This window comes from Aquila chrysaetos, chromosome 13 (assembly GCF_900496995.4).
Source record: "Aquila chrysaetos chrysaetos chromosome 13, bAquChr1.4, whole genome shotgun sequence".
NCBI lineage: Eukaryota > Metazoa > Chordata > Aves > Accipitriformes > Accipitridae > Aquila > Aquila chrysaetos.
In genome coordinates, this window is record NC_044016.1 from 29,207,729 (window position 1) to 29,279,817 (window position 72,089).

General features: G+C 39.3%; 1 long non-coding RNA gene across 2 annotated transcripts; it reads right to left on the minus strand.

Moving 5' to 3' along the window:
• Positions 1-8,167: 8,167 nt before the first annotated feature.
• On the minus strand, positions 8,168-42,265 carry LOC115350469. Of its 2 annotated transcripts, XR_003926451.1 has the most exons (6): positions 42,085-42,265; positions 35,326-35,412; positions 19,636-19,748; positions 11,795-11,999; positions 9,793-11,046; positions 8,168-9,688 (listed from the first exon to the last, which is right to left on the minus strand). It is a non-coding gene; the product is annotated as an uncharacterized LOC115350469 (long non-coding RNA). The 2 variants fall into 2 exon arrangements; XR_003926450.1 differs by lacking the exon at positions 9,793-11,046 and having other exon boundaries at positions 8,168-9,621.
• Between the last annotated feature and the right edge of the window lie 29,824 nt (positions 42,266-72,089).

Here is a 72,089-nt window from a genome sequence, read left to right on the forward strand (position 1 = left end):
ATCATTTTGCCATTGACCTGTTGACAGTAAATAGAATATGTGAAATAAATATTAATTCAGGTAACTGCCTGTTTTTCTTCTGCTGCTATTTCTCTTCTTTATTTGTAATGTTAAAGTCAGTTGTATAGCAGTACTATCTTGATTTCTCAATTTCTGTCTTCCTGCTGCTTAATCTTAATCTGTAATGATGAAATCTCCCTCTGTAGCAAGGTAACATGTTGTGAAAAATGTACGGCTATGGCTTAAAGGAATGAACAAAAAACTACTTCAAAGAAAGAGCTCTTTTCAACAGAAAAATAGTCTTTAATGACATAGCTGAAAGACAAAAATCTCTAGAGTATTCAGACACAGTTCAAAACTTGCAGAAAGCAAATTATTCCATTGCAACTTGATGACTTCACTTGATTTAATCTGGGTGTACCTCACAAAGATGGAGATGGATACAGCGTTCACTGTTTGTATTAAAAAAAAAAAAATGTCTTCAATTTCTGCATGAGGATTTTGCACTAAAAGCAAAGGATCTTTTGTCTGTGTCCTAGGAAATGAACAAACTTTCTAACATTTTGATGCTCAGTTTTCTTCTCTGCGTCTTTAATGATTTGCACCATAATGTTTTCAACCTGTATTCCTTGTTCAGCTGTGACTCCCCCAGTGCCGCTGGGACTGACCTCCTTACCTCTCCAAAGTCAGCTCTTCCACAGACCTTTAAAGACCAAAAGAGAGAGAAATCTGTGGAGCACTGCAGGGTCGGGGAGCAGCACTCCAGAGGTCAGCAGCGTCTTTGGCTTTGGGCTACGTCCACAGTCTGGCATCCTTGAAAACCCAAAGGAGTGTTTTAGCAGTAATATGAGTGTGAATTTACAGTTAGAAAGATCAGCTCCTTGACAACCTCTTTGTAGACTCAGGTGAAAGAAATTTCTGTGTCTAAAGAGACAAGAGCTTTTGTGAAACCATAGCAATCACTACAAAATTGTTTCATTACTGGTTGGAGGCCTGCAGTGAAACCCACCCACGTACCTGCTCTGTAATGCACCTTTGAGCAGGGACAGGATCAGCCTGTGTTTAGGTTCCTTTAACACTGCTTGGAGGAAATCCCTCTGTTTACCACATGGAAGCTGTTTTGAAATGTCTGTGTGAGAGCTACCGAGTGCAGGTTTGAGAATATCAGGAGGGAATAAACAGGACAAAAGAAAGCCTTAATAAGGCTTGTTAAATCTCTTTAATGTACAGAGGTAACAGCTCTAGATAATTCATCATCCAATATTCATAATGCATAAACTGCTCTGCCTGAGACCCTGTTTTGGCTGAGCACACCATTGAATTGGGAGTGCTGGTTCATACCAGTGCTCCTGTCCTTCTCCTAGACCCTTCCTGGGTTTAACATGTATGGACTCTCTCTTTTCATCAACTAGGACCAGTCTTGGAGTGTAGAATGTACAGATGAGCCCTACCTGCAATTTCATTGTGGTTCCTCATGAGCTCATCTTTGCTCCTGATCTGAGAACTCCTCTCAGTAAGGACAAAGATGACAGTGCTCACCAAGACTTGGTACGGTGAAGAGCAGCTCACCAGAGGCACCCAGCCTTTACTCTTCCATCAGAAGTACAGCCAGACACTTAAGTATACCCAACAATCTGGTAAGCCTTTTTTATCCAATAAAATACACTGTGAAAAGAAGCAATTTTAAAGGAAATAAAAAAGCAATATGCATTCACCCCTGTGGTTGAGCAGCCCAACTATTGAAGTGTCACATGGAACACAGAGTGAGATCTTGAAGGTATTTAGACAATAGTGGTATTTTTTGGCATCCGAATCGTATAATTTCTCTGTTTGCTAGTCCTTTATGAGAATGTCAATAACTAACACCCCAGCTGCTACCAGGGGTCCGTTGCTCTTACACTCTTCCATCATTCACAAGTGCAGTATTAGGGATGTCAGAGGGCACACTCCTGCCTGTTCCCATCAATATCCATTATGAACCATTTACCTATGAATTTGCCTAGTGCTTTTTGAACCTCTGGTAATATCATTCAGCTTTTTTTTTTTTTTCCCAGCTCAACAAATTTTGAAAGTTTACTATTCACCAAGAAAAAACTCTACTTTCTGTTATCTGTCTTAAATAAATTTTGTAATAGTTTTATTGTTTACTCCATTATTGTATTATGGGATTTGGTGAGTAACGGGTCTGCATTCACCTCATCCATCACTCACATCACTTTGCAAACACATTTCCATTCTGAGAGTTTTCATATATCACCTGACTCATTAACAATATCAAGAACAATCAAGGCAGAAAAAGAGCAGCTCAATTACTGTATAAAAATAGCTTGTATATACTTCCTATTCAGGGAATGTATAAAAATTTCTATAACACTATTATATACTTATGAGTTAAAACAACAGATTATAAAATAGATGTAGTCCATTGGTTCAGTACTTAAAAGAAATTTGTCAGCAATGTTGCTTAACAGACACCTGACTGCAAGCATTGGTATTTAAGTCATCCTTACAGTGATATTTCTGTGACTATGTAACTCTTGGAGTTAATGTTAGTCATAGCTAATAATTTTCAGGTGCTTGTCACTAATAGGTGAGATGGTCACTACTGCACAAGGGTATGTCTAATAGATGGATGATCCTCCTTGCTTAAAAAGTGGAGTTGTGTATGTAAATACCATAAGATCATAAAACCAACTGTGTTGTGTGTGCTACTGCAATGCTAAAGTCCATTTCCCCCTCTACTTGTAAAAAAGATATATTACTTCTATTTCCATCAGCAAAAATGATTTTAAGATTGCTCAGAGCTTCTACTGGCCATAACAGTGGATTTAACCCACAAAAGCACCCTTCATTAGTATAATAAGGCAGGGGTATGTATTTGTATAGATATGCATATATATTTATTAAAATATGAATTCTATATACATAAAATAAATATGAAATTTAATCAGATTACCCAAAACACTGAGGTCTCTCTGAAGAGCTGTATCATTCTGTGACATGATATGTTTCTTCTGGTTTTTCTTCCCATTTCTGGTATATATCTTCTCATACATATGTATATGATCAAGAGGTTCCTGCCTCATTCCGTATGTAATTCAGTGAAAAAGCTTGACTTTTGTTTCAGCATTTTTCTCCATTAATCAGATCAGAAAAGATCTAGAAGATTCTTAGGCAGGCAGAAAATCAAATTAATTTTGGAGGTTTTACGTCTGATGGTTGATACTATGGATGTTTTCATAAGATAACTTCTCACAGGATAATCCTCCATACAAAGGCTTTATAGGATCTCTGTGTAAAAGCAAACAAACAAAGCTTTTAAAAAAAAAAGAATTCCCTAACTTAACCTTGAGTTTAGAGAATCAGCTAAAACTGTGATGTTGAAGAGTGCTTTGACAAATTAAATGAGAAAGTGATATCTTCCTTTTCAATTCCAGAACCATCAGATCTTTCTGTATATATACAGAATATATTTGATTATCAGAATTAAAATATTTTATGCAAAGCTTAACAATGAATCTATTAAGAAACTACCTAATCATTTCACAAGCTTTCTTTATTTCATTTCCTCTCCTGCTATTTTTCAGGCTCAGTCTTTTTCTTGGTTAGCAGCTGAGTTCATTTGTTGCTGGCTTTCCGTTGTTCAAATGTTTTTAAAGATTTTTGTCCCAAGTTGTCTCCCTCAATTACATTTTTAATATTGTCAGTATAATACAATTTTGTCCATGTTCACCCTACCACAAACATCTGTCTCTGTAATTCCAGATACCTTATAGCTTTGGAAACTATGGTCTTGCCAGACAAAAGATAGTCTTAACTGCAGTGTAGGAATAAGTACTTGGGACGTATTTATTAAAGGCTGGTTTATATATGAGAGATGGATATGCATAATTCTTCAGAGAAGAAAACAGATTTTATTAAATATTCTTGTAGAGGTACTCCATGTTCTTAACTGCATCCCCAAAATAATATCAGTCTTACTTAGGTCTTTTAGATCTTCAGATGTGGTAAACTACTATCTGCCCCTATGAACTTGTGGACCTTGGCACTTTATCCCTGATAACTCTGGCTCACTATGCTACAGAGCATAAGGCAGACATTTTTAATATTCTTACTGATCAAACAGAGGCTGAGGAAAGTCAGAATGACTGTTAACCTTTCCCTTCTTAACTCTACAGCTTTTCTATTCTACACATCTGACAAACAACTCAAGTTTCATTGGGAAGATCTGAACACTGCTTCAAAGAGTAAGCCACTTTTAAGATGCATTTACTGCAAGGAAGGTACAGTACTCTTCTGGAAAATTCAAGTTAATCTTTTATAATCTGTTTCATAACAGCTATAGAAAATTTCCTTTCACTGAATTTTTGTTTCACTTTTGGTACAGAGGTAAAAAACCATTCAATATTGGTGTGCAGCTACTAACCATCTCTTACTTCCTTTCCTCGATAGCATTCTTCTGCTTTTGTTTGCTGCTCCACCACCAAAGGTACATGTCTAAGAAACTTTTCCATAAGAAGAATTGCAGTGTAAAAAGCAACTGTCAAAAAAAGCAAAAAAATCCAAACCCTAAAAAAACATAGGCACTTTTTTTCTTTTTTTCCCAGACAGAAGCTTGCTCTGCTTTACAACATATCTCATACTACCTGGCAGGAATCTTTCTACCATGATGTAGTTAATCCTACTCAGACTATAACAGAGCACTAGGAGAAAAGTTGTGCAAGGAATTTACTGCGAGTGCATAAATCACAAGCTATCTGCTTTAAGCTTTAGGCAGGTGAGTTTAATTACTCCATCGCAGTTTATTTGAAAACTTTTGCTCTTCATTTAGGCTGAAAGACTGACATATATTGGCATAGTTAAACATCTGTCTTCAGTCAGAACAATAGCAATGACAATAGGAGTTAGAGCACCTCATTCTCAAACATCCATTGTGTGATGGTTAAATACCGTTCAGTTTGTAGCAGCAGTATAATTTATTGGCTGTGATCTAGGCAATTGGCTCAGTTGTTATAGCTTTGTAAAAATGTGCTTTGTTGTGGGTATCACACAACAACTGAGCTAGTATGGTATTCTGTCACAAACACTATTAATCAGTAACATGCACTAACTATGGTTAGTAACTAGTTAGTACAATAGTATTATAAAATAACACTATTGATGTGTTATTTTACACTGAGTGAAAGTGTTGCTAGGGCAAAACAGACACACAGCATTTTGACTTAATCATAACTGTTGTGGTTACTGACTGTTTCTATGTCCAAAACCAAACAGAGGACCCAGTGTACACTCCATAATGACACTGTGAGAGAAGACCCCTGCCAGCACCAAGTCCCATGCATCACAGAAGTCCTATTGCTTAAGTCCTCAAAGTATTATTATTTTTATTATCCTCATTTCTTGAGACACCAAATACGGACAAAGAGATTAAGATTCTACCCAGTGGCCCATTAGGTAACAATATAAGCTACTGTGTATTCATAGGACATCCAGTTTTATAGTTTGTCCTGAGTTGAGCTCAGTGCCTTCAAAGGGGCTGTAATTCACCTTTTGCAGGGACGAAAGCATGTTTGGAACAAAATTTGTCCAATGCAAGAATCCAGATTTCCCGAATTCCAACCCAAAGATGTTGGGAAGAATCAGTATGTTTTGCTGATCTTTTCCTTCAGTCAGCGAAAGTAACAGTGAAAACTTTAATTAATTTATAACTGCATAGCTAACTGCACCTATGACGCCTGTAATCAAACTACGTTTATTTGCTAGTGCTCAGCACAGGGTTGGGTGTGTACTCTCAGTTTTCGTCTTAACTTTCCAGGGGACCGTTACTCCTCTTTTCATTCCAGATAAATCTCCAAAATTTTCAACACATTTTGCCATTCCTAAACATTTAATGTATAGATTGATCTGAATTCTGGTCTTTTTTTTTTTTTTTTGGTAAGGTTTTTTTTTTTTTTTTTTTTCCAGAAGCACTTGGCTCATGGCTTGAAAACTGGAATCTATAAATGGCTTTGAAAAATCAGCTTCAGCCAGCTACTTTGGCTTTTTCCATGATGTGTGACTGGTCACTTAAATTATGCAGCATTAGCTAGTCTTCCTCACTAGATGATTAAAGCTTTTTAAATGTCTGTAAAGAATGAGTCATAGACAGAGAGAGAGATGAATACCCACAGAATTTGTAAAAAGACAAGCCTGTTTCTGTGGATGGAAACAAAAGCCTATTTATTTGCTCACAGTGAGGAGAAGGGTTGCCCCTGTGTTCCCTGAATCAGGTTAAGTAATGACCTCTTGTACTGCCACCTCATACAAATGGGAATTTCAACTTTCCTATGCTACTAACTTTTTTACCAACTGCCTGCAATTCCCTCTAAATTTTCTTGCTTTTTACACTGAGTCAAAATATGTCTAACTAACTCCACAACTCTTCCTATTTTAGAAGTTTCATGACTCTTGGGAATATCTGAGGCAGGTCCAGCTACAGGCTTGACAGATGGTTCACATCAAAAGGATACATCACTTTGTAGGAAACAAAAAAATTCTGTTCTTTTCTCCAGTATCAAAGTACAGTATTAAACTGATAGGAATTCCCGTGATGTGAAACTCTCCCCATGACTTTCCTAGGCAGTTTACCCACCTACTGGTCCTATGTTTTTGCAATAACTACCTAGTAAAGATTCTGAAGAAAATTCACATGGGCCTTACAGGTTAAGGTTATACAAGCCCTTGCTGGAAAGAGTTACTTTAATGCACATAAATAATAGGTAGGTAATTTATATAAATATTAAATTGCATAGCTATTTTTAATATCTTCTATTCCACATATAATAAAAGATTGAGCATTGGTTGTAATTATTTATATCTTACCCATACAGAAGGATTTTTTGCAAATAAACCATTCTATGAAGAAAACACATGAAGGAAACAAATTCCCTGTAGTAAATGGGATCACTTAGCCTGAGGAACAGATGTTCATCAGAGTGGCCACCTTATGTCTGATTGCTGTTACTTGTTTTTGGCCCATTAGTGAGTGTTAAGCCATTTTAGTCAATGCATATTGCTGCTTCTCTCCTACTGGCAGGGATTTCTACTTCTTCCTTTTCATTACAAGGTTACTGCTGCTTTTGAGATGCCTGTTAACAGATGCAGCTTCATGGGAGTGTTGTGTGGACCTCAAAACCAGCAGTGAGTCCTGTTCCTTTCTCCTCAGGGGCTTATAGGAACCTCAGAAACCAGCTGTTGGACCTCCGTTGTCCAGCTCCAGCAAACCTTAGTCCTCTGAGACCAGCGAGTGTGACTGAGATGGAGATGGATTCACTAAACCCTGATGTCACGCCTCCCCAAGCAGCCTGGACAACCCCTTGCCCAGGGCACTGCTGCCCATAGCCTCCCTGCCCAGCAGCACCCACCCCACAGGCGAACAGCCGTGCACGGCCAGGCCCACCCGCAAAGAGGCAGCGACACTGGACTCCAGCCGGGAACAAATGTCTCGGTGCTTCTTTGCTCACATAGTAACTTCTCTCCCATCTGGGGCAGATCATCATTGAAAGACCAACTAGTTTTCCACCTACTTGCTTGAAGCAGGGGTTTCCCCTCCCCGTCAGCTAATGTGGGTTTCTGTGAAAACAGTCTGTTGGGCTCAGTGCCGCCTCAGGAGCCCGCCCACATCAAGAGTGGGTCCCCCCGGGACCTCTGTTTGTGACTAGCCTTCAGGAGGATCCCCATCCTCTGCCCTCAGCATCCCCTTTCTGGAATAGTTCTTCTCAGCTGGGATTGATGCTGTTTCTTCCTGCCAGGTGGAGGTTATAACTACAGGTAAACATGCTGGGATGTTACTCACAGAGCAAAATGACATTTATAATGTAATGTGGCGAAATTTCCAAACTGTCAAAACTTACTCAGAAAAGTCCTATTACACTTTTTTAGGTGGGTGAAATTAATTTTACCATCTGGGATATGTTCCGGTGGAAAGGAATGACAGTTTCCATTGTATTATATTTTAGAAAACAATTTTGTAATGGTGAAAAGAAATTGGAACAACCACATTTGTATGAGTAGCTAAAAAAAATCCTGAAGTGTGAACTCATTAATTTAAAAAATGGAACTGGAAAAAATACTATGCTTATAACTTGTTCAGTAGGGAACACGTAAATAATAAATGTCGGGCTCAAAATAGGTGTTTAAGAAGCTCATTTATTCAAATTTCAAGTTGATGGACTAAGACATTATATTGAATTAAAAACATTTCAGAAAAGGTGACTTTTGAACTTCAAGCAGACTTCTAGGCAACAGAGCTGATCTACACACTCAATGATATAATTCTTCACAGATCATGAGTAAAACACAACGGCTCACATTTAGACAACATATTAATTTGACAGACCCCACTCAGGTGGGCTATTATTACTTCAAACGACTGTTAAAGAATACTATTTTTAACTGTTGAAAGAGTGAGCAGGAATCATCCAGTAGGCCCACTTGCCTCCCTAGGTTTTTATGCCTTCTATTACTTACGACACGTTCACCCAGCAGTCATGTACCTCGAAGTTCAATAGGAGTTTCATTTGCCTAAATGCAAGGAACTGATCATCAGGGCTTAGAGGAGCAAGATTAATTTGTATTTTTTGTTTTATTCTCTTTATTACTCAGGTCTATAGGTAAATGCCCCTGTAGCATTGAAATGTTTTAAGTGTTTCACTTCAGATTTTGGTTTCAAAATAGCATAGATGACTATATCAAAATGTATGAGACACTATTCAAAACAGGTGCTGCAAGCAAAGTACAAATGTTGTATCAGTTAAACTGCCCAAATGCAATTGAATTAAAGGAGAATCAAAGATTGTTACTCTGAGGCTGGTGCTCAGCAGTCACAGAAGCCAGGTGACACTTTGATTTCTTTACAATCTAGATGCTAAAGCCTCAGCAAAGAATACCATATGAGAGATAAGTGGGACATTATACAACACATGTGAAGCCTCGTTATTTTAAGATTCTCCTCTCTACTGATATGTTTTTTAATTAATTTAAAGTTGAAGAAGAATAGAAAAAGGGACACAAAGACAGAGGTACAATTTCAGGGCATAATGTAGCAAAGAGAAAAGAAATGGAAATAAAATTGACAGAATGCTTTAGCATTTGAATGGTATTATTTGAAAACAGTGTGACAACTGCAATTTTAAAAGTGTACGATTGCTAAGAAGGATTTGAGAAAGTTATTGGAAAGAAGGGAATTAATTTTATCAGTCTTTCACACTTGCTTTTCCTAGCTGTCTACAGAAATCCCTGGACATACAGGCATTTCCGTGCACATGGTGTGGGAAAATTCAGCCAGGGAAGTTACATATTCACTTGTCAAGAGGGAGGATGAAGATCTACACGTAAAATGGTTTCCAGTGCCTTTATATCTATGTAGCTCAATATTAAATATTATTTTAGCAGTTGTTTTAGACATCAAGAGCTGACATCCTTTTTATAGACGGTACTGTAGACCTGCTAACATGGCCGAGGTTCCCCCGCCGGCGGTCAGGCTGCAGGCTTTGCCCTGGGTACAGCTGGGCTGTGGAGCTGCTCCTCCTGCCCCTCGCCGGGCCGCGGTCCTGGCCCCATCCGGACACCTCTGCCTGAGACCTAAAGGAAAGCAGCTTTCACTTACCTTTCTGACACCGGGGTGGTGCTTCGTGTTGAACTTCAGTGACTACCGGGAGAAAAAAAAGACATCATTTGCCTTGGCTCACTAACATTAAACACCCTGACAGATATCACGTGCAGTTTTAAAGAAATAATTCGATGGGTAAGCACCAAGGATGAAATTCCACCCTGCTTGCCTGTAGTAGTGCCTTACTTCAGACTCCTTGCCATGCTGCATGACATTCTGTGCCTGTTTTGATCCTCTCTTTTCATCTATGAATAAGTAAACACAGAAAAATATATCCACAGCACAAAAGACTAAGCATATGGTTGAATACCATCCCAGCCAGTGCTTGTATGGAGCACAGACCTCCACTCCAGGAATGCTGGAAATCCTAAACAATATAATATCAGGGTCTTTGTTCTTTTTTTTCTAAGTACATGAAAAACACAGAGGTCTTGCCGGTCTCCCACTATGGCTAAATGGTGTGTTGAACAGAAGCCAGACTGCAGGGTAAGGATCCCATACTGCATTATTGCCATCAGATGCAACTTGCTTTCATTGTGTTTGCTTTTACACAGCTTATTTAGTGGCTGCAGAAGAGAGACAAGTGAGGGAATACAGAATCCATCTTTTTTGCTCTCTAGTGCGCAGATGGGCAAAGAAGTCACTTGTTCTTCTCATTTTATCCTACTTATTCCTTATTATACCAACCCCAATTCTCACATCACATTGAATTGAACCTCATTCTGCAACTATTCCCATTGTTCTCAATTAAACTATTTTAAAGAAACATTAACGTCAAGGGGAAAAAAGAGAAAGAACTGCAGTTGATAGATGTTAATCTTGTTACTTAATATGAATAGAAGGCACTCTGATATTTTATTAATGAGTGGGGTACAAGAATCATGCAGAAGAGCTGCATTTTCAAGGTGTGGAGACTGATGGTTTGCAAGATTTTATTCCTCTGCTAAATGATCAATGAAAGAAATAGATGTTCTCAAATAATCTCACAGGCCTGTTTATATAGTATCACCAATTACGAAGATTTTTTACAGCAAGCAAGGAATTTAAGTACTATAATATCACTGCATTTCCTTAAACTAATTTCTCTAGGAACCACAGATGCAATGTTCACAAACCCATACTCTTCCAAAAATGGATATTTGGGGCCATCTTTTAGAAGGGAAAAAGGGGAATATTCCCAGAGAAGCTGTCAGCTATCACTGAAACCACCCACGTGCTGTCGGCATGCTACTAGCAATTTTTTCTTCAAACTAATTAACACCTTAGTCAAGATGTGTTCACTTTCATCTCTTCACTTACCTGACATTTTTTACATGATTTAAGTTGGAAGCTTGAATAAATTTTGCACTGAAAGACTTTATGTGCAGGATGATCACCACATGGAATGGGACCATTCTCTGTAAGAAAGGCACAAATTCTTCCCACAGCTGAATTTACTGAGGAAAAAAAGACTACCACCACATGAATTTGAATGTTGTTGAGTCTCTCTACTTCAGTGCTGCCCTCTCACAATGTTTTCAGATAAAAGTGTTCACCCCTAAAAGGTTACAGCAAATATCATTTCATCAGAGAGACTGTGAGGCTGAACTTTATCTTCGTCTAAAATAGCACAAAGCTACTGCAGACAGTTCATTCTACCACTGGCCCTTTCCTGACAAATACTATTCACAAAGGATCTTTTGACTACTACTTAGTGCAATATCTCTGGGGTAAAGTATTGCAAGTGTCCATGGCCTAATGCCCCCCCACTGTCTCTGGATGGATTTTTCCTGAGAGAATCCACCACCTCCTCTCGGATGCTTTTGAGGGCAGAAGACTAAAACTTGCAGAGGGAGGATGTGGAAATTCAGTTCTGGAACATAACAACAGGTAACAGATGTAACATTTTCCTTGGTCATTTATTTTAGAATATGTGGTATATGAGAGGTGTCAGGCCTGGATAACATAGTAATTCTGTTAATCTTGTAGTTCTCCACAGTTTTACAGTTTTTAAAAATGCTGTCATTTAAACATTGTTTGAATAATAACACTGCAAGGGGGGGAAGGGAATAGTTTCAATTTTTGGTTTGCTTATTGAGCAAGCAAAAGTTGCTGCATTCTGCCATGGATAGATAGAAGGGAAAAAAAAGCAGATAAACCTCTCACCATGTCAGCCAGTTCTGTATATCAAAAAGTCTCGAGGGCAAAATCCGAGCACAACCTGGATAGAGACAAGAGTAAGAAAACCAGAAAGATGACTCCTCTCACATCTTCAGTCTTCAAATGGATGTTCAGGCAATTCCCTTCACTGCAAGTTCTCCCCAGCCTGTGCAGTGTCTGAAGTGGGAAGACTGCAGCCACTCTCACCAACCTGGGGAAGAGAAAACAAAGAGTATTATTTCCCCAAAAGAGCATGTGCTTCACAGGCTTCAGGGGGTATTGCTGAGGCTGTATTCCCAGCCTGCTCTCCAGTGATATGCTCTCCAGCACTGCACCTTTCAAACATTAATGAACTGATCTTCACAAACCCGTTGCAAGGCAGGGAATCATTATCTCCCTTTTACAGATGGAGAACTGAGGCACAGCAAGATGTGAGTGATTTGCCTAGAGGAAATCTGTAGCAGAGCCAGAAACTGAACCCAGACCTTTCGAATCACGGAGCACCATCCTCGGAGCATACAGTTCCAGTCTGATTTCCTGGAAAATTTATCAGGCATTGTGCCTCTGGTAACCTCGCAGTGTTCCTGCTGTAGTTCACTGCCTCAAAGGCATGACTGAGTCCTGCCTCACCGTAGTCATTTCATTCAGAGCAAATTCTGTTTTCATGGTGTTTGCATTACTAATATAATGAACTACAATTCCTTCTCCAAAAAGGTAACATTGCAGTCAGACTTCTTTTTAAACTGACTTGCTAGTTAGCAAGCCATCACTTGGTACTGTTAAGCAGTACAGCTCATTTTCAGAGCTGTTTGTCACTGAGGTTGTATGAATAATACTTGCATATGTATTGTAAGTTGGGTGACATTTCTAGATGTTACTGCAAACTCTGCTTTTTAGATTTCTCAATCTACTCAATGAATTTAATGTTCCATGTAACTACACTGGTAAACTACACTGAACTACGCTGGTTCAATGACTGCAAACTACTAATCCTGTTGTGTTAATTCTTACTACATGAGAGGCACCAATCATATTTATACACACAACCTTAAAGATTCTGTATCAAAGGAGAAAAAAAAGAAAAAAAGATTTGAAGGAATGGTATGATAACGACCAAACTAATGACTCATTTTTCAGCGTTAGTGTGCATTTGTAATACCTCACAGTTAAGGGAATCGTTCTGATTCATGCACATTAAAAAATAAGCACTTTGCCCTATGTTTCAGGAAATAATTTTATTCCTAGAAGAGGATAAAATGAAAAGTTACTGAAGAACTCTTAAAGTTTTAATGATAGAGGAAAGGATGAAATCTCTGAAAACAAGTCAGGAGTATTCACCAGGGCAATGCTTAACAGTACAAAAGAGAAAATATTGGTCCTAAGGTTTACCCATCAGAAAAGATCATTAAAAACTGGTTGCAATAGGGTGAAACAGTGGGAGCTCGAGTTTAGTGGGCAGGGATGTATGTATTCCTAGTGGGTCTCAAAATAATGTGAACAAGATGAAAGGAAAAGAATACAAATAATATGGCAGCTCTTCTTGATCCTTCCTTAAGTAAGTGAGAATGCTCCAATGCAGCAGTATTGGGCTGAATATTGCCAAACTCAGGTTAAATTACTCCATGGCTTTATTGGAAAATATTTTTACTGACTTCACAAAACAGAAGAGTCACTCTGCACTTTTAGAAATGGTACTTTATCAGAGCCCCCAGTGTGCGTGCAGATGTCAGCTTCTGCCCTTCCTACCTTGGGAAGGGGTTTGAGCAGCATCCGTGAGCCTGCAGTGATTCTGCCATGGACAGAGGGGTGCTACCCACCTTCCTGATCTGCCTTCACATAAACAAGCATGAAACATTATTTATCATGCAATGTATAAAAAAATACAAGTACATGTGTCTGCATAGGTGTATTTTTATGTGTTTATACATGTAAGTTGGGGGGGGGTTATATATTCTAATATTCATATATGGGTATATTGTCTGCATATACATGTACATGCATGTACATGGACAGTTGTATATATATATACATATACTTAGACACACATCATCTAAAAATATTTGCTGAAGCACAGGCCAAGATTGTATTCACTATTGTCCTACTCATTAGACTGAAATTTCCCCTTTTACAATATACATACCCAGTGGTCTATTCAAAGTGGAGCAGTTCCAACAGAAAGGACCACAGGTGGTGTTTTAGAACAGTCTTTAAGATATTTAACTCATGACAGAACATTTTGGTACCTGAGTTTCCCAGAAATAATGTGACTGCTTAAACTATTAGATCAAGGAGAAGCATAACTGCACTTCCTCTAGAAGGCTGGCAAATCAAGACCCATTTTCTTTGCTTTATTTTTTTGGCACTTTTAAGATAAGATGCCTTTTCAAGTTAAATAGAACACTTTATATTAAGAATTAGCAAAATATGTTTTGACTGCATTGTTTTTCTTTTTTTTTTTTTTTAGCGTCTGCTTTGGTTTTACAGTGGAAATGAAAAACTTTATATTAAGAATTAGCAAAATATGTTTTGACTGCATTGGGGTTTTTTTTTGGTTTTTTTTTTAGCATCTGCTTTGGTTTTACAGTGGAAATGAAAAAATCTGTATTGTCACAGGGCCACTGGTAATGGCAGAAAATGGGCCAGTGCCAGCAATGACAAGTTAAGTAAGACCACTCCACTCACTAAGAAATATAGGAAAACTGATCATAAAGGGTAGTAATGTATCACATCGAAAAAGGAAGACTCCTTAAGCAAAAAACAGAGAGCACTCAATCTAGTACAAGTAGAAGAAACAGTGCCTGACATTTGTCTGGAAGGTCAGTGAAAGGATTGACTAAATTAATAGAAAGCAGAAGTCAGTGTGTCAGACTGTGGCAACACTGCAGATGGGGCATTGCTTGTGGGAGCAACATAAACCGAAGTTCACTTGGGAAATGCAAAAACTCTGGCATCCAGGGCTGTAAGAAATCATCTCTGTATAGGGTACTAAGAGATAAAGCTACTGCAGGCAAAGCTGGGCCACTGAGAAAAGGCATTTTACTTGAGTTCCTTAATGACCTTCTGCCTGCATATTCTGAACAACCTCTCTGAAAAATGTCTACAGCATTGGTCTCCAAAAATCTTTTTTACCAGAACTCTGTGACACTAAACATGACATTTAAACAGAAAAACAGCAAATGTAGAGGCATTTTCCCTTCTTCTAAATATGAAATCCAAGGGAGGATTTGTTATTCATGAAAACAGTTGCAGCTATGGCAGAGCTACCACAAGAAGAAGATATCCTTAAGTTGTACATGAAGTTTTCTAACGTCATTTTCATTTAATTAGAAAGCTTGTTAGAAAATTTACCAAGACAACATTGACACTTGGCACATAGACTGTAGGAAAGAGAAAGTAATATGGATGGGCACGACAGACAGCCCTGTCGGCCTTGGACTTCACACCCCAACAGAACAAGAGCACCTAACTCCTAGGTACTAGTGCCCTGCTCAGCACAACGGCTGGGCTGCCGTCTGATCCTCAAGGATCAGACACTACATTCCTGCCTGGGGACCAACAGACACCATGCAGGTGAAAATCATACTGAGAGCCCAGAGCTGCTGGTGATGACTACTGTACAAGAACTGAAGGTACCAAAGTCTTAAGCAAACCAATGAGATTGGGGTAGCAAGCTGAGTTTGAGTTGTCCATATATATATATATATATATCACTATATCATTGCTTAGAGTCTTATTTCAAGGAAAAATGCATTTAAACATGGTGGTCAACATCATTTTGAGCAAAGGTTTTACACCATTTACATTTATAACAAAACTTTTATTCAATTTCAAAACAGTCTCATAGAATTAAGAAAGGATGACTCAAAATTTAGCCCAAGGTAGCTCAAAAGGATTACAAAGCTTTGTTGTCCCTTCACTGTTCTCCTCCACCTTATGAGTATAAAAGACAGTATGTAAAGTGTCCTGCTTTCAAAAAATCAGTGCAACATGAAATGTTTCAATAAATATAAAACTTCCTAAAAGTGCAAAGCTGATTTCATATATTTCTGTTATTATATTTCTCTTAATGACCATATCATTAATATTTTAAGGTTTGTTCACTAGTTAGTTACAGCCATAGAATGAAGATGCAGACAAGTAGAGAAAGAACAGTTTTCTTTGCCCAGCAGATTCCTAGCAACAATCTGACATGTCAAGACTTTCTCTTGCCCAAATTGTTCTCTAACCTATTTTTACATAGTTGTTTAAAATTCTTCTAGCAGTTTGTGGATTTGCCAGAGAAAATTTCTGTGCAAATTTTTTTCCCTTTTATACTGGAGTCTGCCTGCACTAGAACACCATTCCAGCTCTCAAGGTACTTAAAGCTTCTTGGTGTCTATATAAATGAAGAAGGCACAGCAGAGAAAACTAGTTGCAACTTCACTCTTGTTTACAACATTTAAGCCCTGTTGTCATTACATGTGTAGTTTGGAGCGAGCTGTCATTAGCTAACCACAATATCTGAATGTGGAGCAAGTTCTGTTTTCATAACCTTAAAATCTCTTCACCTCTTTTTATAACTCCTGCAAGCAAAAATGTTTGTAGTGTTGAGATCATATGATGTCTTGAGCAGAGAATGCCTTGTGAATTGGGGTGAACTTTGCTCTATAGGCTTTAGAGATGCAACTTAAATAACTTCAAATCTATTTGTACTTCACTGTGCCAAATAATACATTCCATTTTTTCATAAAGAGCAGACAGTTTGACCTGGATACTCAGCCAATAACAAGTACAAATAATACTACTATATTTTAGGGTCATGGCCCTTCTCTATGTTGGAACTACCCTTAGTGATGCATCTTTACAGACAGATGTTCAAAGGGCTCCTTGTCAGGCAGATGAATCACAGTCCTTAAAAGCTGCCAGTGTCACCCTTCTGTGAGACAGTCCTTCCACTCCACAATACAGCGAACCCTAGCATCACACCCCGTAAAGCAGATGCACACAGATGGTGTTTAATTAGCCCCATGACAGTAGTGGGTTCTTTCTGTCTTGAAGGAGGAATTCCCTTCTCCATACTGTTATTGTCACCGTACGTGAATAAAGATCCAGCCTGGACAAATCACGGACAGAGGGGGTCGGTGCAGTTCTCTTGGAGACATTTGTGAACCCTGAAGAGGGAGGGAGCCCTGGTTATTATATAGCATGGGAATTTTTAAAATCAGAAAGGAAGATGGTTGCACTGATATTATCCAAAGTCTAAGGATTCCTTTCTCAAAGATCAATATTCAATGATGTGCTGACTAGATGCTGTTAGTGGTAATAAGGAAATACCAATTTTTGATCTAAGTTTGTCATACAGGTAAAAGAAGTGTGTGAAGTATCAGCTGAGCGTTACCTCGACATCAGTCCATGATAAACTGGAATACTTGAAAAAGAACAGCAAAATATGAAAAAAAGTTTGTAAAAATGTACCTCTTTTGAAAGAAAAAATGGTAAGATTTCACATTTACCTTTGATATTTAAGATGAAATGGTAAAGACATTCCTGGAATTCAAAGAGCACACACAAAACCCAAAGGCTATAATTCTAATTAATTCAAACACTGTTTCTGTGCTTGCTGCCGCTGCTTCTGAGCTACCACTGATAAGTTATGTGCATTTTAAAATAGCATTTAATTTTCTGAACTGTTTGTTTGCACAACGTATGCAATAGCTGCTAGTGACATTACTTGATATGAGATAGCTGAACAAGGTAGTAGCCTTAGCAAAGCACATCTTGATAGAGGAAAAAGGGAAAGAAACTTCAGGAAAACATTGTTAGCAAAGGAGTGGTATTTCTAGATTTAATTTTATTTGAAAGATTAAAGGAAGAATCCAGTATAAAGTACTCATGAATACCACCTGAAGTTGTCTCAATATTACTACTATCTTGCGATCAGTATTTCTCATGTGATTAAAGGTTGCAAAATCAGGCTACAAATCAAGAAAAGGATAAAAAAGAAAAGTCAAAATGATCTAGACATTCTGTCCTCCTACTCAGCTTCTGCTGTGGTTGATACCATTCAAAAATGAGTAAAAAAATTTCTTACCTTCCAGGAAGGATGACAGAAAGCGAATGAGCCTATTTGCCAAAGAAGATTATGAATAAATATCTAGAATCAGCACAGCCATTAGTTTACAACTGATGTAGGTGGAGCAACCAGTTCCCTAAAGTCTCCAATACCAAACAGCTACTGGGATGACCACAATTCTTAAAGTTAGTAATTTAAAGTTACACTCAAATTCCTCAAATGAACTCCATCTATTACCTTCTAGGTTCAAAGATCCTGCTTTATTGATATATATTTCATGCATTTTTATAAGCCTTGATACTGGTTCTAATATTTGATACATATATATGTGTATGATTCAGTTAAAGGTACAGCTCTAGGCTTGGTATAAGACTGAATTCAGCTTTCAGGGTTCACATAGGAACTTTTGTCATATCAATATTTTAATGAAAATCCAGTATATGTAAGGACAAATTTTAAACTGCTTAAACCAATATATTGTGCAGCTGCTATAGACAATAGGCTAACACCTGTGCATCCTTACTAGAGACAGCAGTCCAGGGTGACTGACACACTAGTTATAGCAACAATTTTGGAAAAGCAAATGGACCTTGAGCTTGACTATCCTATCAGCCATTCGTATTTTCCTTCAAGAATAGTTTGAACCAATTCTTAATAATGCTGTCTGCAATTGTAAAGTTTCTTGGTTTAACAGATTATCAGCTCTTCAGACTGTACAGTTCTTTGACTACTGAAGATCTGTCCTGACTTTTGCAAAGTGTCTAGCCCAATGGTCACTTTGAATTATATTACATGAAGAGATGTATATCACCTAGTAAGAAATCTCAGCCACATTTAAATAGTATTGGATACAGTGAGCAATACAGGAACAAATGTTCCTGTTATTCACAACATATCTTTAAGAACCACTGACAATCTGCTTTATTTACATATGGCTTTTCTTTAATGTAGTTTTCATTCTCTTGATTGTCTGGCAGTAACTTGTGCTTGATTTATGATATTTTGCATATATTAAATGCTGAAAAAATAATTTGTGCAATGCTTCTTGCCGAATGTTTCTCTGACAAAACTATGGGACTATTCATTGCATTTTCAACGACATGCTCATTGTGGATGTCATTAAAAATGACAAAACTGCTTTTTTGTTTTGCTGTCTTGTGATTGTATTTCCAGTGTTTCCTCCTATAGATTGCTTGGAATTACTATCTTCTACAAGGAAAACAGCCAAAACCAAATATCTCTCATATCTGTGTGCATTACATTATTTAACAGAGGAATATTACTAATGTGCAAAAAAAGGCAGTCAGTTAAGAAAGTTAAGAAAATCAGGATTAAGGATGCATGTTTAATTTTAAATGAGTTCTTTTTTTCTTGTAATGAAGTCATTAATTACTGTATCACACAACATGTGAGCCTTGCTTTGCACTACCACCTACAAGAGGACAACTGCAAAATCATTAATTTAAAAAGCTAATGAAAGTTCTGACTACCAGTCTGGAAACTACCAGCTCCTGCATCGTTTTTTCTGTTTTCATGTATGTAGGAGGTATAATTAGAAGACACGCGGGAGAAAGGTGGGAGAACTGGATAAATTTTTATTTCATTGGTATTAGCTATCAAAATGGCCTGTCATCCTCTGATCTCTACTAAATGCTAGATGTAGTGTCTGGAGGTGCAGTTAAGGCTAAGATAAATGGGTCTAGCCCTTATGCTTTTCTGAAATGTGGAGCAATCAGGGCGGTATTAGCCATAAGTGAGCCCAAAAAATCACAAAATACAAACCCAGTTTTCCTACCTGTTGTCTGGATTGAAGTAGAAGTGTGGAGCAGGGTTTGTGTTTGCTATTTATAAACTTGAAAGCATTATTAAAGGATATTTCTGGTATGTTGAGGTCCTGAAATACCGGGTCTGTAAAACAAGTATTTGGCAAGTTATAAATCAAGTAATTAATTTAAAACAAAATGTAACCTAAATGGAATCAAACACAGATATAGCTATTAATACGAGCCAAAACTGCTGGACTTTATCTTAGATACCTGTTAGACATGGGATGTGTTAGCTTTTCCCTGAATGAAAATCAGTGCTTTGTCTTTTGTTTGTATTCACACTGGGCTTGTTCTAAGAAGAAAGTTAAGCACAAGAATATGCACGTGCAAGAAGGTACTTTGAAGCCATTAGGGCTGGTTTTGCATGCTTCTATGTTTGCCGCTCTGGCTTTCACTTTCACCCAGTCAAAGTGTTTGACAAATTTTACAGAAGATTTCTGAATGCAAAAGGTTCTGGACACAGATTTTTATTTCTGGTAAATTTCAAGCAAATGTTTTAGACAAATTGAAGTGCTCTGAAAAACCTCTTTTTTTTAAAGGTTCATGCTTTCTGAGCCATACTTGACTGGTTCATATAACCCCTTGCAAAACCAAATGGTAGAGCACTCTGGGATAATTCCATATTGTGGACTGGATTAATTTTAGAGATGAAAATAAAGAAAAGAAAACATGAGAGAAGTTACTGAAAGTAACAGAATAACAGGAAAACGCTAAAGAATAGAGAGTGCTTTGCTTCAGAAGCTGTTCCCTTTCTGATGTAATGTATTAAGCAAACAAACATTACTTTACTCTTGCAAACAGAAACATCCAGGACCACAGGAAGCATATGCCTGCAAAAGTTTTATTAATTACATCACAGTAACCATAGTTTTATCATCTAGTACTTAAAACTGTCTAAAACCATATGTCCTAACTTTCTTGGACCTCGATTTATTTACATATGTATTCAGACAGTACTGCTTGACAGCTTCTAGGGTATTGCAAGTTTCAACTGATGTTTGTGAACTACGGATCCCTCCACTTTGAAATCTTCCTATTAAACACAGTGAAAAGTATTTTCCCCTACTTACGTGACTATGCCAGTTCTGTCTTGACCCTGTGTCCCTAGAATGAGAGGCCTGAGTCTACCCTCTGCACGTGGTTTTGTGTTTTGATCACCATCTGTGTTATGCGGACAGAAGGTCAAGGAAGGGTTATTGCTAAACTTTTACTACATTTTCAACCTGCCCGAGTTTTATCTTTAACTTTCATTTTCTAAAGTCGGAATTGAGCTTCCCTGAAATTTACCATTTCTCAATGCTGTGTCTAATACTTTTCAATAATAATAATGTATACATATAAATATCTATATAAAAGCTTAACACTTTAGAGTATCAGCGGTTGAAATCCTGTGGTTAGTCTGCCTACAGCCCAGCCTTCATCACTCTTTCGGTCCCGCTGATGCCTGGGCTGCACAGCTCTCCCAGCCTGGCAGAGCATGATGCAGCAGCTCCTGCACCCCTGCTGCCTTGGACTGACCCACCTTCCCCAGCCTCACAGCTCCTTTTGCAAAACACATCCCCAACATTATCTGGGGCTTTTTGTGTCTCCTCAGCTTAGCTGCCTTTCCTTTCCTCAACATTTCTTTTCTTTTTTCTCTTGTCACAGACCTAGAAATGTCCTAACTGTTCTTCCCTCACCTTCCAGTTTGCCTTAGAGACTCAGCTGCTCTCCTGATCTCCCTTGCACCCTCATTTATTTTCTCTCTTTCTCTTCTCACTAACTTCTCCATGTATGGATGCATTAACAGACACACCAGGCTCTAAATGTAAAGCAGGAGTAAACTCCACTGTGATAATCTCTCACAGACTAACAGGCTACATACGAGAAACAAAGCAGCCAACTGGCACATATTTAGAAATCTGAGACATATTTCCCTCATTTGTTGATGGGTAAATTTTTTACTCGGAAGTTCTTGGTCCAAGGGTTGTTTCATGTGGTCATAGATTTTATAAATGAAAACAGCTTGCCTTACCACAGGTTAACCCATTCATGCATCCCTGCACTGCACCCCTTCTGGTCTTTACCTCATCACAGGTTATTTTTCACCCTTTTTAATAACCCATATCAGCACAGCTCCAGTTTTTCTATAGCTGTCATCCCATCTTTTATCTCTCAACTGTAAATCTGCTCTAGTTGCTTCCCCTGGAGACTTTATTTTCCAGTTCCATTTTAGGCATTTTCCAATACAGTTCAGACTCATCAAAAGCCTTTTTTTTTTTTGTTGAAATCTGCATGGATTCCTCTTCACCAAACCACAGAAGTTGTTCAGCTTCATCCATCTGGACCTGTCAGATGTCTTAGTACCATCAGAAACACTCTTTCATTAAATATTATTCTCTGTTGGTGCCCATGACACCATCTTCTGGTTTTCATTCCCTTCTTCTCTCTCCAACTGTTTCTTTGGCACAGCCTTTAGAAATCCTCCTCTGTCTTGTTGTCATTTTTGTTGACAGCTTCTGTTTCTCCATCTCTTCTATATTTCAATTCTTTGTAATGTCCAACCACCAAAAAAAAAAAAAAGCCCTCATTCTATCTCTGACATATGATCTTGGATTTTTATCTATTACCTTAAACGCGTCATTGCAAAAAAAGACCTCTGTGTTGGCCCCAGCAAGCTGTGTACTGAAGGAAGTTCTTGATTTTGACAATCACCAAAATAAAACAGTGGAACAATTAGGATGTGTGTCTATGAGAAATAGGCCAGCCAGACTTCCTTTTTTACAGAGTGGTAATTTATTTGAACAGTTTAAATAGTTTAGAAAATCAAACAATTTTTATCTTGTTGATACACATATTGATGACTGCCAGTAGAAGGAAGAGATGGAAAAAAAATTAGCTGGGCATACTGAGCAGAATATTTTGAACTTCTGAGTGATCTCAAGCCCTATATTGCATTAGTAATCACAGTCATGGGGGGGCTGTGGCAGATGAATCTTGTGAATTTAGACAGGGCAATTCAGGAGGTTGCTGTCCCATCTGTCCATGCCACCTTTCTGCCAAACACCACTGCCATAACAGTGGCAGAAAAAAATGAAAAGATATTCCCAGTTGACATGTGATCTTTAACCACCAGCAAGGCTGAGATCGCAGCAGTACAACAGGCTGAGCTGCAGTGAGCAAGGCACACAAACACATCTGCTTCTGCCTTCCTTTCCAAAATGTCCCTAACTGGGGGTGAGGAGGAAGGTGGGTTACTAGGGGAAGAGGATTGTTTTAAGCCACCATAGCTGTTTGCTTTCCTGAATTTGAGTCAAAAGGTCACCATTTCTTCCTTTCACACCCTGCTCCACTACCCTTAAAGCATCAGCGTGGCTGCCTGGGTCAGTGCCAGGGACAAGCATAATGAAAAAAGAGCCCAAACATATGGTTTCACAGAATTGTTCACAGCCTGCTGTCCACCAAGGGGAAGAAAAAAATCTGTACTTAAATACTCCCTAGAATCATCGAATCATAGAATGGTTTCAGTTGGAAGGGACCATAAAGATCATGTAGTTCCAACCCCTCTGACATGGCAGAGTCACCTTCCACTACACCAGGTCGCTCAAAGCCCCATCCAACTTGGCCTTGAACACTTCCAGGGATGGGGCTTCCACAACCTCTCTGGGCAACCTGTTCCAGTGCCTCACCACCCTCATAGTGAAGAATTTCTTCCTTACATCTAATCTAAATCTACCCTCTTTCAGTTTAAAGCCATTACTCCTTGTCCTATCACTACACACCCTTGTAAAAAGTCCCTCTCTAGCTTCCTTGTAGGCCCCTGTTAGGTACTGGAAGGCTGCTGCAAGGTCTCCCTGGAGCCTTCTCTTCTCCAGGCTGAACAACCCCAACTCTCTCAGACTGTCCTCATAGGGAAGGTGCTCCAGCCCTCTGATAATCTTCGTGGCCTTCCTCTGGATCTGCTCCAACAGGTCCATGCCCTTATGTTGGGGGCCCCAGAGCTGAACACAGTACTCCAGGTGGGGTCTCACAAAAGTGGAGTAGAGAGGGAGAATCACTTCCCTTGACCTGCTAGCCACACTTCTTTTGATGCAGCACAGGATACGGTTGCCTTTCTGGGCTGCAAACACACACTGCTGGGTCATGTTGAGCTTCTTGTCAACCAACACCCCCAAGTCCTCCTCTGCAGGGTTGCTCTCACTCCACTTATCGCCCAGCCTGTATTTGTGCTTGGGATTGCCCAGTCCCTCTGGATGGCATCCCTTCCCTCCAGTGTGTTGACTGCACCACACAGCTTGGTGTCGTTGGCAAACTTGCTGAGGGTGCACTCAATCCCACTGTCCACGTCACCAACAAAGATGTTAAACAGCACCAGTCCCAATACCGACTCCTGAGAAATGCCACTCATCGCTGCTTTCTACTTGGACATCGAAATATTGACCACAACTCTTTGAGTACGACCATCCAGCCAATTCCTTATCCACTGAGTGGTCCATCCGTCAATTACATGTCTCCAACTTAGAGACAAGGAAGTCATGCGGGACAGTGTCAAACACTTTGCACAAGTCCAGGTGGATGACATCCATTGCTCTTACCTTATCCACCAACCCTGTCATAGAAGGCCATCAAATTTGTCAAGTACTATTTTCCCTTAGTGAAGCCATGTTGGCTGTCACCAATCACCTCCATATTTCCCATGTGCCCTAGCATAGTTTCCAGGAGGATCCGCTCCATGATCTTGCTGGGCACCAGAGGTGAGACTGTCTGGCCTGTAGTTCCCTGGGTCTTTCTTTTTTCCCTTTTTAAAAATGGGGGTTATGTTCCCCCTTTTCCAGTCAGTGGGAACTTCCCTGGACTGCCACGACTTCTCAAATATGGTGGAGAGTGGCTTAGCCACTTCATCCACTGGTTCCCTCAGAACCTGCAGATGCATCTCATCAGTTCCCATGGACTTGTGCACCTTCAGCTTCCTTAGGTGGTCTTGACTCTGATCTTCTCCTACGGTGGGCAGTTCTTCATTCTCCCAGTCCCTGCCCTTGCCTTCTGCAACTTGAGTAGTGTGGTTGGAGCACTTGCCGGTGAAGACTGAGGTTAAAAAGTTAAGTACCTCAGCCTTCTCCATATCCCAGGTAACCAGGTCTCCTGTTTCCTTCCAGAGAGGGCCCACATGTTCCCTAGTCTTCCTTTTATCACCGATGTACTAATAGAAGCTTTTCATGTTGCCCTTGATGTCCCTGGCCAGATTTAATTCTATCAGGGCTTTAATTTTCCTAACCTGATCCCTGGCTGCTCAGACAATTTCTCTGTATCCCTCCCAGGCTATCAGTCCTTGCTTCCACCCTCTGTAGGCTTCCCTTTTGTGTTTGAGTTTGTCCCGGAGCTCCTTGGTCATCCACGCAGGCCTCCTGGCATTTTTGCCTGACTTCCTCTTTGTTGGGATGCATCACTTCTGAGCTTGGAGGAGGTGATCCTTGAATATTAACCAGCTTTCTTGGGCCCCTCTTCCCTTCAGGGCTTTATCCCATGGTATTCTACCAAGCAGATCTCTGAAGAGGCCAAAGTGCTCTCCTGAAGTCTGGGGTAGTGAGCTTGTTGTATGCCCTCCTCACTACCCTAAGGATCTTGAACTCCACCATATCATGGTCACTGCAGTCAAGGCTGCCCTTGAGCTTCACATTCCCCACCAGCTCTTCCTTGTTGGTGAGACCAAGGTCCAGCATAGCACCTCTCCTCATTGACTCCTCTATCACTTAGAGAAGGAAGTTATCATCAGTGCATTACAGGAGCCTCGTGGATTGCTTATGCCCTGCTGTGTTGTCCCTCCAACAGGTATCAAGGTGGTTGAAGTCTCCCATGAGGACCAGGGCTTGTGAACCTGAGGATGCTTCTAACTGTCTATAGAGGGCCTCATCTGCTCAGTCTTCCTGGTCGGGTGGCCTGTAGCAGACCCCCACTATAATGTCACCTGTCCCTGCCCTCCCTTTAATACTGACCCATAAGCTCTCAGTTGGCTCCTCATCCATCCCCAGCTGGGAGCTCCATGCACTCAGCTGGTCATTGACATAGAGGGTGACACCGCCTCCTTATCTCCCGTGCCTGTCCTTCCTAAAGAGCCTGTACCCTTCCATTCCAACACCCCAGTCACAGGAGCCATCCCACCACGTCTCCGTGATGCCAATAAGACCATAGGCCTGCAGGCGTGCGCACGTCTCTAACTCCCCATGTTTATTCCCCATGCTACGTGCGTTTGCATAGAGGCATTTAAGTTGGGCCCCAGGATGACACTGACTGACTGCCTGGAATTCCTTTGTACTGCTCTCCATGTGCTCTCCTGCTGACCTGTAATCCCTCTCCAGGCTTTGGGCATCTATTGCTGGCACTGGCATGAAACTGATAGGAGTGGGATGGATTGAGGTTCCCCTCATTTAGCGAGACACAGAACTTTGAGTCTATTCTGTGCTCTCTGGCCCGAGATGACCCAGGCGAACCTGTGACCTGGCTGAGTCACTGCGAGCAGCACGCTCTGCTGTCAGCCTTCCCAGCGCAAGCAGATACAAGAGGCAGTCACCAGTAGACTATTAGTACATAAACTAATTATTTAAGTTGTAGCTTTTACACAGCTCAAAAATGGTAATGACTTGTACACAGCACTAATTAAACCTGATTTCTTTATGTGTTTGCAGTCAGGAGTGCTCATTGCTGAGGAATCCATTATTTATCTATTAAAACAGTTCCCCTGTTCTTGGCACAGAGTAGCACCAGATGAAAGGTTAATTTTTGCATGTTTAAAGTTCAGTGAGGGGAATGTAAGCACAGAAATGTATTTCACCAGTGAGGCAGCAAAGCAATAGCAAATTCTGCTGCATAGCAATGTCCTTTACTCTTTTGACTAACAGGAATTCATCATTTCATGGAATAAAATCCATTGTTTGAGTCATTCTTGTTAGGTTATGTGATAAAAGCTCATCTGCGCACACGCGAAGGAGCACAGAGGCACAACTCTTAAAAAGTCCCTGGACTCTTACTTTTAAAATTTTGGTATGGAGCCAGCTCCTCCCTGCCTCCCTGACACAGTTGTTCAGCTTTGTCTGTGGTCATTAACCATTCACTGCAAACTTGCTTCTGGAGATTATCCTGCAGTTATTCTCTCTCTCTGGCTCAAGGTAACACCATAAGAGTGAAACAGTTTCCACTCAAGATTTCTGCCTCCAAACTTCATCTCAAATTCCCAGTCTGTCATACCTCCTAGCATCACCACTCACTCGAGCCACGGATGGAGAAGGTAACAAATTACCCTGGTGCAATTAAGACAAACTCATGGTTTGCCTGAGCTTAATAGAAGTACCTTGTGCTCCTTGATCACTGATGAGAGATATAGGCTTCCCAGACAAGGGTGCAAGTCTGAGTCAGACCACTGAGCCAGTAGAGGGAAAGGAAGAGGACCTGCTTTGGGTCCTGCATCTCCTAGAAGAGACACGGGTTGATCCCTTGGCAGACTTTGGATTGGGGCTACCAAGAGAGTGTGAAGATAGATGACAAGTGCGAGAAAAAAAAATCTCAGAGTGAAGAACAGCCATGTTTAGACATTTGTTAACCTGAATAGTCCTTCATTTAAGCCAGTGGAATAAAGCAATCACCCAGCATGTGAGAAGTGAAGTGTCAAGAACAGTAAATGAAGGCATCTGATAAATGATGTGTTGGAAGAAGCAAGCCACTCCTGCAGAGAACAAGGCAAGAAACATGGCTGAAAAGGGGAGCTTAGAGTTGGTGCTGGTTTTGAACAATGTTTGTATTTGCTTTCTCCAAGCATGTGTCATTTTGAGAAATTGAAGTGTTCTGTTTATTCTCAGTGTTCCCCTTTAGTTCATTTTCATTGCATCACGTGGTATTATGCTCATATTGCAGAGCTCCTCAAAGAGGTCCCGCAGTTCAAATTATGAATTTGAAAGTGGAAAGGAGACATTGAAGTATGTTTGCTATTATTGCTAGAACTTAAAAAAGGAACTTTTTGGTTTTGTTTTTGCTTTTTTACTTTTTTCTAATTAAGAAAATTAAGCACTTAAGTGCCAGTGCAAAGGAAAGCATTTTGAAGTTCAAGAGCTTTTTGACAAATGATGGAAGAAAACATTTAAACTACTGTTGCATTTCCCCTGCAATCCAATGCTGTTTGTACTAAAGAGATTATTGTCACTAGGCATGCATACAACCCCCTGTGTTTGATTTTCAGGGAGAGAAATCTAACATGTTAGAAAGACAACATTATGAAGAGCCAGACCAACTGTTTTGCATAACGAATGCTTGGCAGCCATTTTACTTACATATAATCTAATGTGTGATGCCTTGAAAATGTTGAAAGTGAGTTCTTATACACTTTTTCTGGTAAAAGACAGCAGTATAAAATACAACAGCATTAATAAAAGACACTGAGGAATCAAATAATCAAACAGTCAAGCTGTTACGCTATGATTGCATTTCTTGTTGGAAGACACAAGACATGGCATGTGAGCTTTGACTCCTTTCAGGTATCAAATTGTCTGTCTGTAACAATCAATTTTTATACTTCTGTATTATCAAAGTGAAAATGTTTTGACACATTGCAATTAATTTTTTTCCTACAAAGCATCCTGAACGCTGCTGTCACCTTTGCCAAGAAACTGCTGAATGCCATTACGTTATTTCTGTGGGATGGGGTTATTAAGGCATTTTCTTAGTACATGACAAAGACCTTAAATGGTGGATGGGTGTCTGGTGTACAACACAGCTACACTTGAGTCTACAGTCAATATTTGAGGTGCCTGCATTTTTCCTCAATTAAGTGAGATAAGAAGAGACTATTTTGATGAAGTTTTCTGCTTGGATTTGTTACCCTGAAATTTAAATGTCTGTGAAGATGAAAACCAAGCAAACTTCCCATTGCTCACTACTGCTATCGAAAGTTTTGGAGCTTTCTCAATTATTATTAATGTTCCAATTATACCAGAAAAAAAGAACAACATGGGTTGGTGATTTTCCTTAAATATTGATAGCAATAAAATTAGATGATTTTTTAAAACAAATAAATCAAGCAAGTTTTGAGGAAACTATAACAAGACTAACAATGGAAGATTGCAATCTGGTATATAAATATCCCTGAATTCTGAATGAACCTGAATTTGGGTTGATTTTTCAAAAAAGTAGCCAGCAAAAAGCAAGACCCAAACAAAAAGCAACATTTTTTGAAAATTTTAGAATATGCAGTCTAATGGATCTGAAATATTTCATTCCAGAAATACTGAAGAGCATCTTGGTTGTTCGAACTGGAAATCTTATCTTTCAGTGTAAATTACACTATTTCTCTCAAAATATTAACCTAAAGGAAAATTATTAAAGAAAAAAATAATCCTAAAGCAAAATAAAACAATTTGTTTGGAGTCAGACAGAATATATCTATTTTTTCCTAAGGAGATGTTACTTATTTTTCATTTCCTGAAGCCATGTTGTTCAAATAAAAGTTATAATGTATTTCAAGCAATATTTTTTCCCAAAGCCTCTGATTCAGCTACCTAGCAAAAAAAAACCCCCACCATGGTACATTCATCTCACAGTGACAGGTAGATGAAATTTAAAATATTATAGTAAAATCTCAGTATTCTAGTACATTATGGTAAAAAATTGCCAGCAATTTAAACATTAGAATAATCCATAATCACAACATGTATATCTGATATCAAACAGCCTGTTCCTTGTTCTCTAATAATAAAAAAAAATTACCAGTCTTGGCAAATTACTATTTTAACGTTGCACTAATGCACAATGTCAAACTTTTATGATTTGTTCTTGAGTTGTTTGGAATGATTAATACTTTGTTGTGTTTCTGAAACCAAGTATTGTCATTACAACATACAACTTTAAAGAACCAACTACTGCTCAACAGTTACATCTTATTTCCATCATCTTATGAATGTGCAAACTAGAAACCTACAAGCTGTGCCAACAGATGTCTAAATGTCTCAACAGGCAAATGTCTTCAGAAAATGTCAGGTGTTAAATGGAAGGTATTACAGCTAATAGTGGTATCTTCAGAGTTCATCAAATTATTATTTCTAGAGCTATATAGAAAAGGCTGTAAGTATGGGGGACATTTTTTGAAGACTTAAGTGTCTGTTGTAGCAGGAGTGGTACTGGACAGCTGGAGGAAGATGCAAATAGAGCCCATCAAAGGAATAATTCCATTTAAGAGTGGCTTGGGATGCCCGGGCAGGTGGAACACCTGTTCATAAGTGAGGAAGGAAAGATGCAGATTTAGTCTATTCACTACAGAACAACCCACCACAATCAGCTTTTTTCTGATCTCTGAAAAAGACGACATCCTGCAGACACTGCTCTGTTGAGTGCGAAGCAGATGGCCTTCAAACTTTTCTTCAGACATTTATATGAGTGAGATTCATTCCCCAACATATTTTGTCTTCTGTATTTGTGTGTAATTACCTTTTGTTAGTCAACAGCTATATACAAGGAGAATAGGTATAATTTTAGGGGGGGGAATAGGTATACTTTCAGTATTTGATGGGAAATAGGAGTCCTGTAAATAAAAAAGTTAAGGTTATATGGCAAATTTAACACTGAAGTGGTCATAGGTATACCAATTGTTTGTTTTCTTCTGAGTTGTTTAGGTTTGGTAATGTAAGTGTTGTTTCAGTATCTTTTTGCACAAGTTAATACATAGATGAAAGAAAATAAGTAAAATTCCTTGTAATTCAAGTATAAAAGAGCGATAGTCTTTCTCTCTCTCTGCATCCCACCCACACATACCTTTTGATCAGTTGTGCAGAAAGAACACACACTTTAAAAAAGGAAAATGTTGGTAAGCTCTCCCCCTGAGATTTTCAGCAATTGTAATGATGATTAGCAGAAACATTGCAGGTACATGATTCGTGTGAAAGCATCAGGCAGCTCTCTGACTGGTAGTGTTGGAAGATTGGGGAAATAGATTCATTTACTCGTATGTATGAATGGTATTTTTATGCCTTTTTTTTAATTTAGGAAGCAACAAACAATCAGTAGTTATTCTACAGAATAAGCATTAATACGTTACTTAAAGAAAGAAGATCAATATTGTTGGCTGAGATTTTGTTCAGACAAAAGAGCTGCTGCTTTTTTGGTCAGCCTGTGTATAAAGTTACATATATTACAGCAAAGAGAATTTTCTAGAGCATAGTTTTCCACATTAGCTTTTAGCTCTTCCTTTTTAAAATGCCTTCCTGAGCTGTTTTTAAATGAAATGAAGACTAATGAAGATATAGAGAGGAACTTAAATCCAAATATACTAGGAAAGTTCAGTAGCTAAATCCTGCTGAAATCAAGAGGAATTATGTGCATCATTGTCAAGTTATTGTTCCTGTTTCCATTGACATTAACAGTCAAATCTTCTGGATGACAGTGTTTACAAAATCAAATAAGCTAATGCAAAAGCCCATACAGCAACTTTATAATCTTTCATACAGATAGACTAACACAAGGTGAGAAACGGCCATTAAAGCTTTGATAAGTGTTATGTGGTCACATATTAGGTTGGACAAGAATGACACAAACACCCTTAGGGAATGCAGTATTGACAATATTGAAGGGTATATGAAAGAATTATGAAACTTTCCTCTTCTTTATTTTCAACAATAATTCAGATTAAGATGCCATGCCCTGATGCAGCCTCAGCAATATATCTAAATGCTGTCTTTATTTGTAATAACTTATTTCCATATTTGGCAGAAACTCTCAGTTGTGTACTTGTCTGCAGTTGACTCAGATCTCAGCACAGCAGTGCCACAAGATTTAAGCTGCAGAATTTAAACTTCCACCTTCCTACATAGACCTTGAATAAGAGTTTACTTCATCCTTAAAATGTCAGAAGTCTGACTGTAGTATGCATTCAAAAAGAATATGCTAGACACTTCTCTAAACCAGCAGAGGTTAGTGCATCCTAGGAGCTGCTCTAACCTGACACGTTTCCAGAACTGTTCCCACCTGGGAGAGTTACTGGGGGCACACAAGTAACTGATTTATGAAGAGTTAGAGAAGAAGAGTCCCCTACTTACAGGAAATGAGGAACAGGGGAAGGTGACTACGGGAGTTACGGAGGTCCCATATTTGAGGTACGTGGTACAGGAGGAACAATTTATAAGGTGGAATACATGGGATAACTAGAACTAAAATAAGTCAAAATAGACCCTGCAGCCTCTCAACCTTGCCAGCCTCTTTATATAAACAAGGAACCACAAGAAGTAGTGCGGCCACATCCTAGCACACTATTGACTGTACCATCTACCCTTTACAATCCCTTTAGCTACCCATCTTGTTCCCACTGAGTCCTCTTGGTTCTCCTCTCTCACTGCTTTACGGATAGAAAACTGAAAGCAGTCTAAGATGGGAATAGTGAATACCATCTACACTTCTGCAGAGCTCTGAGGTAGCTGTGACTGCTGAAAAAAAGAGTTTTGCAGGAGCAACAGAAAAATACAGCAAGCTAGTGTTTTGGGTTTTTTTTTTTCTACAATCCCTATGAAATGGAGAAAATTATCTTTGAATCTCAAGAAAAAAAAAATAAAAAAGAAGATTAATTGCTTTCATACTCACTTTAAGAGGGCAAGGGCATAAAAAAGTATCCACATGGATTGAAGCCATAAAGCTTTACAGAAACCTGCTGTCAAATGCAGATAAATTGACTTATTTGGCATAAGCTAAAAAATTTTCTAACAAAAAGAAAATCCACAGCAAAAAAAGTAGGAGACACTCAGAGACGCCTATACTTCTTTGAATATTTTTGCTTATTTTTGTTCCACTTTTTCCACAGGCTTAAATCCAAGTCTGTTTAAACTAAGCAACTGAATATTCACCTTATTTTCTTTGTATTGCTGGGGTGAGGTGGTAAAACAGGTGCGTTTGTCCCTCCTCAGCTGGTGTATTCCCAAGCTCTCTGGACCCTCACTTGTTCATCTTACTGAAAAATTCAGCATCTGCAAAGAATGCTACAGCCAAAAACAGACTTGAAAACATTGCTGACAGAGGGAGAGTTATGTATTTCTGTCCTTCATGCTGCATGTTTTGATAGTCTAGTATTGTTCTTAAGCATCAGATATGCCACATCAGAAATGTTGTTTGTTCTATTAGCCTAAGAAATTTCTATTAGTCTCTTAAATCAATGCCAAATATTGCGTTGACTGAAAATCATTTTTTCAGGTAAAACTTTAATTACTTTAAGTTTCATATTGTCCTTCAGCTTCTTGACAGAGCATCATTCTATTGTGGGACTAATTCTTGTTTCTGTCCAGCTGACTAGAACGTGAATTTAAAGTACCTTCTAGCTACATAAATGAGTGGTTTACTGCTCAAGTACACATTTATAAGAGTAGCAGTTCATTTAACATCAAAAAGTCTGGTTTTAACCCTGCCTGTTTTGGATAAACTCTCCCCATCAGACATGCATATGCTCTAAATAGCTCCATATAAGTGGAATCATTTATGCATTTTTACTTTTTCAAGCAGTATAAAAGAGTTAGATAGTCTTGAAAGCTTTAACATCAACATTGTTTCAGTAAGTTGTAAGTTTACTTTTCGGGTTTTGTAATTCCTTGAATTGATTTTATCAATAAAGAGCCTAGCATGGTCCCCATAAACCAGGTAGGTATCGCTAAAATGTCTTTCCAAAGTGGAACAGCAAGTAACTAAAAAAAGATCAGTATAACTGCATCAGTATGAAACAGTCATTCAACTTAAACCCCAGGAAAGATAAAGTTTTATAACCTTCTAGCATAGACAACCTCTGATTTTCATTGTCTTTCAATGGGTGTATACGGAACATTATTTGGACACCATTTCTCTAGAACCAACATTCTGTGTATAAAGAAAGCACAAAGCATTATGAGGTGATTTGGAGACATCCCAGATCTTTAACACCTTAAACTTGCCTGTATTTGCAGAAAACCTATGGGTCTGCTTATCTAACAGAAAGAGGCTTCACTTCTGAAAAGTTTATTTCCAGTCTAACTTTTCTGCTAAAACACATTCTACCTCCTCTCTGAATTTTTCTAGGAGAAAACAATTTTTTGATAATGGAGCCATATTTTCAATTATCACTTATGGTCCCAGATGCTTGTCACAAGCAGAAATATACTATATATTATTTTGAAATAGCATACAATGGGTGATATTAATAAAGCTTTATTACACTGTAAATGTCTGGTCTTTGTCCACTTAGCTACTATACCATACTGTGATTGCAAACTGAACTGTTGTAATTTCATTAAGATTTGACTTTTGCCTATAATGTCTTCCTTTTCTTCTTGGGTTATTTATTAATAATTGTCCCAATATCTGTCCTTTTCAGCGATAATGCAGACACAGAACCACTGCTACAGCTGAGTTTGAAACACAGGATCAAATTTAGCCCTCCAGCCAGCAAAAGCGTGTTCCAGGTCAGGACTGAATTAGATCAAAACCTTTTATTGTAAGTCACAATGGGAACACTTGTCTTTAAAAATAACAGACCTTTAAACTGAATGCGTTTCAAATAAGCCATATTTTAGATACAACACAGAGAGAAAGTATTTCTTTTCTTCTTTTTAAAGACTTTCCACATCTAAGTCTAACTTTTCTTTAGCAAGTATGATAAAAAAACATAGGGAAAAAAAGGAGTGTAGGATTAAATAAATAATAAAACAATATTTTGTCCCACTTTCCTATGCCCTTGGTGCAATTATTTTATCAGTTCTGCACCTACCCAATCACCTTTCCACTTTGGCCATACTTCCCCAGTGCACTCTTGAGAGCATTGGGGAAGATGACATCGAAAGTCTTACAAAAGTTAAGAGGTATGACATCTTCTGTGATTCACAAAACCACAGGTTCAGCTGTGTCACAGATGGAAACTAGATCAGCCCTACAGCACTTTTCTTGTCTTATCCATGTTGGCTTTTAGATAGCTCTTTTTTTTTTCTTCTAGGCACTTCTAATATATGGGATATACCTCAGTGGTCTCTGACTGGAAAAGAAATTACTCAGTCTCATCCAGCTTGCAACATAACAGCTGGAGTGAACCTGCTCAGAGGGAGATTTGCAAAGGCATGGCTTACTGCTAGATAACAAATTCCAAATGTTTCATGGACCATGTTCTAAACCACCCATAACTGTCCACAACTTCAGTGAAGCCATTGTCTAGTAAAAAAAAACCATATTAAAATCTGTTGCGATTATTTGCAAGGATAGAACACTTGTATTGGTTGTAATTTCATGCTGAGAAATCCAGTAAACAACATACTGTCTTCCAACCAGCAAAGCATTTCCACTTAGTTTAAAATTACAGATGAAAGTTCCAGCTTGAAAAAAAACCTCATCTATTAGATAAACTTCTCACATAATGAGATGGCATTTCTTTGCATAAATGAATTTCTAAAACTGTCAGCAGTATTTGTCAGTCAGACAGGCTGGTAGGTGAAATATTCATAGGAACTTTGCAGTAATCCTTAAACTCTTTAAGCCTTTTGAATTTTCAGTGGGTCAGCTACTGCATTCAGATTTGCTTGTAACACTCACTGACTTCTTCCTGGAAGGGGCTACAGGAAATGCTAGATTTGAGGATTTGAGGATTTGCCAAATACACTTATTCTATTAGTTTACAATAGTATCAAAATAATCCAAGACTCACATACCTGCACCTCCTTACAAGCAGCCACAACTTCAGAGAGACCATCTACTTTGCATTGACAAGCCTGGACTTTTGTTTGGACAGGTTCTTCCTGTGAAGGAGGAAATACATCAGACTTGCAGATTCTCTCCTTTGATGGGGATTGTTTTAAGTTACCCCTTTCTGCCAGAAATAGTCATTGGGGGGGGGGGGGCAAAAAAACTTTTTGAGCAAGTATCTGATAGAATTAGAGAAATGTTTGTCCTGTTTCTGAAAATAGCTGTACTGCAAAGGACATTACTTTACAAGGTTAGTTAAATATTTACCATAAAGAAACTTCATCCCAGGGTAAAATAGCATAGTTATGAACCATAAATGACTAGGTAACAAGCCTATCTAAACTCTGACTTGTAGAAAATAGAGAGGTTTTAAACAATACATGTAATCTTGTAGTGTAAAAGTTAGTATGTTAAATTTGCAGGCATTTTCCTTAAAAGTGTCAGAACATGGCAAAACTTCACCAAGTACCTACCATTTAGGGGATAAAACTGAATTCTAATTTGATGCAAACTAATGGAAAACCCTCTACAGCTGAGGGTCGAAAGTCAGCCCTTTCCATATCCATCAAGAACTTAGCATAGCTTCTGGATATTATGTTATTTTTAATCACAAGCTATACCCACTAGAAAAGGAAGCAGCGGGTATCTCCCTCTCTCTCTTTTTAAAAAAAACATCCTTGATTTCTGTATACTAAGAATCAAGAGTTTTATACAGATTTCTGGCAGTGTAATCATGTTTAAAGTATTTTGTGGTAGTAGACGCTTAGCATTTTTAGCTTTCTAAAACCATTATTGCAATTTCTTAGCCTTTGTACTCTATAGGCAATTTGACCAAGAAAAGTTTTCCTTTTCCTGCTTCACATGTAAATCGAAAAACACTGCTCCAGTTTGGGGGCATTTGGTCAACTGTTTTCCTAATTCATTTCCTCCCAGAGTCAGGCTGCTCTATGGCTGCCCACGGCATCCTGCCCCAGTCACCCAGCCTCCAGCACTGCCTCTGCAGCAGGCAGGCTCCTACCCTGCTGTCAGCATCACACTAGACTGTCAGCTACGATGCCATGCAGCTGTGGTCCCATTATTTTCCCCTCTTATCAGTCTTCTAAAATCTTTCTGCTTAATAATAATTTCATGCATGACAACCCCACTGATACCGGTTTGTAGCCCAGAAGTTAGACGTCCCTTATAATTTTATTTAAATCTCAGAGACAAGTATTCGAAAAGACCAAGCCTCTGACACAAAACTCTAAAGAATTACTAAGCCTCCCTATTTCTAAATAAGTGAATCTCCTTTGCTTGTCTGAAACTTTAGATAAAGATGACTTTCAAAGTAAAAACACTTTGCAAAAAGTACACATTGACAACCGAATGATGAAAAACCCATTTAAAAAAAAAAAAAAAAAAAACAACCAAAAAAACCCACAGTTCACTTGCTTTTTTATCTGCTCTTCTTGACAGAGTTTTGGCCAGCTGCCATTTGCTTTCTCCTTGTGTCCTGCAGGTGACAGCAGACTTGTAGAAGAACTGATTAGGCAGACGAGAGATGCTTCTCCAGTTGCTCTGATTTTTCTTTGCCACCTCAGGTGGAGCAGGAGTCTCTCTCAGTGGCAGTGGTGTCACTGCTGGCTGTGGCCCCAATGATAAATCCTTTTGCACAAGTCCCTTGTGCTACTAACCCATACCCAGAGGACTCATTCAGCCACACTTCTCTTAATTTGCAGTATTTTGTGGAACCTCAGGTATCAAAGTTGAGATCTGTGACTTTTTTTCTGTATTAAAATAATAATTTAAAAAACTAAATAAAGATGAGAGAAAATGGTTAAGTCAGAAAGGGGAAAAAAGTGAAAGAAAATAGCTGTAACTTCCAGGAGATGCAATTTCTTTCTCCAGTTTCTGATAATAAAAGTCATCATCGGGTTCTCTGGAACATGATATAACAGAGAAAACATTTCAGAAAGCACATTATCATTTTCTGTAGCACTAAGCAACTATACCTTTCAATGCCAGTGGGACATAAAAGATATTTGGAAGAAAAATGTGTCATGTAATCTGCTTCCACATTGCTTTCTGTCTTCAAGATCTTACTTTTTCTCCTTCTGGCTCCTCTATGCCTGTATAAGACCTGCATTTTGGGTGAGACCATCGATCATTCTGATTCCAGAAAACAGAAACAAACATCTTTCAGGAGTTGCCTTTAGGGTTGTATGAATGCCAATATGTCTCCAAATAACCTTTGGTAGTAGTCAAGCACCGTATTAGCTGTCAGATGCCCTTCTAGCTGCATTTGTTCAGGTTGTGATGCAACATGGCTAAAGTAAGCAAGAAAAATTTCAGTCAAGCACCATGCATCCTTTAAATCTTGAAAGAATATATCTCTCGGCAGTTTCTGAGGTTCATTAGTACCAGTGCCTTTGCCTTCAGGATGGTTGGAGGGTATCGTAGACAACATTTATAGGGAGTAATACTACCCTTCAACTGGAAAAATGGATAAAGCTGTCCTCAGGCATTGTTCTACTATTCCATATTATGCTAGTTCTCCTGTTCAGCTATAACTTTGTTGCCTTTTCATCCCTATTTGAGTCTGACATTACTTTTCTCTGTTGCACAGCACTTCAACTCTACACTCAAGAGTTTTTGGAGCAGGGATGGTCCTTTTACAGTATTATCAGCCTTGGTTGCAATGGAGATATATTGATAATAAAGCTATACACACATACTATTATCTTCACAAATGTTGCTTGGAGATTTACAGATCTAAACACAATTGATTACTTGGAAACTTTTAAACAACATTCACTTGATCTTCCAATCAGCCATCCAGGACTTAAAAATAAAACAAACAAACCCTCTTCCCTGCACCACTGCATCTTCTAGTCTGTGGCCAGAGGAAGGGAAGGCAGTGCCTTTAAAGACAGTCCTCAGTGGTGTGATGAGGTAAATCATTCAGTGTGAGATTATGTTTGTCATTAATTACAAAAATTACTCAGAGTGCCATAACACAAAATGGGGAAGTACTTCAACGTTGACACTTGCTCACTCTCTTCTGTGACTAGAGGTATCTAAACAGTAGAATTTTTCTTCCATAAGCATAGATGCTTGAAAATTTGATGTTCACCTTTACTAATCATAGAATTATAGATTCATAGAATCAGAACAGCTTCAGTTGGAAGGGACCTTAAAAGGTCATGTAGTCCAACCCCTCCTGCAATAAGCAGAGACATCTTCAACTAGATCAGGTTGCTCAGAGCTCCATCCAACCTGACCTCGAACGTTTCCAGGGATGGGGCATCTACCACCTCTCTGGGCAACCTGTGCCAGTGTTTCACCACCCTCATTGTAAAAAAATTCTTTCTTATATCTAATCTAAATCTACACTCTTTTAGTTTAAAACCATTGCCCCTTGTCCTGTCACTACAGGCCCTGCTAAAAAGTTTCTCCCCATCTTTCTTATAGGCCCCCTTTAAGTACTGGAAGGCCTCAGTAAGGTCTCCCTGGAGCCTTCTCTTCTCCAGGCTCAACAACTCCAATTCTCTCAGCCTGTCTTCATAGAAGAGATGTTCCACCCCTCTGATGATTTTCGTGGCCCTCCGCTGGACCCGCTCCGACAGGTCCATGTCTTTCTTGTACTGAGGACCCCAGAGGTGGACGCAGTACTGCAGGTGGGGTCTCACCAGAGCGGAGCAGAGGGGCAGAATCACCTCCCTCCACCTGCTGGCCACCCTGCTTTTGATGCTGCCCAGGATACGATTGGCCTTCTGGGCTGCAAGCGCACATTGCCAGCTCATATCCAGCTTTTCATCCACCAGTACCCCCAAGTCCTTCTCCACAGGGCTGCTCTCCATGCCTTCATCCCTCAGCACCCCCAGCTCCTCATTATTTGGAGGAGAGAGATAGGACAGAGCAACCCATCTCAAGATAGGCCCCAGAGTAGGCTAGAGGAGTTACCACCTAGAAATAATTGTCCCTCTTCTGTGACTGCATGCAGAGCATAGGGTAACTGGAGTATCACCACAAGTGCCTTAATAATGTGTCTAAATTAGACAGAATGAGGCTGGACCACAATCTCTCGGTTCATTACTGTGTGTCCACAAATGCTACAACTGTGCAAAAAGAGAGCAACAAGCACGTCCTTGCCCACAGGAACATGCAATCAAGGTGCAAAATCACTTTCAAGAATCATCTGTACAAATAAAACCAATTTTGCTGTGTCACCCACATAAAACTGCAGTGAAATAGCATTTGTGCAGATTCACAGAATGTTCTTAATTGCTAGGGAAAATATTCTGATAATCACTCAACCAAATGAGGGGCTATATATATAAAATTGTAGCTTATGAATTAAAAAAAAAGCGCAACTGTCCATTTATGGAACCTTTAAACAGGAATTGTATTTCACACCTGTAAATTGCATGCATACTTTTTAAAGAAAATCTGTACCCTTCTGCAATTTTTTCATTTTGCAATCGCAAGTTATTCTAAAAAATCTGGGGAAGGATTTGCTTCTTTCTGCTTTTTTAACACTTAGGAAAGCATGCTGTCTAATCCCTTTATCAGTCTTTGAATATGCTTTTCCATCATCTTCAAGAACTATGAGTGATACCATGCCCCAAATTCCTGTTTCTGATGCCCTACTAAAGATATTTTTTAAAAGAACTACCTAACCAGTCATTACATAAAAAACATCTATTTGATGTGCAGCCCTTTATCAGCTAAATGCTTATAAAATCATACTACTTTTTTTGCTGAGGGGTTTGGGGTTTTTTTGTTGTTGTTGTTCTTTATATGGACTCCACAAGAGATGTGTGCTTAGAGACACTAGTCAGGAGTGAGGAGGGGAGGTTCATTTAGAGTCTAATAGCTAAAACTCCCTGAGGCACCTCATGTCTATACTATTGTTCTAGACAGAGAGAATGTGTAAGGCAGTTAATTTAGAATAACTACATCAGAATAATTATTCCTGTATAGCTATTTAGTATTCTCATACAAACAAGCTTCTAGCTTTTCAGAAGGTCTCCAGAGGCCTTTATTCATGTCCTTTCCCCACGCTCCCTCTTCCGTATGCATGGAAGTTATCTACCTGAATGGTCACTGCCACAGCACTGAGGCTGCAGGATCCTTCTCTATTCAAATGATAGAATAGGAAAACTTTTGCAGAATTAGGTCCATTTCTGCAGGAATTTTGATGCCCTCTAATCTTATTGGTTTTCACCTTAAATAAGTCAATAAATAAGTATGCTTGCCCACATTTCCCCTTTTTTGAAAGGATGCTTCTAGTCGATACGATGGAGTTCACTGCCAGCTCTACCAACTCATTTTTGAGGTGTTACAATCAGTGCTTACAATATTACTAATACTACTATAATAGGTGACACTTTTACTTAAATGTGATCATTTTATTTTGTCAACGGAATTTGTTTTCAATGTTGGTATCTCATGTATAGCTCTATACCTCCAAGTACCGTTTTATGAAATAACTATTCTGATAATCATCTACATAGCTTTAGCAATTTAACAACAGACAGACCAAGATAAAAGATACAGTATGTATCAGCAAAATAATTTCTGAAAGGTCTAGTTTTTCGGGGCTTCCAACTAAGTCTTATCAGAACTGATTAAAGAAATAAAAAATGTTATTCAGAACTTTGGATTATTTTTAAATACAGAAAATAAACATGTTTTGTTTTCCACCATATCACATTGAGAGAAAAAAATTAATGACTGCTGTCTTTCCCTCTTTTTGGTAGTTAGAATGTTGCTAGTACAAAAAAAAGAACTTTCTGATTTATTACAGCAAAATTCTCAATTCCGAATCCATTGAACTTAGTTTGGATAGATAATTCTCCTAACTGAGGACTTACTTAAAACTAAGTTTAAGATAGGGTTCCAGAGATAGCAAGAACTGAAACTATGTAATATTCCATATTTGGTTTTGAGCCTTTTTTGCTGCTGGCTTAGCTATTAACAGTGATGAAGAGAACGTGTAACCTACATTCAACTCTCACATGCAAATTTTATGTGAATAAATTGGAATTATGCAGAAATGGTCTGCACAATCCTGTGAGATTTAGTGATGATCTATTACTCCCAGGAAGATAGCATCCCTTGGGAAAGTATCACTGTCAAGGCTACTTAAATACTCATCCCATCTTTAAAGGTAAATGAAAAATATTCAAGCTCATGTGGGTTCTATTTTAAATACATTTATTCACTTTACAGGAATAAAATTTATGAGTAAAGATAGGACAACAGGTTTTAATTCATCCAGTCTACTTATAGACTTATTTGCTGCATTTCTTCTAGAAATGCAGAAATCCTTAACCTAAAGTAACAGGCAAGCACACAGCTAAAATATGGGGGACATCCTGTGGGAAAATGGCAAAATTTCTTGCTTTGCAAAGCATTTAGCGTGAGCCTATGTTTCCACTGAAAAAAAAAGCTGGATTTAAACACATTCTCAGAGTTAAGCACTTGCCTGAGTGCTTCCCTGAATTGAAGCCAAATTGAGGGATATAAAAAACTAATAAAGAGGGAAACTCAGAATTACTTGAAATCAATCTGGCATGCACTCCTGGAGATTTTGTGAAGCTTCAATTTAATACCTATGTATTTCTAACACCAACATAGCAACACCACAAAACAAACCTGTGAAAGCTAGGAAAATGAAAGTCATAGATCCAGCATCTGAACACGAGCTTACTTCATACCCCAGAAAGCCAAATCTGACTTACCTGAGCTAGAAAAATCAGAATAGAACGAGGAAAATGTTGAATAGGAGATTTCACAAAAAGCATTAGAAAGAGAGGTTATATACCAGTGACGTTGTAATCCATGAAATGCAGTATTTCTCTTTGTTTCATGGAACAAGTCATCTAATGAAGAAGCACATGTGTGTGGTAAGTGATGGCTGATTTAAAGATCTGTGTGATTTTATGTTAGTTATGTAATCCTGGTTATGTGGAATAATTCATAATTTTAAATATTCTTTTGCCAGCTAGGACATCTGCTGTCATTTGAAATGGCGCCTGTCCAATCTGAAAAGTTTGAAACAGATGGAAGCAGCATACATCTTCAGCCACTTTCTGATACCAGCTTAAACAAGAGAATTTTTTCTCTCAAAGCAATATGCTGCCATGATGCTGCCTCACAGCAGGGCAGACACCATAGACAGCAGGCAAACTGAACACAACGGCTAAACCTGTGAAGCAGCTCATGCTTATGTTTTAATATCAAAATTTTACTGGTCAGTTGCTGAAGGAGCCATAATTAAAGTTGTATAATCCCTCTCATTTCCATCCCCATTGGAGTTACTTGCTCATTTCCTGATGTCTCATCTCACATGGCAGAATTTCACAAATTCTGTTTCTTCTGAAAGATTGGAGCACATGCTAAGAAATACAACAGCTGCTAACAGCAGTGAAAGGGGGGGTGGGGGGGAGTGTTTTAGTTGGAAAGAGTACAAACAAAAACACTTCTTCAAAAGTTGAGTTCAGCTTACAATCTGAGGCTGAAGCTAGAATTTGCAAAGCCCTGTAGGATCTTTAAACGCTTCCTAAGAAAGCAACACAAAGCATCTGTGTTTCTTTGTGGCTATCATAAAGTTAGTTCAATGAATTATTATTCTGCACTGCACTAGGAGTTAGAAATACTTCAGTACAGATAGCTGTGCCAGTATTATATATTCAAGTTTCAAACCCCGGCACAAACATAGTACCTTACTTTCAAGATGATGGTAGAGTTGATAGAGGAACAAAAAATGTAAAAGAAATAGGGCCAACAGCTTGGGAAAATTAGTATATCAACAAGCAATAGAAGTGGCATGATATTTTTCCTCTTTCTAGGAGGATAGGAAGACATTTTGGAAGAGTCACCATTTTGGCAAGTTCAGCTTTATCATCTCTGGTTGTACTTCCGCTGCATTCTTGCCGGTCACAACAGGCTTAACCTTAACATGCTCTCCTGTGAGTTAGGAAAAACTCTACTCATTTGGGCAGAAGAGATGCTATTTTTAATGCAGATCCAAACATTTTCATCTAAAAGTGCTAGCTATGCAACCAAGTGCTTGCACATTTTGGAATGCTACGTGACGAGTCGCGGGGCAGCGGCCACTGCTCAAGGCGGAGGCTCCGAGCCCAACCTCTGCCACCTCGGTGCACGGGGGAGTAGTTAACAGCACCTGCAGCTACGTTCTCTTCACAACGATACAGCTCAAAATACTCCATGAGCGGAAAGATAGCCACATCAAGAATGAAAATCCACACTCCACCCGTACTAGTTTCCCACTGCCCAACAGACTCAGGGAAGTGTGAACTGCATGGGTAAACGAGCTATAGCTGAGACTGACTGAGCCCCTTTACAGTCCATCTCGACATGGGGCTGAAGGCACAGACACTAAATTGGTTTCTCTCATCTCAGTGAGTTACCTCTGTATACAAAATTCAGCATTGCAATCATTCTCAGTAACAATGCTTTTGCCCGGCTGGGAATTGCTCATTTTATTCCAGGAAACTACTGCTAAACATGACGTAAAGCAGCAAGCATAAAGGAGCATATCACACTTTGATTTTAATAGACATCTATCCCAGGTTAAGAGGGAAAAAAAAGTGGCTTTGATTCAGTATAGTTATGCTAATAATAAAAGACCATTCCATACTGATAGCAATTTATACTAGATTACAATACATCCTAGAGCAAATTTCTTCCTGTAGCTTCAAATGTACTGAAACTGTACAACATATTTTTAGAAGTCCATGAATATAAACAGTCCCACTCAAGAGATATATAAGGAAGACTAACAGTTTACAATTATTTTAAACAACATAAGAAATACCTTCCTTGCCACGTACCTTCACCGAAATATTTACAGAAATTTTTCTTGCCACAGACCTAGTTAATCTTTTCTCCACATTGCCTGTATTCAAAAAGGCTTTAAGGACATGTCACTCCCTGCAAATAAATTAGCTCCATGTGTAAGTCATAGAAATGATTAGCATGAAATAAATACCATGCTGTTCTTTTGATTATAGGGAAATCTGAGTGAATTCATTTGAAAAGTCTCCTTCTCAGATACAGCAGGGGAGCTCAGCAGCAAAAATAAGTTGAATAGCAGTAGAACAAGATTTTTTGTTCTCCCCCTGAATATATATCCTACCTCCAAAATAGGACAAGTTTATCCCTTTTAGTAAGCCATTAAGAATATATTATAATACTTGTAAAATGATAATTATAAATGTGTATGAAATGGGGAAAAAAAGAACACAGAGTCTAAAATAAGATTGGCTTCTTTTGTCCTTCTTTCTCTCTTGCATATTTTGACTAACCTAATTTACCAATTGTAGTTTCTGAGCTTATACCTAAAAATAGAAACCAACATGTGCTGAAAAAGCTCCACGTGTCCAAGGTGAATTTCACTGTATCAGTACAGATTTATTTCTCCGCAGCCTTAGCACCTCTGAACTCTCTCCATGAGTGGCTGTACCATATTGAATAAGAAAAAAACCCAGAAGCAGATCTGGGGTATCTGTGGTGTTCTGGGTGTATTTTAGCCCATTCAAATGTTCTTGCTGAGCATAAGCAACAGCATGCCTCTGGGACAGCAGAGTAGAGACCACTTTAAAACCTCCCCAGCTCTTGCTAGGCTTGGGAGCTGGACCTGGATAGACAGTGAGAAGCAGTGCCTGCCACAAGACCTTGGCTTTTTTATAGTTTCTCATTCTGTATGAGAATTTGCAAGAGAAACATAAAGTCCTCTGCAGTTTTCTTTCTTGCTTTTTTGTTTTATGCTGATTCCCTTTCACGGTCTTTCTCTGGTGTAAGAAGAGTGACAGGTGTTCAGGTCTACCCAGAGACCATCTCTCCACCCCTCCTCATGGACTGTGTAGCCCTTCCTTCTCCCCCAGCTCCTTCAGGCAAAGCCATTCAACCTGAAAAGGTGAAGTGGGTGTCAGTGAGACACAGAAAATCAAGAGGTTTTACAGACTCCATGGCTGAAAGAAGCTTTGCTCTACCAGGATTGCCTTCCTGTTGTAAAAAGTAAAGATGCTGTTTAGAAGGAGCTTGGGCCACAAAGAAAGCCTTGAGTAAGCTTTATGTAGCAGTCCATGGGGTTTTGTGTGTTTTGGTATCAGTGTCTATGTAAGAGTGAGTATTTTGTATACCACCAATCTTTTCTGACTGTAGGTCCTGGGTGATCCCTAGTGGTTGTGATATGAAAATGTTTTCAAGTGTACATATTCATGATTTCTTTCCCTTACTGCCACTTCTCAGCTGGTTTTGAGATAAAGCAAGCTGAGCAGAGCCAAGATCAGCCTTAGCTTGGCATGCTAAGAACTGCAATATTTCTTTTCCTCACCATCTGTTATTGCAATCCAAGGATAGAAATTATAAAGTTAGCAAATTTTCCTCAAAAAAAAGTAGATTGCCTCAAAAAAGCAACAGCTTCCACAGATCTCTCATGCTCTGCCTGAGGAAAACAATACTAACCTCATGGCAGCAAGGGTACCAAGATAGTAAAAATGACCCCACGTGCCCTGTCCCCCTCCTTTAACTTCTCTTTGGGTTCTGCAGCTGAGCCTGATCCCCCAGTAACAGCCCTAGCACAGGTCAATTGTACCAAGGGAGATGGTAGGGTTGAAAAAGACAGGAAAAATTTATTAAAGACTCTCTAAATATTGCTTTTCTTTGTGAACATTTGTAAAATGCCACGGACAGGTTTTGCAGTCACCACTGGGAGAAGGTAGAGAGAGAAGAGACTTGCAATTAGAAACGAGAACACAACAGAGGTTTTCTTGACCTTGTTGTAGAATAGGAGCCAGAAAGCAAGAATAGTCCCACTGAACTACTTGGAAAAGAAAAATACTACTATGCTTTAATATTACCCCTTTTCATTTTCTTCCCAGTAGGAGCTGAAGACTAGTGTGAGAGGGTACAACAGAGGTTCTGTTTCTCTTGGTATTACAACTACTACATAGTAATTGGATGGTGAGATAGAAAACGAGATAGATATGGCAATGAAGAACGCAGCTATAGCAAAACAACTTTAGCATCATTTTGACATAAAACAACAATCTGCCCTTATTTATGACGTCAACAATGAATTATCCCTTCGTACAATTGTTACAAAACCAAACAATATTTTTTACTTCAGCTTCAGTTACTTGCATAATACATCTTTATTTGCTACAATTGTCAAGTATTTCATAGGGACTAACAGTGATTAAATAAATTCATCCAGACTAAAACAGATTTAATGCATTGAGCTAAATAATTCAGTGTACTCCATTTCCAGGTGACTTACATGAATTTATTTAAAAGAATCTCAAAATGAAAAGATGAAAAAGTAAACGAATCTAAATGTGACAGACATTAGATATTATCAGAATGGGGTTGCATCCTCATATACAACTGTGATTATGTGAATATACGGTGTGCTACATGCTGTGATCTGGAATCTTAATGCTTCCCGGCCCCTGGACAAGCAGCAGGATTTATGCAGTCAGGTGAAAGAGATGTAGTAGAGGAAGATAGCAAATATGAACTTTGCAGGGCTTTTATGTTTAAATGATGCAAAGCTTTCCTGTAAGGCATCCTAAATCCATTACTTCCACCATACTCCAAAATTACCAATTGCTTGTTACAGGTGTACATGTAGAATATATCAGGAGGTATGTTTGCATGATTCATGGAGATGGCCCAGGTAGTTCAGGGTAGGTGCAGCTGCTTGCCAGCAGACAATTCATGAGAGGTTTAAGGATGAAGTGAAGACAAAGAACTTTTGTTTCCTCCTCTCACTGCAACCTTTAGCCTGGCATCTTTTTCTGGTGCAGTCAAAACCTCCTTTTTTTCAATCCCCTTTCACGTGGGATGTCAGTGAAATCCTCTCCATGTCTGAGAAATGTTTGCAATAAGAATGGCCAGGTTCGCCTTTGGCAAAAGAATTTCTTGAGTCAGATTCTCCCCAAAGCACTCACTGACGAGGATATCCCTTGGCTGTCACCAAAGGACGCATCCATTTTGTGGCTGAATGGGTGCTAGTCGCTTCTGAAAGAACAAGTGGCACCATTTGAGCTAATGAAAGAATTGCTAGGCTTTTTTTCCTCTTAAAATGTTTTAAATATAAATATGTATGCAGATAATTATCATAATAGTATAACAGATGCTTCCATTCATTCTCTCTGTATGAAGTAAAAATTTACTTCAGCAGGGAGTTTCAGAGGAAAGTGACAAAGACCTGTGGGGAGAAGATGGAAGCACATTTCAATTTAGTTACAAACACCTAACCAGGTTTTTCTGGACAATTTATAATGTCTGATCAGAACTTGGTGGTACTAGAAGAAATAAAACTTTGAATCCTACCATTTTAACCATTTAAATTAAACATAGAAGCCCTTTTGGGGTTTATAGAATTTAAAACCCTGACCCTGAATTCACGTTACCGCAACAGGGCTTGCAGTATTGATTTTCAAGGAAATGGGATTGGCCACTGTCACTTTTAAGCATTAGCACTGCTTATCAAAGCACAGATGAAAAACAGAGCATAAATGAAAATAGGTACTAAGTATCTCTAGCACTCTTTTTTATTTGAAAAACTCGGTAATTTTGAACCTTTTTTGAGGCTTCACTTCAAAAATGTGGAAATATGCTTACAAACAAAGATGACAGACTGGATCCCTGCAAGTAAAACAAGAGGTGAGCATTAATGCACCATTAATGCATGGAGGTACTCCTCAGTTTAGCTCTTTCCTGCACTCATGATGTGATGGCATCAAATATATTTTGATTCGGTTATCTTTTAGATCTCTACAATATGGATTGATCACGACATCCTGAACTTCACCCAGCTGCTCAGGCAGGTTCAGAGGCAGTAAAGCCAGAGAGCACCACTGTTGTACAATTACACCCTCCTGTCTTTGCTTTACAGACTACAGAAACCTATCACATTTCTTTCCCACTGTAAAAGGGCATTATATTCCCATGCCCAGTTGAGTATCCAGTCTGGCTCCTGAGTCTCTTTTCTACTCATGGCCTCCTCTTCCTCCCTGCCAGGCTGGCCCTGAGCAAGGCATGCAGGCACGATGCTGTCTGGGTACTCAGGGAGAAGAGTGCATGGGCACTTTCAGGCAAATTACAGAAATGTGTTTTGAAATCCATTGTCTGGAAACATTTTCTCAGGAAACTGCAAGAGCTGAAAGTTTGTGAGAAACAAATCTGAAGGTAATGTGAAGGTGGATGAACAGAATTCATTGTAATCTAGTAACTGTGGAAGTATTTTGGCTACGTTCACTCCATCCGTCAGTCTTCATGTCATCCGGATAAAAACAAGCTAATAATTCAGCCTCCAAAGAAGGAAAACATATTCAATAGTCTGCACTAGCTTCAGAGACTGGTGTTATACCATATTTTCACTTATTGTATGACATTCAATTCACCTTCTTTAACCTCTGAAGTTTATAATTTAGTAGGATGAATTTGGGGTGTTTGAATCCATACGTGTGATCATTTCGCCCTCCCAGGCAGCTTGTTGTTTTAAGGCAACCCCTGACTTTCCCAGTGCCTACAGCATAAGCTGCCTGTGGTTACCAGTAGCTGGCTGTGCTGCAGTTTCTTTGTTTCTATTAAATTGCGGTTTCACAGCAGGCAAGAATCTCTCTCAAATACCTACTTGCATGATTTTAGGCTTGTAGATGAACTATGTAAGTTAATTATTAAAAATGTTAGGGAGGTATTAGTGCTATATCGTGAAGTAGATTGATAAGCTGATGATGAGAGTGAATCAAGAAAAGTGATCTGACTGCCCCCTCAACGAAATGGCTAAGGTCCTGTATCTGCCTTTCCCTCTCCGGACTGCTCTAGAGTACAAGGTCTGGGTCTTTGCCCCAGTTCAGAGCAGCAACATGCTGAGAAATGAACTAAACATGTACTGTAGCAAAATTTAAGCCGGCACATCTCCCACAGTATCTCTCCTTGACAGTATCTCTCAGAGCCCTGCTAGAAAGAAAATATTACTAGGAGGTGGATCATGAAGGTCTCAGTTCAGTTCCTGTATCTTCTACAGGTCATACAACCCTTGTGCAAAAAGGCTAAATAATCTATCTTCTATATTCCTTATACCGTTACACCCTGATGTAATGCAGCAGGAGAACACTTTTGGAAGTCATTGTAATTATGATGGAGATCTGCGTTGTAGTGTCGGGAAGGCTAGAAGATTTCTGATTGTTAGGGAAATAGGGACAGCATTATGCAGAGATTTGCGTCTCCTATTAAGAAACAAGTTATAAAGAGGCCCTAGACAAACTGTAACACTTCAAAGAAGGTAGAAGAAGTGAAAGAGAAGGGGTAAGGCTAAAGAAAAATGTTTTATTAGTGCTGCTTTCTCTCCTGATCCTGGAAGAATGGTATTTCCAGAGAAATAAGATTTAACACACTATGAGCTGAACAGCGAGACTCAGTCTTACATGGCAACAGAGAGGCAGCTAGCACGTGTATTGAGACTTGTTGTCTTAGCCCTTTCCCAGGTAACACCCGTCAGGAGGCAGAGAAGCAGAAGAGTGCCGCTTGGTGCAGCACCCCGTGCTCTGCAAACGGGCACCACGCTGCACCTGATGGCATGGAAACCAAGTGGCCACCAACCAGATGACCCGCTTTGCCATTGCAGGTTACCAGCCCCTCTGTTCAGCCAACACAGCTGAATTTCTAGCTCTCCCAGGCTCAATTGCACCTGCCGAAAGGTGGTGGGTATTTTTACTACATGAAGGAACTAAGGGAACTAAGGAAAAAACCTGCAGCAGGGAAGAGGCAGAAACGTCTCAGCAACCTTAGCTGCTGCAGTATATCAAGTGCTTTCTGTTTCTGAAAGAGATTAATGCCCCCCGTTTAATCGTCTCCCTTGAGAACTGCAACACTTTTGCTTTGCAGAAGCTCTGCTAAGGTGCTCTCCCCGAGTAAAGTGCTCCTGTTGATGTTTCTCTGAAGCACATCAAAGAATAAATACACTGTCAACTCATTTTCACCAGGGCTTGGTGTGGAGCCTGACTTCCCCTCCCTCAGCTTAACTACAGAAAAACAAAAGAAAACAGAAAGCAAAACCCAAGATAAATGGACCCCTCTTAGGCATGACTTTCTGCATACACTGGTACTAGAAGAATGAATCATAAAATACCAACGAAACCACTCGCAAATTGTATACAGCGAAAGGTAAAGTTTGTTCATTTGCATATGTTATGTGGTAATACCAGCAATAACTCCAATCTGCTTAGTTAAAAATAAACCCCAAATTTAAATTTTACAAAGCCAATTAATAAGTCACTGATCAGCACATAGCTGGAAGCAAGATCAGTTGCCCTTTGCTGCCCGTTTGCCTTGGTCAAGACACTCATTCAAACAACTTAAATGTTTACAAAACTGGCAGTTGCACAATCTACCTCATAGCAGAACTTCTGAAAGCAGTTTCTCATGTTTTTGTTTATTTTCCAAAGAACTGTTTTATTCCAGCTCCCTCACAGCATGAATTTTTCAGCCCTTAATGATTTCTAAACATCAGGCTGTCCTTTCATGTCTGGAATTTGTCTCAATTACTGATCCGATCTGAAGCCTTGCTAGGTCATATCTCATCCTCCATTTTCACTAATCAGTGAGAATGAAATGAAAAATAAAATGAGGGATTTAACATTCTTGTCTGCATGCCTATAAAAATATCAACCCATATCAGTATCCTTGTTATTCTAGTGTCAACTACAAGAGAGAGAACCAGATTTTCTCTATTTGCCAGCTTTACAGGGCCTGATTTACAGTGTGATCACTTCTTAAATGTCCATGGTAGGTCTCACCTAACGAGGATGGTACTGAGCGCGCTATAAAACTGGGTCTATGAACTTTACAGGGGTAAAGAAAGTTGGGCTCTTAAATGTGTACTTCTCCTTGTAAATCTAAGAACTAAACTAAAGGATCCAACTAACTAGGAAAAAAAAATTCATAAAATCCCTTAAACTTATACTCAGGTATCTGTTACAGGAGATGACATTACTGCTGTGATCAAACTAAAGTTCCTGTTCTGGGGATTTGCTTTGCAGTGGTTCTAGGCTCTCTTGCTCCCCCGGTCCTAATACAGTTACCAACCGCCCCCATTACTGCATTTTTTCAGCACAGTTTGGCAATGTTCTCTTTGGCTCTTCTCCGTGTGGAGGTAAGTTAATATTGAAGGGATGACAAAGTAAGAACTAATCACAGGCAGATTCTTGCTTGATGTTTGGAACCACATTGTTTGCCTTTACTTCTGTTGGAGCCAGGCTTTGAATCCCAAGCAGAGGCTGGCGGCTGGCACAGTGCAGATGACCAGATAACAGCCTGTGCCCCAGAAAGCTTGCCGAGCCACTGTACACACATTGTCTTCTGGCCAGTGTGCCAGTTAAAGATGCTAAAGCTCTCGACTGACCTCAGTTGGAAGACACTTTTCAGTCACAGCTGCTGACTGACCTCTCTGCGGCAATCAGTCTGTAATTCATTTTAGTCAAAATGAGTTAGGTTGCTTTATCCAGTCAAAACGCAATACGTATGCAGGCAAAGTCACTTGAATTGGAGCAAGTTTGAGCAAACACACAAGGATGTCCCCTGGCAGGTGAGGCAACAGTGATTTCTGAGAGAAAACCTGAGCAGCTAAGGCAGTAACATTGACTATACTATTACCACAGGTTTTAATTTATATAATCAGCTGTAAATAACCACAAATAATCACAAATTGCCTTTAGATCATGCATGTGGGATGCAGGAGACCAAAGCTGTGACCAAGGTGCCACCTTCACCTCAGCAGGTCACCAAGGTCAGTACTTTGAAAGCAGCTAACCCCTTCCCAGCCATGGTTTCAGTACCCATTAAATCAGCATTTTGGGGACTGGCACAGCACTTAGATGTATCCCTAAATTGCCCCACGCTGGTGGAACTCCCTCAAGCAGCACAGAAGGGGCAGAATAACAGCAGGGACTGTAGCCTGAAATTACCTTACTGAATCCAGGGATTAAACTGCTCCTTTCCTGGCCGTAAGTCAGGCTTCGCTTGCCTCTGGCTGCTAGCAGAGAGGTGGTGAACGACAGCCCTGCGTATGGCCTGTGGCTGGACACTTGTTACAGTAATTATGCTCAAGAGCAGCTTGGTTTGAAATAACCGTAGCAGCCTCTGAGAAGTCAGTCTGTCATATCAAATTGACTACAGAGCAGGTGTCGGCTTTGTGATGCTTGACATTGTTTTGGTTTTTTTTTAATTTTACCTTTAAAAATAATAATTAAAAAGCGCATGCTGGCTCGGTTTCTCTTGTAACTCCTGGCTGCTTTCTGTTGCTCCAACAACACAAAACCAGCTGTACACTTCAACGGAGCACCGAGCAGCCAGAGCATACCGATGAATCTGATCCCAGTACTTGGTCTGCTCTCAGTAAGGTATTATTTTCTATTTGCCAAGACTAACCCAGCCATAAATACAGAACATCATAATTTTGCATGTGCTGTGGTACTTTTTAATCTTTGGTCACATCTGCACCAGAAAAACTATTTTCTTTTCTTCACAGGAATCATTGAACCTCATATGTCTGAATTCCCCCATCACACACGTAGTTATGTGATTACTGAAGAAGCATTTGACATTAATATAATGAACAAAGACTCAAAATCATAGCTGAAGCATTTTTCAATTAGTGTGGTCAAGGAGATCAAGGTTTCAATAGCTTGACTGTACTGCTGAAGCATAAACATCTGGCAAACAGATATATGCATTCTTTGTGTCTTTGCATTTATTTATATATATATTTAAAATCTTCTAAGTGCACAAAATAAAATTAGCACTAATGCCTTTTCAACCTGTACTCTTCAGACCTTTTGCAGTAATGACTGACAGCTAGTCTAATACTGCTCAAACAGAGTAGATCATGAAAAGTTTACTTCTGCCCAGGAAGCATCCAACTTAATTTCCTGTGCTCCACTTGTTCACCATTCATTTTGGACACGTCTGCCATTCCCCCCTCCCACTTTCCTACAGTTTCAGTTACCATCCCACATTGCCACCATCCCTGCTTTTTCTTCCGAGCTGTTTCTGGGCTCCTCCTCTTCCTGGGGGCTCACGACGCCATATCCCTTTCCCAGAAGCAGCAACCTTCTTTTAGGGGGGCAGGATTTCAGCTGTGATGGTGCTGGCCATCTTCTTCCTGCTCTCCCCACTAGCCCCCCAACTGGCCCTGTCCTTCCTGCAGGAAGGAGACAGCTCCCTTTCCTGCTGGAAAACACTACAGTTTCCAAAATACCACAGAAAGATAGATGCTTAAAGGGCTGATAATTTTTAATGGGATTTAAGAGTGTAACTCCTCAGAGACACTTTTAAACTATGACCTCGTGATGGCCCTGTAGCTTCAACGCCAACATGGTGGTGTTTGACCTGAGGTTCTGGTTCAGCCTGACAGCAGTGTGACCTCTTCGTCATCTCTCTCCATAAAGACGGTGCTTAGTAATTTAAGGAAAAGTAACATCACAAGCTGAAGAAATCCTGGCAGATATTAGAAACAAACTAACTGCCCCACCATTTTCTAATAGGAAAGAAAAAAGCCAAGTAAATATTTAAAGATCTTGAACTTACTGAAAGAGGCAAATGTGCAGCCTGCCAGGATAACCAGGGAGAACCAGCTAGAAATTTTCTTTACCAGCATGGCCCCGGCTGGTTTGTGCTGCCGGCCATACAACAGCTTGTCCGTGGAGCAGCTGGATCCCACCCTGGTTTTGTACAGAAAAGACATAAATTGTGAAGGAGGCCAAGCACAACTCAAAAAATAAAACAATGAGATTCGCTTGCACTGTTTCTACATTAAATAAACTGTGCTTTTAGACCCATGAGCTAAGTGTGGGGACACTCACTGTTTGAACATAACCAGCTGGGAAGCAGCACAGCCACGGTTTGCAGTAGGCAAGTGGTTTCTCTTGGCTCAGGTGTCTCGTGATCAGAGTTTCTATAAGTCACTGCCCAAAAACATTATTTCTTTTCTGTTTTGTGCTTAGGTTACCAAAGCACATCAGTGCTCAGCCATAGCTCTTCCTCTACTAGACCCTGGTACGCACAGAAGAGATGGGGTCACAGATCCTTTTTCCCTGGAGAAACAAGGCTATTAAATCCTACCCAGCTGTAGCACAGCATGTCACTGACTCAAATTAACTGTCCACCACAAACAGTGGCTGAGACATCTGGCCATCTGGCCTCTATGAGCAGCAAGTGGAAGTAGCTACTTTTTTTTTCTCACTTATCCTCTCTGGAGACCACCAACAAGTTCATAGAGGAGGTGGGTGGCACGTCCCGCATTCCAAAAGTCTTTCCAGATCACACTTCCATTATACCAACTGCAAATCTGTAGAAAAAGGAATTGTTTTCACAATTAATATTACCATGAAAATCAAGCAGAAGTAAAAGAAGAAATTTAAAATATTAATTAAAGCAATTGCTAATTCAAGAGCAAGGAGATAATTCTTCTTTGTCTGAAGAATCATGTTTCTTTACTTTAAAGCTGTGTCAGATACACATCTTCGCCAATATCAGACACAATGTTCAACAAAAATTTTCCAGTCCTTCAAACAAAGGAATTTTTCTTATTACTGTCAGCCTTAATCCAATGACCTGGACTTAGGATCACATACATTTGATCAAATACATTTTGTTGTATTAAATACATTCTTCATCACTTAATAACACAAAAATCTTGTAAGTTGCCCTCCTCTAATAATATATATCCACTGCTTTCTCCCGATCACCTATTCAAGTTTCAATTGCTGACTTAACAAGTTTCACATCCCCGTCTTCATGTGTCTTAGTAAGATATGCATCACACTTGGTCTTTCATGGTGGGTCTGCTATCGGAAAGACCATAGCTGGTAATCTCAGTTTGCTCAAATTTGCCAGGATTTGGTATGTGCAAAGACTTGATCATCCTTCCTCTTGGTCATCATGCGAAAGATTATCTGCAGATGCACAAGAAAGGCAACCCAGAGCACTGGGCATCTTCACAAAGCTTTGACTCTTTACTTTCCTGAAATACACAGGCTAGAAGTGCCAGGTCGGGTGGGATTCTCATGAAGAGGATGAAAATAAGGCCTATGCAAGGCCTTTAATGTGCAGAGGGTAAGCAAAAGTCTTACATAAAGATGATGATTATCCCAAGCACACTTGCAATTAATCATGGTGTTGCAATATTGTTTCTGCTTACAGAGATTGAATCCCAAGCCAGATAAATTAATGGACACACTTCACTAGATTAAGACCAGACACTTCTTACTCATGGATGCTTTTGACTGTACCTCAGTTAACACACTTCCACATCCAACATCCAACAGTGACACTTAGGCATGGATTATATGTCAGTCATTACTTTGATAAAAACAAATAAATAAACCTCTCACTGAGTCATCCAACACAGCTCCTGTGTAGTCTTGCATTATGGAGAGGATGTTGTTACAGTGGCAACTTGATGCATCATACGGCATCCCTGGAAAACAAGCTATTCAGAGAATTTTAATTCCCTTAAAGCATTATAGATAAACCAGCATTTCAAATGCGTATGAAAAAAATACTGACAGAAAAAAAATAACAAGCCAGAGAAGGGGAAACAGTTCTTCACGTCCTTTCACCAAAGGTACTAAATGAGTCGGGGCAGCCTTTGTGTAAACATTATTTGATATACAAAACCTATACCTACAAAACCTATACATGTCATCATTCACATTTTGTGTGACCTCTCTTTTATCCTTAAAACACTGCAAAAGAGGCAGTCCAAGTATGAGCTGATATATAGTTGATTGCCTCCAAAGGAGAGCTGCTTCCCTCAGCTCTTGATACCAGCGTGAATTTTTGTCATGTATTTGTTAGGAAAAAAAAATCCGGACACCATACAATCTTCAAGAAATGCACTGGCATCTAGTTATTCTAAAGTTATTTTGATCGTGATGTGTTTTCATAGACTTGCATGTGAAAGATATTACCATGTTACCCTAACTGTAAAATAGTTCTAGACTGTTCTTTCTCACTTATGTGATTAGTGACTGTCGTTCAGTGAAATGTAGTTGTTTAAGCTGTCTGGAAAATGAGGGAGCATTTTTTATCTATCTATCTGTGTGATCACAGTCCCTGAATATGCCACATCTATTCCAAACTATATTCTATTGTGTACCTTCTAAGCCTTTCCAAAATCTGGCTTGAGTTTCTGACATATAACACAACCGTGAAAGTTATTTCATTTTATTCTCACCAGTAGAAAAAGAGAGAACAAAACAAAGCTTCTTTCTTTTTTTCAATATCTTTGCACGTCTTTAGCAGGTTGGGGATAGTAGGTTTGGGGTCGCTTCACTTTTTGCTGCTTGTTTCTGGCGTGCTGTGTTGCAACACATTGGGATAGCAGCTTCATCAGATGGAAAACATTTCTCAGATTCACAGAAAAATGAGCAGAAGAATCAATAAAAATATGAACATAATCTGTCTTCATTGTGTTATTACGTAGCAAATATTTTTTTTTTAATTCTGTGACTATTTTATCTTCCACCATTTTTAAAACTTAAATGAGTCTAGCTTTGTAAAAATGCTCTTTTAAAATGAGCAAGACTACAGCAAACTTTTACTACAAAACACCCTTTTAACAGAATATGTCAAAATTGTAGAACTGTGAATTATCTTGTCTTGGTACATTCTCTGGGAATTATTTATTGTCTACTGATAACATTTGTGCAGCTTCCACAATTCATAGAGCTTACTCCGTTAGGCTATTTTTATATGTAACTGACTATTACAAAAGAATTATTTAGCCAAAGGAAATGAATGTAACTTCTAATACAAAGACTGCCTTCTAGTTTAAATGTTCTCTTTTGATGCGATTTTGTTTTTCACTTGCTTTGCTCAACTGTGTATTACAGCCAATAATGTAATTATAGTAAAGCTGTGAAACTAATACAGGCCAGGTTGTTTACCCAAAGAGAGGTGGTTCTGCTGAACAGCTCATCCATTAAATAAATGCCATGCAACCTTTTGTTTGCCACAGATTTTAACAATATAATTTTACAAAGCTTGTTGGCTTAAAGACAGTGATTTGGTAAGCTATTCTTGACCAGTTCAACTGACACTATAATTTAAATGTAACCCAGTTTTTATAATAGCAAACAAGTTCTGTAAAGGCTTGCAAGTGCAGCTCAGCTCACAAGTTAGGGCAGGTAAAACTCTACAACATACAGTATGATGAGCTACCATGGTAGCAAACGTAGGGCAAAAACCTGTAAAAACCTGATTTTGAGTGCTTGAATATCTATGATCCAATAATGAAAAAAGGTAAGTACTTTTTCAGCACCTCATATTTTCAAATTCAGTTATATGTCTTATTTCCATTTTTGTTTCAAAAGTCGACTTGGAACTGAGTATTTAAATTTGTAATAACCAAAATTATAATTCAAATAATTGGGATGAAGCTTGGAGAAAGTTCATGGAGGTTGAATATTTGGGTAAATCTATCTGAGAGTAAACTCTCTGAATCTATGGAAACTCTCTGAATCTATGGAATATTTTTCCCACGTGAAATGAAGCCAGGTCTGCCTTGAGGCATATTTTAAACTAAATGTGATAGCATCAAGACTATTCTGAAACTTTCCAAATACTGAATGACTGAATATATAGCTCATGAAAAAAATGCTTTGCAGAGATTTATGGTGTCCAATCTTTTTTAGTTACAGTCATTTTTTTACAGTGAACAGATCATTAAAAAAAGTTGCTTCAGCATGTATCCAAGATTCAGCTTCTGGCTGACCATTTTTATATTCACACAAGAAAAAAAAAAGTCATTATCCTAAGTAAATAGCAGTTATTGCATTTGAAGTTGGTATTTACTGAACTAGGATTATTCCTTCTGCTGATTTGGGCAGCTGTCTCTAAGTCAGTGATAGCAGGTTCCAATAATTTTACTGGTGAACAATGTGCCTGGTTGCCCATGCCTTCCAGTGGAGAATTTGGGGGTTTAGGGCCCCCTTATTACAACACAGTGCTCCCAAATCCATTTGTTCATGTGTGGGAAGAAACAGAGAGGTTCACAGATGATGATGCATCTGGTAGACTTACACTGAAAAAACAGCAGAATAATTCATTAAAACAATCTCTGAGCTGCAGATGCAAAGGTAGTACTCAGTAATTACATTTAATTTAATTCAGACTGGTTTATGAGTCAATTACTCATAAATCCAGCAAAGAAGAGCAATTGAGGAGATATGAAAGAAAATAATTCCACAAATCTGTATTCTTTTTCTCTAACTATGGAATATATGGGACCAAATTACTAAGCTGATATAAATTAGCATAACTTCATTGAAATCAATGGCCTTATGCTCACTTGCATCATTTGAGACTGGAGCAACTGGCATTTACCAACGCACTGGAACCAGCTACGTTTGCAGTAGAAAGCGTCGTTTTATTAGTACAATTTGGTTTTGACACTTATAAATCAGAATATTGCTTCTTGGTTGTACGGTTCACAAATCAAGTTACTGAAACATACAGTGGTATTCCTGAGGACAGTTTAAACAAGGGTACTTTTCTTGATACTTTAGAATATAATTGTTCCAGTTTATAAAGGCAAGAAATTGCTTGCCATAATCTCAGTTGCTCTAGTGCCTGGGACTCTATTAATATTTAGCAGTCATTGGCCTCTTCTAATGAGGCCAGTGCACAGTTTAGTAGTGACTATAGCCAATGAGAATCTGATATCCTTGGGGTCAGTTCTTAATTCTGATTCTGACTTAGTTTTTTACATTTCCAAAATGACTTTATCCTCTCAGGGTTGCTCCAAAGGACAGGTCTGAGGGAAGTCTTGCAGGGAATATTCAGCACCAGCCTAACAGTTCATCCTAAAAACTTGGCTTTCGCCCTTCCACCTATGGGCTTAAAGAAATGCCGCATTTAGCCCCATCAACGTTTGAGCCCAGAGCCAGCAATGCCTTTTCCTGAGGAGCATAATCTCATTAATGTTGAATAGTACTCCCCTTCTTTGCCCTGTATAACAGTGAGAAGTCCAAATACAGACATGTTGCAGCAGACATTTTAGTCACTTTGTAGGATGGCTAAAGCTCAGACTATATCCCAGCAAGAATTTCCTCCCAACCTAACATTAACCAAATTTCAAATTTCCAGCCCAGGAGAAGCTGTGTATTTCAACACTTGCTCTTTGCCTAGACAAAATTTTGAATATCAAATGTTTTCATGCAGTAAAAAATTCCAGTAGTTTTGGTTCACGTATGCTGAAATGTTTCATTTCAAAAGTGCTGAGCAAAAGAAAGCTTCCAGTTCAGTCCAGGGCTGATGCACAACGTTTCATTTTAAGTATGTTAAATTGTAATGCTTTACAGGAGTTGAAGTGCAAGCCACCTCATCAAACTCTCTCTCCATAATTATGCTCATCTCAGAGCATATAACACCACATTGTTCAGAGGGGAATTCTTCATTATGTCCTGGGCTGTGTAGTCCTCTGGGGAGTTCAGCTCACAGGGAAGAGTACACTCCCAAACAACACCCTGGGAATTGCAAGGAAATAACATTTGATGTTAAGCATTTCCAATTAACTAACCAAATCAAAGTCTTTGGATCTGGGTTGAAACAAAACAGTCCTTTTTATTTTCTCATTGTAAAAGTTTAGACTTTAGCAAAACTGCTATTGCATTTTCCATCTTTATTTTTAAGCTATAGAGTAACAATCTTTACCTTCTTCCTACCTATATTTGGACATTCAATTACATTATGGGGAGTGGAACCCTACTAAACATTTAAAGATGAACAGATTTCAAAATTGCCCTTTATTTTTTCCTATTTGACATCTTAAAGAAGTGCAATGAAAAAGCAACATAAGTCGGGCATTTAATTTCATACAGAAGAGCCTGTACAAATGACATGCTAGAAAAACTCAGCCCCTGAGCTAAAGAGCTCATTCACTTCCATTAACCGTATTTTTAGAGTACAGTTCTATTTTTTACAGACAATTTTAATGAATTTTGTTATTTTGCCTCTGAACATACCAGTCGTTTCCTGTTTTGTGAGCAGAAACAGAGGGAAGGCTGTATATCTGAGGGCACCTACTGCCTTACAATGTGTGTAATTTCATTGCAAAACTACTGCTTAGCTTAGGACGTTACCAGCTTTGTAGGTGGAGGTGACTGTCCATCGAGTTTGCAACAAGCACAGCCTGATCACTGCAGACGCTGATACAGATTTTAACACTGACAAAGATGAATAACGTGCCTCATCAGCGAGAGAGCTATGAAACAAAACAGAAGGTCCCTGGAAATCAGTCAGTCCCCAAACCCCAAGCTGCACTTGAAAGCTTTGATATCTCTAGGTTAGTCTTGACTAGTTAAAAAGCAATTGGATTATTTGTTCCATTTTAATTTTTATTATATTGTCCATTACCATCTCTTAATCTTCAGTGCACATATCTGTAGTACCTCACCTCCGTTTTGATACAGAGAACTTGGTGTCATGTTAGCTCATTGTCATGACACGTTGCTGTCGTGGTTTCTGAGTCTCCCTTTTCAGCAGAGTCAGTAAATCCTGGCCACTGGGGAAAACTGAAATTACAGGAAGTTTCTGACACTGCCTGTGGAAAATTATTGAGCTTGAAGAGGAAAAGGTTTTTCCACACCATTCTCACAGGTAGAAGTGCTATAGATGATACCTTCACTGATAAATGCATTTAGATCAATGTGAAGCCTCTAGCTGTATCTCAAGGAACACACACAGTCTCTAACAGATAATCACTTCCTCCTGAAACAGGTGATTCACGTTCCAAATTTAGCTTTCTGTGAGGACAAAAACTGAGGACAATGTACCAGTTTTTGGACTAAGTCAGAAGGAAATCTGATATTATTTCAAAACACCTTGTGTTAGTTAGTAACATATTAACTAAAAATTTAAGTTTCTAGATCAGACCTATCTTTTCACAACACTGACCCTCTGCTAGATTTAGCTTTAACAGGTGAAATTTGGAAGGAAGATTTCACAGTTTGTTCTCACCGTAGAATTCAAGGTATGCAGGTGCATAGTGATACCAATATCCTTTAATTATTTAGGCACTGCCATTTGCAATCTTGAAGGTCTTCAAATTATGTGCGGATTTAATAGTCTTGTTTTTTCAGCTGGAGATGTTGCAGTAAAATGTAATCATCATGTACTAAACAACACAGCTCCATTTATGGTTCAGGTCTTTTAACTTCCTTTGCCACAAATTCCTACTCCCATTCATTTCCTATCTAAAGTAATACAAATGTGTTACTTTAAAGAACTTGTTCTCTTAACAACTGTTATGTTTTATGAAATTGCTCAAAGTACTTTTACATTTTAATTATTTCTAGCTCATACCTCTTATAAATAAATTTACATGCATTACCAGGTAGTTAAGACAGTTGCAATAGTTAACTTTTATAATGAACAAAAATGACTTTTTTTTTGCTTCACTTTTCAATTTGTTACATTTGACAGAAGAAAATAACAGAAATTATCCCTGAATCCCTCACATTTCTGAAAATAAGTAAAGTTTTGGATGACATTTCAAATTACAAAAGAAGGTACAAAATTGATGAACATTCTTGCAGTTATTGCTAGCTTTTCTGACAGAAAAAAAAAACACTTTTGCACAGATTCAGTATTTTTATCTCTATTTAGCTTACAGTGGGTGTGGAATAACGATGGATCAAACTGCTAAAAAGACAGACAAGTATAGAGCACAGCAGTAAAATGAGGACAACACAGCAACTACACAGCAATTTTTAAAATTGCCCTGCATTTAAATTTAGGTTTCTATTACTTTCTTGATCACGTCTGCAGACCTTTCATTAGTAGTAAAATGCAATCTGATTGCTTTACATTCTAAAAATTATTGATTTATACCAATACCTCTGATCTTCTGCTGAGCAGTACAAATGTATGTGTACTGTCATTTCCTCAAGGTGGTGTGTTACCATTATGATAAATGAATACATTTATGAAAATAACTATATAAGTTCCACAGGACAAGATATGTTTCTATACTGAATGTCTTCTTGACAGACTGAATGTCTTTGGCTGTAAGGCAGCAGTAGATGTGCTTTACTGTGTGAGTAGCTTCTCAATTATTTCAAAAAGATAAATAAAACCAGCTCCATTGGCACCAGGCTCCAAATATACCTTCCTGAGCCTCAGGGAAGCTTCCTTTGGTTTAAGTCATCCTGCATCTCACTTTAGGCTCTGTCCGACGTAACACCAGCAGACCAGAGTCTCTGTTGGTAGATAGGAGGACTTACAATACTATAAAATATATCAGGGGAAAAACACGCTGTCAAGAAACCACTAGGAGCAGAGAGAGTGGTGCCCAAAGGTAGGCAGCTGGGATGGTCAGAGCGTGGAGCTGCTTAAGGATATTTATGGCTGGGAAGGAGCATAGGTATAACAGAAAGCAGCATCTGAAGGAGCCCATGCAAACTCTAGGTTCCTCCTTATTGTCTTTAATCACCACAATTTCCCCCAGTGCAGGGAGAAATGCAGCCAAGGGCTCCCACCTTCTACAACCACCTACATCCCTGTCCCCAGCCCTGCCTCAGCCACCCTCTTCTGCCAAAGGGCTCCAGCAGCTGCTGCCCGAGACACTGGCCCCTATCCCCCCGCTGATCCCCTCATTTAGATTTGTTCTTAGTCTTCGGCATATGTTTGAAAATTTATAGAACACTGCATTTGTTAGGAAAAATTTACAAAAGCTTATTATCTGTCCCTCTATCTTCAACACTTTTGGGAAACTGGGTGCGTACCTGCTTGTAACAACGCTGTGAAAATTTCAAAACCTGTATCAAGTGCTTCTCAGGTACCTTGCTGTCTATTGCTGTCACATAGGTAGCACCTTTCATGAGAAAGCCACAAAATACTTCTTAAAAGGAGGAAGAATTATTTAGTCACTGTTAAAAGGAGGACAGTTTCCAGTTGCTTCCTTTATGTAAAAATTTACTGTATGCAACTGAAACACTGTGGTATGCAAAAACTTTGTTTCATTAAAAGCACTGGAATGTGAAGCCCAGAATGGAAATAGGAACTAAGATAAAGTTAAGGTGTCTTCACAGATAAGAACTGGCATCAAAACATCTGGTAGCCTCAGGAGATTGCTGTTGATGAAAATTACAGTGAAAGCTCCATAGAATTTTCACGAATCTCTACATCATCATAAACAAAAACTCATAAAGCACAGCCAAACAGATGTTCTCTTCCTTCATATATCTACAGCTGTTATATAAACAAATGTTATTATTAATACTCAGAAAGTAAGGATTACAAAGTGATGTAGAGTGCAAGAATTCAAAAACACTTGTTTGGCTCAGCCAAGCTTTGTGGACCATGTGGAGTTTTGGATCTGCTGCCCATGGAAAGCCAACATGGGTGCAAAAGGTCAGAGCGTGCCAGTAAATCAGGGCACACAGCGATCTTGTCATCAAGCCTGCTCAGGACTTCTGGATATCTATCGTAAACTGGATCACCAGTCAAACCAATAGGCTACCACAAAAAGCAGGAAGCCTGGCATATTTGCTAAAACATGTTTTAAGGATGTATATATTGTACTGAAAGAAGAGATCATGAGTGTAAAGAAAATAATAGAAATTACTTAGCTGCTAATCAAACATACTCACCAAATGATAGACTTAATATGTTCCATCTGCTGCAAAGCACATTAACAGAGGAAATGAATGGCTAGAAGCGTTGAAAGTATCCAGTCTAAAGCAGTAAGTGGGGAAATCTATAATCTTTGTTACAGGCAAGTGCTACCTGTCGTGTTTTTAAAACTGTTGAAATGGTCACTAACATTTAACAGAGGAGAAACAAGGAAGCAGACTGTGGTACATTGTTCCAAGTGTTGTGTTGTCTATTATAGAATGAGTGCTATATAAAAATTGCTAGGTAATCTTGAAGCCCTTCTTGATTAGAAGGTGTACTGGTTACTACTCACCAGTATTGATTAAGCAAGCACTGAATGGTGAATTCTACAAAATTCCATTAATTTTATTTCTCAAGTGTGCTTCTAGGCAACATGTCCTTTTATCCTCACTCGTTTGCCTCTGCACTCTTTACACCAAGTAAGAAACAAATATCCTCATCTGCAGATGTTACAAGTCAACTTAATATATATTATCATTTAGGCAATTCCACCGAGTTAGTCCAAAATTCTTTAATGTGCTGAATTATTACCTAAAGAGCCCTGGGAGAACTTTGCAGCCACAGGTATTAAGCAGATGTAGCCTGGCAGAGCTCCCTCAACATGATTCGTGTCAGCTGAGCCTCTCCTCCTCATGGGTGCTTAAAACAGACTCAAAAACCTGAAAACACATCTCAAGTGCTTTTCTTAAAATGTGGCTCCACCTTTGATCCCACTGAAGCAGAAGAAGCTTATCTGATCCTTCTGGATCTGCATAACAAGTTTTCTCATGAGGCTTCCCAGCTCTGCAAACTTCATCAGTGTTATCATTAAGAGCACAGCCTTTCTCACAGTACTTAGGAACTTGCTTTGCTAAAGTCAGGAAGGGAGGTGCTATGAAAATGGAAAATAACACAAAATAGGGAAAGTGACTCAGAATATATTGAGTTCTTAAAAGACCCTAGATGAAATAATAATAACCTTCACTTTCCAATAACTGAAACAAACCTTTTCTTTAGGCTCAGACTGAATTTATTTCATGTAAACTGGCTTCTGAATCACTGAGATTTGCTGCATCTGCTCTAATATGTCCTGCCTGATGACTTTGTTATTCTATGGAAACATATACCTCCCTGTAGAATTTCCCAGAGCTATTAGAGAAAAAATATTAACCAAAGAAGAAATCACTTGTCTTCCTTCTTTTTTTGACTCATATGCTGCAATGGACGCCTCATTTGGACTTGAGCAGCGTGAGTTCAAAGCTGCGACTTTGCTGTCTTGTTCTCAAGGGCAACTGTGTTAGAAGGATCAAACAATAGGGTCTGCAATTGCTTTTGATAGATATGTTAGCAATGTTGAAGACATGAAGAGAGCAGGTAGCTAGATGAGCAGGCAGCTAGATATCACAAAGATGTAGTTAAATACGGAAGGTTCAAATATATCATTCCATACCAGTTTGTTTTGTTAACTAGCCACTTACAGTATTTTGTTGCAGTGTTACAAAATTTCCTGTGGTGTTTATTCTAACTGAAATTGTGCTCTCTCACCTGAATAATTCATGTGCAGATATTGAGTTAAATCTGGATAAACCTGTAATGGGAAATTTCCAATGCACTAAAGCCAGCACCTGAGATGAATATTCTCCGTCACTGCTGCAACAACTTTTATCCTCACAAGGAGGCAGACCCAGGCAGCCAGTCTTGGAACAATGGTTTCCAAGACTTCTTTTCTTGGATCACCTCCCGGGTAACAGACTTTTCTCCTTATCTACCATGTTATTTGTTCTTTCAAACACCACAATGCCCTAACTTTCACAAACTATTAAGGAGTTCAATGCACTTCAAAAATTCTTCCATTTTGTTCGGAATAATTGCAACTTAGTACTCTTAGGAAACTTAAAACAGATAGCAGATCATTTAAGCACATGCCTAACTTTAAGCACAAGCCATTCTCTCGGCCTAAGGAACTACTTAAAGGTATAAATACCTGTGTGAGTGCCCTGAGGATTCAGGACTTGTGACTTCCTACCTGGAAGTGCAGAGACATTGCCTTCTCACCTGGCAGGGATGCATAGGGACATACTCATGAGTGTTTGCAATCAACCCATTGACTTCAGTGAAATGGCTAATGCTCTGAACTAGGTATCAGCTTGACTTCCTCTGTTGAAATGAGGCCAGAGAAATTAAGAAAGATCTCTAGAGTATTTAATTAGACAGCTCCAACTCTACCTGTGTAACTCTTACAATTAGCTGAGCTACTGTGAGACTCAGAGGCCCTTTCCCCATTATCTACAGAGGAGAGTGGGGAGTTTGAGATGCAACCAAAAAGGCATGCATGCTGAATGCACAGCTGTTTAGACCCAGCCAGGAGGAAACAGGAGGCCCAAGGATGCGTGTTTGAATTCCTGTCCCTCTCACTAGGAAGCAGTCCTGACTCAAATCCAGATATCACGTGCACTGGAGAACACAGCCCATGGAGCCCCAAGGCCTAGGCTGGGCGCTGCAGGTCCCTGACCGCTGCTGACCTCTCTGTAGCCCTGCCTGGTACCAAACAAGCTTCACCCACCTACGCACTCAGCCTGGCACAGGGAAGGAAAGGTGTCGTGTGACGTTACACAGCGGTCAGGGAAGGGCCAGGTGACAATAAGAGCCATGTCTGTGCAACACCTACCACAACAGCACCCAGGTCGGTAACTAGGGCCGCCGGGCACTGCTGGAACACGCACCAAAATCTGCTCTGCAGCTCTTGTAGCTCGGCACACAAAGCTGAAATGTGGCTGTGCGTTTTCCCACGGCAAACTCAGCTGTATCTGTCAGAGCGGTGCAGAACCTACAGTACTCTGAAAAACAGCAAAACGTAGGAAACAAGAAAGTGCCTGCACTTCTCACATTTCTCTGACAAATTCCATCAATCATTCCCTTGCCTAAGCCTTAAGGATTTGCTGCTGGTTAAGAAAGAAGAAATCCTAGGGTGAGGAGATGACAATAAAGGGAAAAGGTCCTAAGTGGGGGAGAAAAACTGCATTTAGAAGCTTAAATCAACTTCCAACTGGTGCCTTTTGGATTAGAGACATTCCTCTCCTGATCCGCAAGTTCTTATGGGTTAGAGCCAGGCCATGAAAAATATATTCTCTCTCCTCTCTTCCAACTCCCATCTCTCAGTCATCACAAAGGAGCTGCAGATTAATTCCACTTACAGAGCTGCTCTTTAGCTTTGGGACAGATCCTCTGGAGGATCCAGACCTGAGGAGATGAGAAGGTGCTGATACCTGCCATGTTGTTTGCACAGATTGCTTCAGCGTTCACACTCCAGAGTTCATGATTTATCTTCCAATTCTGCAGCCTCAGAAGGATGAGGAGGATGGAATGCACAGAGAGCCCAGACTGCAACAGACTTCCCAGAATCATCTCATCCTTTCATCCTTTCTCTCCATATCAGTGATATTTTTTAGTGATCAAGATTTTTCTAATATCACTTCTGTGGCTTAACCAGTGCTATGGGGAGTATAAATACCAATTTTTTGCAAATACAGCAAATAGTCTTTAGATATTAGTACTACTTCTAGTATAAAAAATGAAAGAGATTGGAAAAGTACTCACAAGCAACTGAAACCTGTAATAAAATAGTAATTGTTACAAGTTTTCATACATATACATAACCATATCAATGAAGGATTGATTTCATATGCTCTGTCTTCAAACTCACATGCTTTGTTTAAAGCAGAATGAGCAATAGAAGAAAACTGGCTACTCTTTCTATGGTGTCACATGTACTTTGTGAAAGAGACCCGAAATTGCTTCTCTAACTAAAAAAAAAAAAAAAAAAAATAAAATTATATAAAGTACAGGATAACATTTCATGAGTAATAATAATAATAATGGCATGCTTTGCTTTTCATCAATAGGTATCAGGGTCAGACTTACTTTTCCTGTTTTCCAGAAGAGAAAATAAGGCACAAAAGGCGGAGTGACTGCCCAGGGTGATCCATCAGGGTGACACAGCTTTGGAAATTAAATCCAAGTTTCCTGAATCCCAGCCCAGTGTTCTGTCCTTAGCAGTAAATGATTAGATAACTTAACCACCAGAGGACAACTTTACCCAATCATTCACACGTCTCTGAAACCAAAGGCCCTCTGGAAAACACAAGGTATTTGCAGTTCAGCATTCTCTGCAGTGTCTGACACTCCCAGTGTTTGCAAAGTCATTTTTTAATACAACTTAGTGATGAACTAGAGTGAGAAATGGCTGACCTCCATAATTATATCACATTGTAACAAAATTTGCCACTCATAATAGATGCTTTCCTACATCTTAATACATTTTTGAAGCTTTCACTCTGGAGGCCTGGGTACCTAGCCATTCTTTCATAGGCAACATTTTAATTCAATAATAATACTTTAAGTGCAACAACAGGTTTGACAAATGAAGCACCTGTGCGAAATACACAAATTAAGTTGTACATGGGAAAGGCAAATCTGAGGCTGGCTGAGAAGAGGTTATAACTACAGTGTGATTTCAACTATAGCACTGTTGAATCTTTTAGAAAAGTATCTTTCCTTTCTTCATGAAAAAGTAACTTGTAGGCAGATGTCTCCGCATTTTTAAAGTCTGGAGACTCAATTAATTTACACAGTAATTACTAGATAACAAAATTATCATCACTGCCTGGACCATTAAACTTTGGTAAAGGTGACTGAAATAATCTCAGGGGAACTAAAAGCTTGTTTAGAGCACAGATATTAAGCAGCAGTAATTAAGTAACACAGTGGGAGTGTGAGTCCCAGGAGAAAACATGTTACAATGACAATTTTATTACACATCTCAATTACTTGTTACTATGCTCTTTAGTTTTCTGCAGTAGAAATCTAGCACTATTTCAGATCTCCAGAAGCCTGAAGCACTACACAGATGTCCTGAGCCCCTTCTCTGGTCCCAAGACCAGCTGGCACAGTCTGGTCACATTCACCCTGGAATGGTAAACTTGGCCTGGAAATAGGATGGCCATATCCAAACTGCCCAGGGTTAACAGCCTCTCCTATATTAATTCCCAAACTGCCCCAGGAATTACCTAGGAGACTGCTAATAAACCACAACTGTGCATGGGACTGTTTGAACAGTTTAACAGTGCAGGCAGCCTACTTCTGCACCTCTGCCTGTGCCCTGGCACTGCTTACTAGTCAAGACAGAGCCAATAATGACCTCCTGGCAAAACCAAGATGCTTCTGTCAGATATGATGGACATAAGAAGAATGGACAAAGGATGGACAAAGAAAAATGACACATGGTGAGGGAAGATAGGGCCAAAGTTCTTAACTGGGAAAGCAGTGAGTTAGCAGTGTTGTAGATCAATGTGAGCGATGCAGGATGCAAGAAGAGAGGATGCTGCAATAATCAAGTTAGGAAAGGATGAGGGATGGAGCTAGCTGAGGGGATGGAGTGGCATCTGCCTTTTAGAGCTACTAGGCAAGAGGAATCTTTGAAGTTCACAGACAGCCCAGGGCACGGGCTCAGCTGAAGACAATGCTGAGGTCCAGGGAAGGTCATGCTGTTCTCAGTGAGCAGAAAGGAAGAAGTGGGGAGGGCTAAGGAGACGGTGTTCTGTTGGTGATGGCACCACTAAGCCAGATTCCCACAAGGCAGAGGCAAGCTGTGGGTTTGGCTTTCACACATGGCCTGAAATTCATCTGCCCAGACTTAGATACTTGAGCAGCTGCCAGAGAGCTTCCCAGAGGCGGGGAACCCAGCAACTGGGAAGGAAGCCTGCATTTTATTTTCCAGATCATCCAGGATGTACATGCTTCAGTCAGAAAGGAGCCATAGATGTCAAGAGAGAAGCAAAAGTGTCTCATGAAGCTGCCCAGATGGAGAACACCACCCCAGTAAACCACATTAAGCTGATCATCACCCTGTCCTGATGTGCTAGTGAGGCAGAGCTTCAACGCATCCAAGCTCAGGAGGCCACAGTGGGTGCTAAAATCATTCAAGCTGCTCTCTTGGCCAAGACTTCATCGTTGGAGGCTGTAGGTGCTGCAGTCCTGAAAGTCCTGGATCACAGAAGCTACCAGGAGCCCCAAAGAGTCTCTAAGAAATGGGTTCAGAGTCTCTCCACCCAATCATCATCTGAAGGACTGTAGAGGAAGGGAACAATCTCTGTTACAGTAGTCTAGCCAGCAGGATAGGGCAAGCAGAAAAGAGCCTGGGAAACTTTTAACTATTAAGTCTTGCTGGTGGGAGCAGCCAAACCAGAAAAAAACATATAGACTGCAGCATAAACACACTCACTCTTTCACACATATATGACAGCATACATGTGTACATGCACACTCAGGCATGACTTGCATGTTGGAATTCATGTAGAAACCTGCATATTCAGAGGCATCCAGCTCTTACTGGCTACATCTAAACTAGTAAATTCAATAGTCCTAGCATCTTGGTACATAATGGTAGCCTCTTTACTGCATAACCGTTGGAAGGTTATTAACGTGGTTTTCAACCAGGGGCAACTAACACTCTCTCAGGCAGCTCCTAGGGATAATTTGAGGTTTCTGATGAGTCAGGGACCATTATTCCTAGGCCATCTGGATACAGCCACTCTGTTTTGAATGATAAGGTAATTTAAAAGTATGGGCACAGGCAAAACATTCCAGTTGGTTTCAAGGCCAGAGAATGGGTCCCGGGACTGTTCAGTGCACTATTCCAGATGTATCCGGACTCACTCTCCTGGGATGAATAACAGCTTTGCTACTAGCAATTTTTTTGTGTTTCTCAACAGAAATCTAAAGTAGACAAACTGCACATTGGTGGCCAGAAGCATCATCTAGAAGTGTGCTGCAGATAGAGTAGTGATATGATACATTCAGTTGGCCAACAGCTGAAATTTTTTGGATCTATGGATATTGCAATACATATGTAAACATTTGTGGAGAAAAGTGTTGTGACGTTAAACTTTGCCTGGCAAAATATGGTTCAGTTTAGTGTGTGTTTTATTCCCTTTCCCATTACTGCCAGATAATCACATGGACAGACAGTGTGCTGGGGATTTCATTTGTCAAGAAGAGTTGCTAGGGAAAAAGATCTTAAGGATTGAGAAACTCCTGGAAGCTTTTCATGCTATGGGGTGCCAGAGGAAGACAGGACACTTAACAGCTGGATCCTGAAAGGGGCTGAGCTGGCAGCCAGCATATGACTCAAGGCTTGCTGTTATCTTTGCTCTCAACACGGAGATACAGCCCTCATGCTCTAGTAAACTAGAAGTAACTAATGGGTCTCTGTAATACTTGCTTCTAATATGTGCACCCTTTTTTTTATCTTCATAAAGTTGTTTACTGGCAATAGCCACCCATAATGATAGGAGTAGCTGTGGCCTGATGCTGCCACATCTAAATGAATATATCTTCAAGTATGTATCAATGGTGATAATCTTTCCTTGGTTGGAAGGTGCTGCAGTGTATATGCACACATAACAGTTACAGTTCTGCTCCTGCTTGTCACATTTTTTAAGCCTGGAAGGGCTCTGCTCTCCAGTAGCTATTTTCCATGCTGTTCAGTACCAATCACTCTGCTATAAAGGAAAACCAGACATGCCGTGCTTTCACGGACAACTCTGCTGCTTTGAAGTGTTTCACAGTCTCTACATACCTTCTGAAAGAAAAAAATTGTTTGCTTTTTGTCTCTGGAGAGACATAAAGCAACCTAATGGACAGACATTCAAATGCCATCAATTGCACTGTTTCTTTGTGCTTATAAATATCTGCAGTTAAAAAAAAAAATTAGAGATTGATCTGAGCTTCTTTTCAGAAACTAGGAAAAAATAGAATTAACCTGAATTTTACAATAAATAATGTATCACTCATTACCCTTTGGGAAAAAAGGTGACTTTGGTTCAAAAACCTCATGTGTATTATATGCTTTGGTCTAAGAAAAACACTATTATTTATAGTGCATTATGAAATAATGGTAATTCAGAAGCCTTCAGGTGGCCAAGGAGGGATTTTTATGGCTCCAAGGATGATTTATAATAAATATTATTTATCGTCCCTGTAAAAAGCTCTTGTA